Source organism: Stegostoma tigrinum, chromosome 38, assembly GCF_030684315.1.
Source record: "Stegostoma tigrinum isolate sSteTig4 chromosome 38, sSteTig4.hap1, whole genome shotgun sequence".
In the NCBI taxonomy this organism is placed as follows: Eukaryota; Metazoa; Chordata; class Chondrichthyes; order Orectolobiformes; family Stegostomatidae; genus Stegostoma; species Stegostoma tigrinum.
The window spans coordinates 10,282,598-10,354,686 of record NC_081391.1 but is presented as its reverse complement, the minus strand read 5'-3'; the positions used below and the strand labels follow the sequence as shown (position 1 = coordinate 10,354,686).

General features: G+C 45.4%; 1 protein-coding gene across 1 annotated transcript; it reads left to right on the top strand.

The window, feature by feature from the left end:
* Positions 1-21,548: 21,548 nt before the first annotated feature.
* LOC125447235 (cytochrome P450 2J5-like) lies at positions 21,549-62,223 on the top strand. The gene is made up of 9 exons (XM_048521489.2): positions 21,549-22,115; positions 29,809-29,971; positions 32,708-32,860; positions 38,841-39,001; positions 47,612-47,788; positions 50,238-50,379; positions 53,127-53,314; positions 55,237-55,378; positions 56,973-62,223. The coding sequence occupies exons 1-9, from the start codon at positions 21,927-21,929 to the stop codon at positions 57,170-57,172; spliced, it is 1,515 nt and encodes a 504-aa protein (XP_048377446.1). The 5' UTR covers positions 21,549-21,926; the 3' UTR covers positions 57,173-62,223.
* Positions 62,224-72,089: the final 9,866 nt, after the last annotated feature.

The following is a 72,089-nucleotide window of genomic DNA, read 5'->3' as shown; positions in this document are numbered from 1 at the left end:
CCTTGACCTTCTGGATGGAAGGGATCGTGGGTTTGGAATTTGCTGTCTGAGGATCTTTGGTGAATTTCTGCAGTGTATCTTGTAGATAGTACACACTGCAGCTCCTGAGCATCAGTGCTAGAGGGAGTTGATGCTTGTGGATGTGGTGCCAATCAAGCGGGCTCTTTGTCCTGGATGGTGTTGAGTTTCTTGAGTGTTGTTGGGGCTGCACCCATCCAAGCAAGTGGGGAGTACTCCATCACACTCCTGACTTGTGCCTTGTAGATGATGGACAGGCTTTGGGGAGTCAGGAGGTGAGTTACTCGCCGCAGTATTTCAGCCTCTGACCTGCTCTTGTAGCCACTGAGTTTATGTGGAGAGTCCAGTTGAGTTTCTGGTCAATGATAACCCCCAGGGTGTTGATAGTGGGGGATTCAGTGATGGTAACACTATTGAATGTCAAGGGGCAGTGGTTAGATTGTCTCTTGTGGGTGATGGTCATAGCCTGGCATTTGTGTGGCGTGAATGTTACATGCCACTTGTCTGCCCAAGCCTGGATATTTTCCTGATCTTGTTACATTTGAACATGGACTGCTTCAGTATCTGGGGAGTGACGAATGGTGCTGAACATTGTGCATCCCCACTTCTGACCTTATGAAGGAGGGAAGGTCATTGATGAAGCAGCTGAAGATGGTTGGGCTGAGGACATTACCCTGAAGAACTCCTGCAGAGATGTCCTGGAGCTGAGATGATTGACCTCCAACAACCAAAACCATCTTCCTATGTGTCAGGTATGACTCCAGTCACCGGAAAGCTTTCCCCTGATACTCATTGATTCCAATTTTGCTAGGGCTTCTTGATGCCACACTCGGTCAAATGCAGCCTTGATATCAAGGGCTGTCACTGTCACCTCACCTCTGGAATTCAGCTCTTTTGTCCATGTTTGAACCAAGGCTGTAATGAGATCAGGAGCTGAGTGGCCCTGGCGAAACCCAAACTGGGAGTCACTGAGCAGGTTATTGCTGAGCAGGTGCTGCTTGATAGCTCTGTCACTGACACCTTCCATCACTTTACTGATGATCGAGAGGAGACTGATGGGGCAGTAATTGGCCGGGTTGGATTTGTCCTGCTTTTTGTGTGCAGGACATACTTGGGCAATTTTCCACATTGCCGGGTAGATACCATGCTGTAACTGTACTGGAACAGATTGGCTAGGGGGAGCGGCATGTTCTGGAGCAGAACTCTTCTGTGCTATTATTGGAATGTTGTCAGGACCCGTAATCTTTGCAGTTTCCAGTGCCTCAACCATTTCTATTATATGATATCACATGGAGTGAATCGAATTGGCTGAAGACTGGTATCTGTAACGCTGGGGACCACTGGAGGAGGCCGAGATGGATCCTCCACTTGGCACTTCTGGCTGAGGATTACTGCGAAAGCTTCAGCCTTATTTTTTGCCCTGATGTGCTGGGCTCTTCCATCATTGATGGGGGGGATATTTGTGGACCCTCCTTCTCCAGTGAGTTGTTTAATTGTCCACCACCATTCACGGATGGATGTGGTAGGACTGCAGAGCTTAGGTATGATCCGTTGGTATGGGATCGCTCAGCTCTGACTGTCATTTGCTGCTTACGCTGTTTGGTGTGCAAGTAGTCCTGTTTGGTGGCTTCACCAGATTGACACCTCGTATTCCGGTATGCCTGGTGCTGCTCCTGACATGCCCTCTTACCGTCTCCATTGAATGTGGGTTAATTCTCTGGCTTGGTAGTAATGGCTGAGTGGGGGATATGCCGGGCCATGAGGTTACAGATTGTGCTGGATCTCAGTTCTGCTGCTGTTGGTGGCCCACAGCGCCTCATGGATGCCCAGTTTTGAGTTGCTAGATCAGTGCGAAGTCTGTCCCATTTGGCACGGTGATAGTACCACACAAGATGAGGAATTCATTCTCAATGTGAAGGTCGGACTTTGTCTCCACAAAGACTGTGCGATGGTCACCCTTACCAATACTGACATGGATAGATAGCAGCTGGCAGATCAGTAAAGAAAAGGTCAAGTATGTTTTTCCCTCTTGTTGGTTCCCTCACCACCGGCCGCAGACCCAGTCTGGCAGTGATGTCCTTTAGGACCAGGCCATCTCGATCAGTAGCACTGCTGCCCAGCCACACTTGGTGGTGAATATTGAAATCCCCCACCCAGAGTACATTTGGTGCCCATGCCACCCTCAGTGCTTTCTCTAAGCATTTGTTCAACATGTGGGAATACTGATTCACCAGCTGAGGGAGGACAGTATGTGGTAGACATGGGTTTCCTTGCCCATGTTTAACCTGAAGCCATGAGGCTTCATGGGAGCCGGAGTCAATGTTGAGTGCTCCCAGTGTAACTCCCTCCCCGAATGTATACCACTGTGCCATCATGTCTACTGGTTCTGTCCTGCTGGTGGGACAGGGCATATCCAGGGATGGTGATAGTGGTGCCCGGGACATTGGCTGTAAGGTATGATTCTGTGAGTTTTACTATGTCAGGCTGTTGCTTGACTAGTCTGTGACACAGCTCTCCCAAATTTTGGCACTAACCCCCAGGTGTTGGTGAGGAGGACTTAGCAGGGTCGACAGGGCTGTCTCTGCCGTTGCCTTTTCCAGTGCCTAGGTCGATGCCAGGTGGTCCATCCGGTTTCATTTCTTTGAGACTGTAGCAATTGTCACACCTGATGGCATGCTGGGCCACTTCAGAGGGCAACTGAGAGTCAAACACATTGCTGTGGATCTGGAGTCACATGTAGGCCAGACAAGGTAAGGATAGCAGTTTCCCTCCCTGAAGGGGCATGAGTGAACCAGATGAGTTTTTAATGACAATTGACAATGGAATCATGGTCATCATTAGACTCATAATTCTAGATTTTTATTCACATTCCCCCATCTGCCCTGGCAGGATTCGAACCTGCGCTCCCAGAACATTATCTGGGTCCCTGGATTAACAGTCCAGTGATAATACCACTAGGCCATCACCTGTCCTTAAAATTAAATCTTAATGAGAAAGGAGGGTTTGAAATTATGGATGCCTTCTTTATAGTGACTCATAGAATCACAGAATCCCTACAGTATGGAAACAGGCCCTTCGGCCCACAAGTCCACATCGACTCTCAAAACATCTCACCCAGACCCATCCACCAGTAACCCACCTAATCTACACATCCCTGGACACTATGGGGCAATTTCCCATGACCTATCCACCCTAACCTGCACATCTTCAAACTGAGGGAGGAAACTCACACTGACACAGGGAGAATGTGCAAACTCCACACAGACAATCGCCCGAGAGTGGAATCGAACCCAGGTTCCTGGGGCTGTGAGGCAGAAGTGCCACCATAAGGTACCTGTAAAGTTGCAGAATCTTCCTTCCTCTATTCACACGCAGCGAAACAAATCAGTGAACTGATGCCTTGGGGAAAAAAAAGTTTTCTGAAAAAAAAGTGCTTATTAAAAATGGTTCTCTGTCATGAAAGTTACAGGCAGTGTAATCTTCTTTTTTATGAATACCATTATTCCATTGTGCTGTAATTTGAGACACAGACAATTTCATAGTAAACATGAAATGAAAGTGTGATGGATCAATAGGTTGGATAACACATCCATTCAGATTGCTGTAATTGTTCAACACCAGAGGCTGCTTTATAGAGATCTGTAATACACGTTTAATTTATATTAATACCACTGTCAATGTATCTTCTTATTAACATATATCATGTTGCAGCAATGAATATAACTAGCATGTATGACAAACATGAAGGGAAATAGGTTGATACATTTTAATCTTTGGTAAAATGAAACGATGGTTGCTATTCGAATACAATAGAGGCAAATAGTTAGCAATAAAGCCTTTCAATTTTCAACACTTAAGATAAAGCTTCTTCAACATAGAGAAGTCTCTCATAGATTTGTGGCAGATAGAGATCATTCGGCCCATCATATCATGCTGGCACTTTGTATGAGCTATCCGCTCACCAATCCATGCAGACCTGCAGACATTTTCATTTTGAGTGTTTCTGAGGTAGAACAGATAACAGCTCCCCCTTTGGATCCTCAGTGCAATCCTCATTTGTGGGGTTTCACAGGCTTTTGGAGCGGGAAGATTTTACCATCTGAGTTTTTGCCTTAAGAAGAATTACAACAATTCAAGCCCAAGCTGTCCATATAGGCTTTGAAATATTCCAAGTTGCAGTGCTCAATGTTCAATTGTGGGAATTGATCTACATTTTCTGTGCTCAATTAATGAGGCCTGGGTAATGACTCAGAGTAAACTGTAAAGCTACAAGATACTGAAATGAAATAAGCAGTAGTCCAGGCATTCGTGACTGTTGAGATTTTTTAAAGTTCTGGAGCTAAACCCCTTGCATGCTTTGAAAATAGTGTCACGTCTGTATTACTGCAGTGCAAAATGTATATAAGTCATGGCAGCTATTTCTGATTCATATACGGATGAACAGAAAATTGAATCAAAAACATTTGTGTTCTTCTGAATTCATTTGAAAGGCCTCATTAGCAAAGACCCTACTTGGCTGCCAATTTCATTTAAATTTCATGTCCTTTCCTTGACAGAAACACACTTAATCGTTTTGGATTCTCCACCTATTCTTTTTATAGATATTCTTATGACCCTGTTCTTCTCTACCTCTGTCTGTCCAAAGACTAATAAAGGATTCTAAGGCCATCAGGGGTAAGGCAGGCATGCACAGTTGATGAGTAGTCCCCAACTCTGAGCTAGGAGTCCTGGGCTCAATCCCACCTGATTTGGAGGTGTGTAGTAGTATCTCTGAGCTGGCAGGTTAGAAAATATGTTTTAAAATATCATTTGGAAGACAGGCTCAAGGACTGAATGCCTGAAACATGCTCTTAGCTGATACGTTTGTTCGAGTTTTTTTGCCAAAATCTTCATACTCTTGAGAAGATTTTATTATGGGGAACGTCATTACAAGCCTGCTAGGTTGTACAGCATTATAGTTTATGGTGAGATGACGAGCTAGTGGGATTATTGCTGGGCTTGTAATCCAGAGAGCCAGGTAATGTCCTGGAGACCCAGGGTAGATGATGGAATTTGAATTCAATAAAAATCTGGAATTAAGACTCTAACAATGATGATGAAACCATTGCTGATTGTCAGTAAAATCCCACTGGCTCAGTAATGTCCTTTTAGGGAAGGAAACTGCCATCCTTACCTGGTCTGGCCTACATCTGACTCCAGACCCACAGCAATGTGGTTGACTCTTAACAGCCCTTTGGGTAATTTTGGATGGCCAATAAATGCTGGCCTAGTCAGTGACGCCTTCATTCTGTGAATGAACAAAAGAAAAACTATTTTCAGAGGCCACTGATAATCGATATGTAGATCCTGTGAAAGGATGTTTCCTCTTGTGGAAGAATCTAAACATAATTTTTCTGATGAAGGGTCTAGGCCCGAAACTTGGGCAACAGGAGACAGAGGGTAGTAGTAGAAGGGAGTTTCTCAAATTGGAGACCTGTAACCAGTGGTGTTCCACAGGGATCTGTGCTGGGACCACTGTTGTTTGTGATATATTTAAATGATCTGGAGGAAGGTGTAGGTGGTCTGATCAGCAAGTTTGCTGATGACACTAAGATTGGTGGAGTAGCTGATAGTGAAGAGGCCTGTCAGAAATTACAGCAGAATATAGATAGACAGGAGAGTTGGGCAGATAAATGGCAGATGGAGTTCAATCCGGGCAAATGCGAGGTGATGCATTTTGGAAGATCAAATTCAAGGGCGAACTATACAGTAAATGGAAAAGCCCTGGGGAAAATTGATGAACGGAGAGATCTGGGTGTTCAGGTCCATTGTTCCCTGAAGGTGACAATGCAGGTCAGTAGGGTGGTCAAGAAGGCATACGGCATACTTTCCTTCATTGGGCGGGGTATTGAGTACAAGAGTTTGCAGGTCATGTTGCAGTTGTATAGGACTTTGGTTTGGCCACATTTGGAGTACTGTGTACAGTTCTGGTTGCCACATTACCAAAAGGATGTGGATGCTTTGGAGAGGGTGCAGCGGAGGTTCACCGGGATGTTGCCTGGTATGGAGGGTGCTAGCTATGAAGAGAGGTTGAATAGATTAGGATTATTTTCGTTAGAAAGACGGAGATTGAGGAGGGACCTGATTGAGGTCTACAAAATCATGAGGGGTATAGACAGAATGGATAGCAAGAAGCTTTTTCCCAGAATGGGGGACTCAATTACTAGGGGTCATGAGTTCAAAGTGAGAGGAGGAAAGTTTAAGGGAGATATGCGTGGAAAGTTCTTTACATAGAGGGTGGTGGGCGCCTGGAACGCGTTGCCAGTGGAGGTGGTAGACGCAGACACGTTAGTGTCTTTTAAGATATATTTGGACAGGTACATGGATGGGCAGGGAGCAAATGGACACAGACCGTTAGAAAATAGATGACAGGTTAGACAGTGGATCTTGATCGGCGCAGGCTTGGAGGAGCGAAGGGCCTGTTCCTGTGCTGTAGGTTTCTTTGTTTCTTTGTTTCTTTGAAATGTCAGCTTTTGTGCTCCTAAGATGCTGCTTGGCCTGCTGTGTTCATCCAGCTCCACACTTTGTTCTCTCGGATTCTCCAGCATCTGCAGTTCCTATTATCTCTAAACATAGCGGTCACTGTTTCAAAACAAGATGGTGTCTATTTAAAGCAAAGGTGAAGACAACTTTTTTTTCTGCCACAGGATTGTGAGTCTTGGGATCCCTTTGGCTCCAAGCGTTGTTGGTAGAGAAACTTTATATATTTTTAAGGCAGAGCAAGATAGATCCTTGATGACCAAGGGTGTGAAAGATTATCAGGGGATAGGCAAGAATGTGGAGTTGAGGTTAAAATCAGATCAGCCAGGATCTTATTGAATGTGGGATCAGGCTGAAAAGACTAAATGCCTACTCTTGTTCTTTGTTCATCTGTTTGTCCATATGACGTAGGTGCAGGTTTGGCCCATTGAATTTGTTCCATCATTCACAGTCACAGACATGTTTGGAAACAGACCTTTCATTCCTACTAGTCCGTGCCGACCAGATATCTCAAATTAATCTAGTCCCATTTGTCAGCTTTTGGCCCATATCTCTCCAATCTTTCCTCTACATGTACCCACCCAGATGCCTTTTAAATGTTATAATTGTACCAGCCTCCACCACTTCCTCTGGCTGCTCATTCCATACATGCACCAACCATCTTAGGTCCCTTTTAAATCTTTCCCCTCTCACCTTTAACCTATACTCTCTAGTTTTGGACTTCCCTACCCCAGGAAGAGGATGCTGGCTATTCACCATATCCATGCCCTTCTAAGTTTTGTCAACCTCTGTAAGGTCACCCCCAGCCTCAGACATTTCAGGGAAACTAGCCCCAGCCTAATCAGTCTCTCCCTCTGGGCTTAAACCCTCCAACCCCAATCTCTTCAAATCCTCTTTGCTGGCTTTGCCCCATAACCTTTGATTGTCTTATTGATTGAAAAGCCACCTCAGCCTTGGATATAATTAATATGAAATATTTGTCAACCTGCATTGGTAGCAATTCTTAGATTCTGTCTACCATTGGGTATACTGAGTGTACAGAGTACTCTGTGTTTCATTCCTGACGCTATTCTTGTGTTCCTGTGAGCCACATATTGTAGAACTGGCCGTATTTACCAGATCTGATACCAGGAGGGAAGATCCTCTTCCTTAAATAACTTAGTGAATTATTCTCTCATGAGTAAAGATCCATTTCAAATGCATCTGAAGCCAACTTTTCCAGTCAGTTGAATAGCCATGTCCAGCATTGCGTATATCACTGTGTGATGGTCTAACACAGCACTAGTAATACAAAGACAGCAGTTGCACACATCCCGTCAAATATCCTCCATTTACTTTGATTCAGGATGAAAAGATATCGTAACCATTCAAACTATTAGAATGGGTTGCTTCTCATGTTGGAGATAAAGGCCTCACAGTGGTTTGTCACTCCTGGCCTCGGTCTGTACTCTTCCCTCCTCCTTTTGCTATCTCTCGTCAGTGTCTGCAGCAGCTTATATATTTACTGCAGGTTGTGCTCCTTGCGTCAGGCTGCAAAAATTACTCCATTTGTCAATGTCAGAGGCTGGGAGCTGTCACACAGAGAACTGTTGCTATCTCTCCTCAGAGCAGCACAGTCTATTCAATATTGATCCTGCGCACCTACTGTAGGCAATCCATAGGAAGATTCAGCTATTTAATATTATACGTCACTGTTCACGGTCCCAGAAATAATGTGTACGTGTTCGAGCAGTTGATGGAAATGGGAAGAGCTGATTACTTCAGATCCTACAGCTTTGAAGTCTGTCAAAACAGCCTTTTCTGCATTTTGTGCATAAACTTAGAACAACGTCTGCTGTAGGGTCATGTCAAAATCCCCATTCTTAGGTACTTTGGAAGTTGCATTGCTGAATAGACCTCTCTAACTTCAAATGATATTGATCTTGTTAGCATTGATCTTGCTTTCAGGCCCTCCTGTACAGCCATAACCCTGTATGCCACGTTCTGTACAAGCACCCTCTGATCTCCATGTCCTTGTTTGCTATGATCTCTCTGCACTGCTCACAAAACAAAACTTTTCGCTGTATTTAGGCACATGCAGCTACAATAAAATCAATTCGAAAGGAGGATGCACACAAAGGTTTCGGATTTTGAAAACACAGACGAGAATTCAAATCAGCAAATGTAAGGGAATGGAGAAGCCAAGGTAACAAGCCCTGTAGAGTAAAGGGTTAACTAAAGTAATGATACCTTTCTTCCAGGAATAACCACTGAGCATGTGGGAAAGGGGCAGTGTCATAGTGATACCATGTCACATGATCTGGAGCCAGCGTTTGTTATTTTCCAGCAGATTTCATCCTTTATCACGCCAATATATAGTCTGCTTAATTAAGCTTAATCGTGAGATGGACAACAAACATTGTCCTGTCTGTGATACCCAATTTCCATGGCAGGATAAAAGGGTGTAGACCTGATCTTATCACAAGCGTAATTAAATTGGTCGCAATATTTAACTTTCCTTTAACCCTGTTCAGTCCATGAATAAACTTATAGGTTTGCACTTTGGAGTTAATGTTCATTGAGTCATTCAGCATGGAAACAGGTCCAACATGTCCATGCCGACTAGATTTCCTAAACTTAATCTAGTCCCATTTGCTAGCATTTGGCTCATGTTCCTCTGAACCCTTCCTGTTCATGTACCCATCCAGATGCCTTTTAAATGTTGTAACTGTACCAGCCTCCACCACTTCCTCTGGCAGCTCATTCCATACACGCACCACCGTCCGCGTGAAAAAGTTACCTCTCAGTTCTTTTGGAGGGTCAGTGCAGACTCAATGTGCTGAATGGCCTGTTTCAACACTATGGGGTTTCCATATGGAGGGAATAAGAAAAGGAGTGACCACGGGCAGACGGAACCCCATTTCTGGAAGGAAAGGCAGTGGGCAGCGAACAGGCTGATAAGAAGGCCACCCACAAGCATTGAGAATTGGCTACATTGCAAGTGACCAGCGTCTCAGTCCCACAGCATTAAGGCCTCCAATAGTGGCTACTGCCGGGACTGCAATCAGCCCCGAAGAAAAGGTCCCAGTGGAATTTCCCAATGCATTTAGCAAGGCTGTCTGACCTGTTTTGGGTAGGGTGGTGATGTGTACATCAGGGTGTATTTTGGAAAAAAGGAGGTATATAAGATTGGCAGGGGTGGGGCGCAGTTTAGAAGGGTGTATAATTTGATTGGAAGTGGGATACCTCTGGACAACAGTGCCCCTCTTCCATCCTGCCCCTTTATAAACCTTAAAAGGACCAACCTTCCCATGATAAGTGTCCAGAGTGTTAGTAGGGTCAGTTGTCTTATTAACAAGCTCAACTGATCTGTAATTGTTTACTTAATTGGCATAGTCGCACAGCCAATATGAGTGTCTGGACCCAAAACGTCAGCTTCCCTGCTCCTCTGATGCTGCCTGGCCTGCTGTGTTCTTCCAGGTCCACACCTTGTGAGATGAAGGTGGGAGAGGCTGGCATTGGATGGGAGCACCCAACCTACTTTACAAGCCCCTACCAGCACCCACGTCTGCCAGGGAAGCGCAAAACCTAACAGCTGGTCGGAATTGTTGACGTGAAGGAGAAAATGATTTCAGTGGGTGTGGAAGAATAGGCCATGAGGAGTCAATGCTGTGAGACACACAGCCCAGCACAGGGCCAAGGTCAGAAAGACAAGGATGAGTTTACATTGCTTTAAGGTAATTGGGAAGACAATAGTTCAGGGTCCTTTTCACAGCTAGTTCCTCAGATTTAAAAAGAGCTTACTTATCAATTGCTCACGGGGTGCTGAACTCTTGAAACAGTCGTTCTTAACAATTGGCGAAATACTGCAGGCGCTGCGAAATCTGAAACATCAACAGAAAATGCTGAAAGCTATCAGAGAGCATTGGTGGTGGGCAGAAACACCGAGTCAGCATTTTGGATCATCAAACAAAGTGTTGCGTTGCCACCATTTCCTGCTTGAGGTTATCTGAAAAATATGGCTCAGTTTGTTAAAGTGAACATTGCAGAGTCGTAGATCACAATGTCAAGTGTTGGCACTTAAAAACCTGCAACTGATGAGAGAGCTGGAATTGTAAATGAGAGGGTCACACCCAATGATTTTGTTTAAGTAATACTCAGGGGACTGGCTTGTATCGACTTTCAGAAGGCACTTAATAAAATTCCCTGTAAGGTACTGTTAGTTACAGTCAGATCTCACAGAATAGGAGAAATATTATTGCTTTGCTAGGAAAAGGAACAGGCCATTCAGCCCCAAAAGCCTATTCAAATCATTCAGTAAGATTACAGCTGACCTATTTGTTTAAATTCCACATTGCTGTCTAACTGTGGTGACCTTTGGTTCCCTTCCTTATCAAAAAGATAAAGAAAACTTTCATCTCAGAATTATTCAGTGACCCTACCTCCTACGCCTTACAAAATAGAGCGTTCTAAAATTTCACAACTCTCTGAGAAAATGCATTTTCTCGTTCTCTCTATGCTAAAAAAGGGCGATCCTGCATTTTCAATTCATGCCTTTGCTAATTCAGAACTCACTCACACTGCACTGGAAATGAAGCTGTGGGACAGGGAGTAGAGAGTACCGATAACGGGCATGTCTCTTCAATTATTCATTCACGGGATGAGGGCATCGCTGGCCAGGGCAACATTTATTGCGCATCCCTAATTGCCCAGAGGACAGTTAAGAATCAACCACATCGCTGTGGGTCTGGAGTCACGTGTAGGCCAGACGAAACTAAGGATGGCAGTTTCCTTCCCTAAAGGGCATGAGTGAACCTGCTGGCATTTTTTTTATAATCAATAATACGTCATGGTCACCATCACTTAGTCTAGCTTTGCTGTGGCTGGGTCGTTGACCACAGCATCCACAACCTGAGCTACCAATCTACTCAAGGACATCATCTAGCTTTATATTCTTCCCTAAAGAAGAAAAGCAGATTAGTTTTTACAAAACAATAACTACAATTACACCAACCTTTAATTATTGAATTCAAATTTCGCCATCGGTCATGGCAGGATTTGAACCCACATTCACAGAGCATTAACTTGGGATTCTGGATCACAAGATCAAATGTCTTACTGTTATATCACTACCTCCACTTGTAGGTGGCTCTGAGCTGGGGTCTTATTTACTGACTGCAATTACTTAGCTTTTTTTTATTCGTTTATGGGATGTGATCATTGCTGTAAGGGGCAGAATATATTGCCCATCCCTAATTGCCCTGGAGAAGGCCGTGGGGAGTCAACTTCTTGAGGGGCTTGGAGTGTAGCGACACTCGCAGTGCTGCTCGGAAGTGAGTTCCCGGATTTTGACCCAGCGACACCGAAGGAACAGTAAGAACAACAAATGCCAATTCAGGATGGTGCGTGGCTTGGAGCGGGTCTTGCATGGGGTGGCATTTCCATGCAACTGCCTCCCTTGGTGGGCTAGAAAGCCACATATTCAGGTTTACCAATAGCACAAAGATAGGAGAATTATAAGGGGTGTAGAATTAGAATTAGGTGTATCGTCACATGTGCTCAAGTAACAAAACAACAGGAGTACAGTAAAAGGTGCACAATGTCACACATAGGATGAGGGGATCGCTGGCCAGGCAGCATTTATTGCTGCATCCCTAATTATCCAGAGGGCAGTTGAGAGTCAACCATAGCGCTGTGGGTCTGGAGTCACATGTCGGCCAGACCAGGTAAGGATAGCAGTTTCCTTCCCTAAAGGTACCAAGTCCTTACGTACAAAAAATAGAGACAAGTAAAGAACAAAAGTTACACTGTTATGGATGCAGAGATAATGGGAACTGCAGATGCTGGAGATTCCAAGATAATAAAATGTGAGGCTGGACGAACACAGCAGGCCAAGCAGCATCTCAGGAGCACAAAAGCTGACGTTTCGGGCCTAGACCCTTCCCCGTAGCTTAAGTTAGGAAACCAAAAAATAAAGCTAAAAAAGATAGACATTACAGTCTTTCTAACAGGGGGTTGCAAGGGGTCTGTCCAGGGTCCATGCCTTCCCAACCAGTAGCCACTCCGCTCTGGGTCGTTGGCTACCCCTGCTCAGCTCCAGGCCACTGGCCACCATCTTCCCCCCACTGGGCCACTCCCATTCTGCCCCAGGCCACTGGCTGCCATCTTCCCCCCACTGGGCCACTCCCATTCTGTCCCAGGCCACTGGCCGCCATCTTCCCCACACTGGGCCACCCTCATTCTGTCCCAGGCCACTGGCCGCCATCTTCCCCGCACTAGGCCACCCCCGTACTTCCCCAGGCCACTGGCCACCATCTTTCCCCACTGGGCCGGCCCCGTACTTCCCCAGGCCACTGGCTGCCATCTTCCCCGCACTGGGCCACCTCCATTCTGTCCCAGGCCTCTCGCTGCCATCTTTCCCTCAAACGGGCCGCCCCCATTCTGCTCCAGGCCATAGGCAGAAGTGGAAAAAAGATTACAAGAGAAACGGAGAAATAAAGGAAAAGGAATGGAAGGATCAGATGAGTTCTGGAAGCAACTTCGTACTCTGCTGCCACCTGGAGGTACAAACTACGATGAGATACGAAAGAAGTAATTCACTGAGCAAAATTAGTGAATGGATTCAAATACAGGTACACTTTATAAAATCCTGTACTTTGGACCTTAAAAGGATATATCGTAATACTTTCTAAATGGTGAGAAACTAGAAACAATGAAGATCCAAATGACGTGAGGTTTGATCTAGTTGCATTTTTAGATTTTAACGGCGTTGAAAGGTATGGGGAGGAAGCAGGAGTATAGCATTGAAGTCAGCCATGATCACATTGAATGGCAGAGCAGGCTCAAAGAGCTGAATGGCCTACTCCTGTTTCCAATCGCTTTCTTTCTATGATTCAGGAAGGTACGTCGTTAAATTGTGTGAACACGTCAATAACGCAAACAAGAAGCTAATCTTTTGATTAAGAGTGCGAGAATAAAAGGAGTTATTCCAGAGCTTTATAAAGTCCTGTCTCTTAAAAAAAATTGTTCATACGATGAGGGACCGCCATCGGCACCAGCATTTATTGCCTAATGCTAATTGCTCAGTTAAAAGCTAGCCACATCGCTGCGGGTTGGGAATCACATGTAGGCCAAACCGGGTGAGAATGGCAGCCCCCCTCCCCAATGAACATTAGCAAACCAGATGAGATTTTGCAACAATCCAGATTTTTATTGAATTCAAGTTTCACCCTCTGTCATGATGGGACTTGAACCCATGTGTCCAGAACATTCTGCTCGCAAAAAAAAAATTCCTGAGCTTCCAGATAGTAAGGTGTAGAGCTGGAGGAACATAGCAGGCCAGGTAGACCCCTTCTGGGTCCAGACCCAAAACGTCAGCCTTCCTGCTCCTCTGTTGCTGCCTGGCCTGCTGTGTTCATCCAGCTCTACACCTTGTTATATCAGATTCTCCAGCATCTGCAGTTCCTACTATCTCCTGAGCTTCCAGTTGCCTGCCATTTCAACACATCCGCCCTGTTCTCTGGCCAACGTCTCTGTCTCAGCCTTGCTGCAGAGCCCCAGTGAAGCTCAGCGCAAGCTGGAAGAACCACGCCTCATTTTGCACTTGGGAACTCTACAGCCTTCTGGACTCAATACCATGTTCAACAATATTAGAGCTTGTGGCACATCAGTACTTCTCCCATGTACTTAACCCAAACCCCACACTCCAGCCCGGAAGGGTCACTGGGCCCGAAACGTTAACTCTGTTTTTTCCCTTCACAGATGCTGCCAGACCTGTTGAGCTTTTCCAGCAACTTCTGTTTTTGTTCCTTTTAATCACATGGTCTGCTATTACATACAATGCATTGTTAGCCACTAATAGCCCCTCTCTGATGAAGGGTCTAGGCCCGAAATGTCAGCTTTTGTGTTCCTAAGATGCTGCTTGGCCTGCTGTGTTCATCCAGCTCCACACTTTGTTATCTCGGATTCTCCAGCATCTGCAGTTTCCATTATCTCTAGCCACTAGTAGTCTCCATTAAGCAGCTCTCTATTCTCCCAGGCTGATTGTTATCCACTTCTTCATCTGTCCAACTGCTCTTCACTCTCTTTGGGCTCTATCCCCATCTATAGTTTGCACCTTAGCCCCTCCCCCACCCTATCTTCTGCGTGTAAACCAACATTTTCCTAGCTACCATCAGTTCTGAGCAAGGGTCACTCAACCCGAAACATTAACTCTGATTTCCCTCCACAGATGCTGCCGGACCTGCTGAACTTCTCTGGCAATTTCTGTTTTCATTGTCCAGAGCATTAGCCTGAAGACATGCCTTAGCACTGGTCATCTGTTCCAAAAGTGAAGCCATGCAGAACAGATCAAAGCCTCCATCTAGTGATCATCCAGCATGCCTCCATTACCAACATCTACCTGGTGAGGAATATTATTAAGAATGAGAGTATTTACAGCTCGGAACCCTAAGCACAATGACTTCCGATCTGCTGTTAGGTTTTAGCTGTCCCTCTGTTTTTAGGGAACTGCTTCCCTGATAATGGCAGGCCAGTTTTTCAGAAAATTGATGACTGAAATAAAAATGCATTTCATTCATGACCTGCGCTAACAGATGATTGAATGTGTATGCATGCTGGTTCCAAGCATGTGAGTGTTAGGCTCCTAAATTATGAGCAGACTGCTTAATGAGTCAGTGCTGATCAAACACAGCCCAATCACTGCGCAATTACCTCGAGAGAATGAAATATATTGGTTAGATGCATACACTCCAGTGAGCCACAAATTCCTGATTAGCCAAACAAAGCCGTTCCCCGTTCTCATTCAGCATTGACCGAATCTAAATTATGATCTCCAGAGGACTTATGGAGATTGCAAACTAAACCAACAATGCCTACAAAAGTGATACTTCAGTTAACAAGGATTATTGCAAATTGGTTCCAACATAGCAACAGGTCATTTGGCCCAATGGGTCCATACTGATCTCATTTTATATTGGTGGGATCAATTGCAGACTGTGTAACTTCTCTGTGGAACACCTCCGCAATTGAAATGCAGAAATATAGACAATGGGGGCAGGAGTAGGCCATTCGGCCCTTCAAACCTGCACCACCATTCAATACGATCACAGCTGATCATACAATCTCAGTACCCCATTTCAGCCCTCTCCCCATGCCACTTGAACCCTTTAGCCACAAGGGCTCCCCCTTGAATGTATCTAACAAACTGGTCTCAGCAGCTTCCTGTGGGAGAGAATTCCACAGGTTCACAACTCTCTCAGTCAAGAAATTCTTCCTCATCTCAATCCTGAATGGCTTACCCCTTATTCTTAGACTGTGACCCCTAGTTCTGGACTTCTCCAACATCAGGAACATTCCTCCCGCACCTGTATGAATGTCTGCCTGTACGAACGATCCCAGACTTTCAGTCATTTGCTATTTACATAAACCACTGTGCTCCCATATCAACAGTCCCATTCTGAGCCTGCTGTAACGTTCCAACATAGGAGAGGGACAGCACTTCATTTTCCTCTCAAGTACATTCCAACCTCAAGGACACAATATTGAGTTCCACAACTGCAGAACATGATCTCTCTATTTTTACTGATGTCCTCCAGTGTCTCCGTCCAGGCATATCTTGTTGGCTTAACTCTTAGCTGAGCAGGCCCATTTTCTTCTCTTCACACCTCTCATTTACGCCTATTTTATGTCACTATCACTCCTTTATTATCACCAACACCGCCTCCGTCTTCTGCTCTCCTTAGCCATTTGCTCTTCGTCCCCATATAATATCAACATTTTCCAGTTCCTTTCTCCTCCACAAATGAGTTGTATTGGACTCGAAGCACTAACTCTGATTCCCTCTCCACAGATGTTGCCAAACCTGTTGAGTTTCTCCAGCTCTAAGACAACAAAGTGTGAAGCTGGATGAACACAGCAGGCCAAGCAGTATCTCAGGAGCACAAAAGCTGACGTTTTGGGCCTAGACCCTTCATCAGAGAAGGGGATGGGGAGAGGGTTCTGAAATAAATAGGGAGAGAGGGGGAGGCGGACCGAAGATGGATAGAGGAGAAGATAGGTGGAGAGGAGAGTATAGGTGGGGAGGTGGGGAGGGGATAGGTCAGTCTGGGGAGGACGGACAGTTCAAGGAGGTGAGTTGAGGTTAATAAGTAGGAAATGGAGGTGCAGCTTGAGTTGGGAGGAGAGGATAGGTGAGAGGAAGAACAGGCTAGGGAGGCGGGGACGAGCTGGGCTGGTTTTGGGATGCAGTGGGGGAGGGGAAAATTCTCCAGCTCTTTCTGCTTTAGTTTAGGTTCATGCTGTTGTCCATTCTCCGCACAAACTTCTCCCCACCCTTCCAACCTAATACAATCGAAACGCAAGTTGCAGGAGGAGATTATTCAGCCCATTGAACCTAGTCTACCTTTCATCTAATCTTCTACATCTGTACCATTTCACATATCCCTTGACATCATTAAAAACTATTGGTTATTGTGTTGAATATACAGAAAAGCTGACTTTCCAGAGGCCCCTCAAGCAGAGAATTCCAAATATTCCAAACTCTCTGGGTGAAGCCATTCTTCCTCAGTCTCTTAAATGGCCAACCACTTATTCTGACATTGTGCCCCTGATTCTGGATTAACACTAGTCACCACTTCTCACCCACCAGTCAAAGCTAGAGGTAGATATGTTTACTGCAGCCAATCTCTGCGTTTATGCTGTCTATATGAATGAGACCACCTTCTATTCCTTTCTCCCTTACATTTTTGTCTACTACCCTGCTCACCTCACTTATTAGTAGTCACAAGGCCATTCAGCCCATCAAACCCATGTCTTGCTCCAGTAAGCAGATGGGTGATACTCTGCCACAGAAGGCGTTTGAGGCCGAAATAGTGAACGTTTTCAAGAAGAAGTTAGATAATAGTTCCTAGGGCTAAAGGAATCAAAGGATTTGGGGTGAAAATGGGAACAGGGTACTGATCAGCCATGGTCATATTAAATAATCAGTTATAAGGCCAAAGATGTGCAGGTTGGGTGGATTAGCCAAGGAAAATAGAGGGTAATGAGGATAGGGTGGAACACTGCAAAGGGTAGGGTGATGGCCTAGTGGGATTGTCACTACATCATTAGCCTAGAGACCCAGGTAAATGTCCTAGGCACAGAGGTTCTAATCCTGCCAGGGAAGATGGTGTAATTTGAATTCACGATTTTTTTAAAAAAATTCTGAAATTAAGAATCTAATGATGAACCATGAATCTATTGCTAATTGTCAGAAAAAAAACATCTAGCTCACTCATGTCCTTTAGGGATGGAAACTGCCGTCCTTACCTGCTCTGGCCTACATGTGACTCCAGACCCACAGCGATGTGGTTGACTCTGCCAGATGCTGCCAGACCTGCTGAGCTCTTCCAGCAGCTTTGTTTTTGTTCCAGATTTACAGCATCCGCAGTTCTTTCGGTTTTTATTAAAGGAGAAAAAAAAAATGGTCTACCGAGGTCAGTACACAATTGATGGGGTGAGTGGTTTCTCTCTGCAGTGTAGGGATTCTATTCTATGATTCTACAAATATAGACTAGGCAGAGTGGTGTGCTCCTATCTTCTGTGTTTCTTTGTAAGGTCAGAACCTATGAGTGACCAACATTCAAGAAATAGAGTCATACAGCATGGAAACAGGCCATTCAGTCCACCATGTCCATGCTGACCAGATATCCTGAACTGATGTTGTCCCAGTTTTGGAATTTGGCCCATATCCCTCTAAACCCCTCATGTTCAAACAGCCACCCAGGTGCCTCTTGATGTTGCAATTTTAACAGCCTCTACCAGCTACTCTATACATGCTCCTACCATACATGCACCACCCTCTGCCAGAAAAAGTTGCTCCTCAAGTCTCCTAAATCTTCCCCCTCTCACCTTTGAAAATGAGTTAATGTTCCTTACCGTTCCACCATTTGATGCGATCGACTGCGGTCTGTTAACTTTCAACACCACTTAATAAAAACCGAAAGAACGGCAGATGCTGAGGATCAGGAACAAAAACAAAGTTGCTGGAAAAGCTCAGCAGGTCTGGCAGCATCTGTGAAAGACAAAACAGAGTTAATGTTTCAGGTCTGGTGACTGTCCCTTAAAACTAGTTCTGAGGAAGGGTCACTGGCCCCAAAACATTAACACTGTTTTCTCCTTCACAGATGCTGCCAGACCTGCTGAGCTTTTCCAGAAACTTCTGTTTTTGTTCCTCAACACCACTTCCCTGCCTTCTCCCCATAATGTTTGATTCTCTTATTGATTAAAACTCTGCCTATCCCATCCTCAAATATACTTAACTGACCAGCCTCGACAGCCCTCTGTGGTGCATATTTCAGCAGATCCGCTACCCTCTGAGATAAGAAATTCCTCTGTGGTAGACTCCTCTCTCCCCATTGCCTCCTGCACAGCATCCACATGAATAACTGAACCATTTTGGACACAATTAAATGCAAGCAATAAACTGAACCAAGGAAGAAGCATTGTGGAATACTCCAATCCTTGAGATTTTCATTTTTAGCTTTGCCACATTTTCCGCAGCTCAGACTTGTTCAAAAATCTAATTCCCATAAAAACCGAAAGAACTGCGGATGCTGTAAATCAGGAACAAAAACAGAAGTTGCTGGAAAAGCTCAGCAGGTCTGGCAGCATCTGTGAAGGAGAAAACAGCGTTAGATTTTCAGGCCCTTCCTCAGAAGTGACTAATTCCCATCTTTGGTTCAGGGTTGTGATGCAAAATAAATAGACTCCATCCAATTCAGAGTTGCCTTTGTACGGCCAGTTTTGTTTTTGCTCACACTCAGGTTTTATGACAAGCTGATGTCCTAATTAGACTTAGTTTAATTTAAACTTGTTTTTTCTATTTGAAACATTTATGGTTTGACCTATTTCAGACATTAGCTCTGTTAATCTGGCAATTGAAAAAAAGGCTGGAAATTAATACAGGTCCTTTTGCTGGTACAGTGACTCGGTGGTGAGCAGTACTGCCTCACAGCTCCAGGAACCCAGTTCAGTTCCACTCTCGGGCGACTGTCCGTGTGGAGTTTGCATGTTGTCCCAGTGGTTGCTTGCTTTTGCCATGGGTGCTCTAGTTTCCTCCCAAAGATGCACAGGTTAAGATGGACTGGCCGTGGGAAATTGCCCCATAGTGTCCAGGGATGTGCAGGTTAGGGTGGATTGGCCATGCTAAATTGTCCCATAGTGTCCAGGGATGTGCAGGTTGGGGTGGGTTGGCCATGTTAAATTGTCCCATAGTGTCCAGGGATGTGCAGGTTAGGGTGGATTGGCCGTGCTAAATTACCCATAGTGCCCAGGGATGTGCGGGTTAGGGCGGATTGGCTGTGGGAAATTGTCCCATAGTGCCCAGGGATGTGCGGGTGAGGGTGGATTGGCCGTGCTAAATTGTCCCCATAGTGCCCCAGGATGTGCAGGTTAGCTTGGTCAGCCAAAGGAAATGCAGGGTGACAAGGAAAGGTTGGGGTGTGGGGGGTGGGTCTGAGTCAGATGGTCTTCAGAGGGTCAGTATGAACTCAATGGGCCAAATGGCCTCTTCCTGCATCGTAGGGGTTCTAAGATTTTAAGATGGAAGGAAATGTAAACAGTTTGCCCCTCCCTTCACCAAACAGCCCTTCTCTTTTTTAATGCCCCCCACCCTGCTTTTACCATCAGCTGCACACTGCTACGTCCCACAGTCAAAGTGCCCTTTGTTTTGCTTCGTAGGATCTAACCACTGTGTGACAGCACTGAAGTGACATACAGAGACAACATCTCTTGCCCATTGAGTGTTATCTCTCTCTTCCCCCGACTTTGTTTCTGAGGGTTAGCCCACTGACTTACAGGGTCAATGTGGAAAGGTAGATATGAGCCAGACACAGGCAAATGGCACTAGTTTGGTTTGGGAAACCCAGCTGGCACAGATGAGTCGGACCGAAGGGTCTGTTTGACTCTAGGACTCCCTTTCTGGTGAGTCTGGGATCAGAGGGCATAATCTGACAAGAATAAGGGGCTGCACATTGTAAGGTGGAAATGAGGAGGAATTCCTTCACTCAGAGAGTAGTCAATCTGTTGAATTCTTTACTGCAAAGGGCTATTGAGGTGGGGGTGTCATAAATATATTCAAGGGATGGGATAGACAGATTTTTAATCAGGAGGGGAATCAAGAGTTATGAGCAAGTGGAGTTGAGGATTATTGGATCAACCGTGCTCTCATTGAGTCTGCTCTGCCACTCAATGCGCTGAATGGCCTACCTCTGCTCCTATATCCTATGGCCAGTGTTATGGACTCCTATTGGATTGGTCTATGCCTCAGGGTAATGGAGTGGTTTCCTGCTGGGTGCCTGACCAGTGGACTCCCACGCCCTTCTCCCCTGCCATTCGATGCAGCTTCTGGAACGTGGGGCTCATCAAGGCCGAATAGCAAGGGCCCATGTCTCGAGGCACCCAATCGGCTCATGGATGGTATGGGTCCACTGCGCTTAGGCAGGAGGCCAGGGGTCAGGAGTGGCACCAGGGTCTCGGATTTCTGTCTTCGCCCCGCTTAAGAGGAATTGGAACCCTGAGGGAAAAGCAGCACTCAAAAATTAATAATGTGCGAATTTTAATTTTCAGGACCTCCGTTTTGAAAGGCAAGTTGGCTCATTGTGTGCTGGTTTGTGGCCCGCTGGGAAAAATATACAGGTTGACAATGAACCTGCTTAACCACATTACAATGCACCTTCTACAGCTGGCAATTCCTCGCGTGGGTCTTGAACCCAAAACTTTGGATACAGAGGTCACCATATTATCACTGCAGCCCAAGTTTTCAAGCACGTTGCCTTATGAGTTGCTTTTAATCATCCACAGATTTCGAGGTTATTCTTTGTCAAAAACAGCAGGGTGTGTGACTCCCACCCTTCAGAGGCCTAGCCAATATTTACCACTATAGATAAATTGTGTGCTTGCTATTTGTGGAACTTTGCTGTATGCAAACGGATTGTTCACAGCAACGTTCCAAAATTTTTTCAGATAAAAATGCTCACCGGCTTTCAAGCACATCGCTGGATACCTAAAATAAGCGTTAGGCCCCTTCCATGTGATAATGACAGGCCTGACAAATGATTTGTTTTTCAAGCTGCAGTGTGTGAGAACACTGCCAGATTCCTGGTGAGCAGCAGCGATCGTTGCCCCCTGATAAACACCACAGCAAGAAAATATATCTCCCAGCCGAGCCTTCTCTTCACAGTGCAACAGGTGAACAGTCAGAGCTCAGAAATCGGACTCTAACCTGCCTGATTGCAGCAAAACTCCTTGGAAGCAAAACAAAAACCAGCTCTCAAAAAGACCGGTTCTTTTGCCAAGTTCGTAAACGCTTTACTTGTCCAGCAGCGGATTTTCAGAAAAGCGCAGCTGATAAAGATTTTGAAAGTTGAGAAATGAAAAGTGCGGCAGCCTCTCAAAGCATGCTTTGGCTCAATCTCCAGGCATTCCTGATATTCCTGGCTGTTTTCTTCCTCGTGACTGTGGTAATCCGGAGCAAAAGGACCAACAATCTCCCTCCAGGGCCCTCTGCCTTCTCTCTCGTTGGAAACATCTTCTACCCTGACCAGTCTGCTCTACATGAGGTAATGAAGGTGGACTTTGAGTCCTCTACATTATGATATTCTTCTTGCTAAGTCACTCAAAATTATACACAGCTCACCCCACTCGTTTAAATGTTAAGGCTGTACCATCTGCCCATTGCAAGGAAACGATTTATGAGGACCTCATCATTTTTATTTAATTCCTTCACAAAATTCTGCAGCTTCGCAGCACCAGGGGCCTGGGTTCGATTCCACCCTCGGGCAACTGTCTGCATGGAGTTTGCACATTCTCTCGGTGTCTATGTGGGTTTCCTTTTTGTTCAGTGTTCTGATGAAAGGTCAACAGACCTGAAAGGTCAACTTGCGTTTTTCCTTCAAAGGTACTGCCAGACCTGCTGACCTTTCCCAGCACCTTTTTGCCTCTGATTTACAGCGTCCACAGTTCTTTCGGTTTTTTTACAGCCTTGTCAGCCTCGCCCTAAAGCTTAAATCCTCCAAACTGGGCCAAATGCTTGTAAATCTTTTCTGAATTGTTTGTTGTTTCATAACAGCTTTCCTTGTAGCTCCACGTTGCTGTGGGTCTGGAGTCACATACAGGGCAGACCAGGTAAGGATGGCAGTTTCTTTCCCTAAAGGACATTAGTGAACCAGACGGGTTTTTTCTGACGATCGATTCATGGTCATCATTAGATTCTTAATTCCAGATATTTATTGAATTCACATTTCACCATCTGCCACAGAGTTTGAATCCAGGTGAGAATATTACCAGCATCTCTGGATTAGTAGACCAATAAAAATGCCACCAGGCCATTGCCTCCCCATATTTATGCAAAGGACATTGTGGTGCAATTGTAGTGTATCTGCCTCAGAGCCAGGAGATCTGAGTTCAAGACCCTTCCAGCTACAGAGGTGAGTTCCTACATTATCTGAATGCACTGAATTTAAAATACCTGAAAAGACACTGAAGAGTGAAGAGATAACGGAGAATGTTTCCTGATTAAACTTATCGGGAAAGCGTTGGCAAACTGGGTCATTTCTCTCTTGATGAAGGAATGTTGACTTAAAACTGTGTATTTGTGGTATTTTAAATGGTGACGGGATCTGACAGAATGGATACACAGAGAGTGTTCCTTTATGTGGAGGAGAGAAGGCTGTCGACAGAAACATAGGAGCAGACATTGGCCATTCAGCCCTTTGAGCCCTGATGTGCCATTCTGTACAATCATGGCTGATTATCCCCGTTCTCGTTTTCAGCCCGCGCCCTTTCATCTCCTTTAGCCCTAAGAACGGTATCTAATCCTTCTTGAAACATTCAATGGCTCAGCCTCACCCAGCTGTGGTTAGATCATCACCAGGGAGACCAATAAGGAACCCAGAAGAAACTTCTTCACTCAAAGAGCAGTGAGACAGTGGAATTTGGCACCATAGAGAGTGGAGCTGCAGATAATGGCGCAGAGAGTGGAACTGCAGATAATGGCGCAGAGAGTGGAGTTGCAGATAATGGCGCAGAGAGTGGAGCAGCAGATAATGGAGCAGAGAGTGGAGCTGCAGATAATGGCGCAGAGAGTGGAGCTGCAGATAATGGCAGAGAGTGGAGCTGCAGATAATGGCGCAGAGAGTGGAGCTGCAGATAATGGCGCAGAGAGTGGAACTGCAGATAATGGAGCAGAGAGTGGAGCTGCAGATAATGGAGCAGAGAGTGGAGCTGCGGATAATGGCGCAGAGAGTGGAGCTGCAGATAATGGCGCAGAGAGTGGAGCTGCAGGTAATGGAGCAGAGAGTGGAACTGCAGATAATGGAGCAGAGAGTGGAGTTGCAGATAATGGCAGAGAGTGGAGCTGCAGATAATGGCGCAGAGAGTGGAGCTGCAGGTAATGGAGCAGAGAGTGGAGCTGCAGATAATGGAGCAGAGAGTGGAGCTGCAGATAATGGCGCAGAGAGTGGAACTGCAGATAATGGCGCAGAGAGTGGAGCTGCAGATAATGGCGCAGAGAGTGGAACTGCAGATAATGGAGCAGAGAGTGGAGCTGCAGGTAATGGAGCAGAGAGTGGAGCTGCAGATAATGGAGCAGAGAGTGGAGCTGCAGATAATGGCGCAGAGAGTGGAACTGCAGATAATGGCGCAGAGAGTGGAGCTGCAGATAATGGCGCAGAGAGTGGAACTGCAGATAATGGAGCAGAGAGTGGAGCTGCAGATAATGGCGCAGAGAGTGGAGCTGCAGATAATGGCGCAGAGAGTGGAGCTGCAGATAATGGCGCAGAGAGTGGAACTGCAGATAATGGCGCAGAGAGTGGAACTGCAGATAATGGCGCAGAGAGTGGAACTGCAGATAATGGAGCAGAGAGTGGAGCTGCAGATAATGGAGCAGAGAGTGGAACTGCAGATAATGGCGCAGAGAGTGGAGCTGCAGATAATGGCGCAGAGAGTGGAACTGCAGATAATGGAGCAGAGAGTGGAGCTGCAGATAATGGAGCAGAGAGTGGAACTGCAGATAATGGCGCAGAGAGTGGAGCTGCAGATAATGGCGCAGAGAGTGGAACTGCAGATAATGGAGCAGATGGAATTTTAGGGAGTGAAGTCAAATCCAGCAAACTCCGAAGTCAAATCCGAAAGTGCTGGAGAGACTCAGTAGGTCTGGCCACATCCGTGAAGTGAGGAGCAATGTTCGCCAAGTGAGTCTGGCCCAGTGTTTTTTGTGTGAGTGCCAGTTGCGCTGAGTATTTTGGAGGCATTCTCATTGCAGGGCTTCACCGGGATTTCTGACCATTTCTTACCGAATGTGTCTCATTGCCCCACCCCTATAGCATGCCTCACATCCGATTCTATCCCCATCTTAACACACGCCAATCCTGGAAAAATTTCCCGATCAGCTGATCAGCCAAGAGTCTGCCATTCCCTTGCAGCAGCAATATCTGCGCACAGCAAACTTTGTAAGATGGCGCCCGCACCAGGGAATGCTGGTTAATTCCCGAATGTCCCAGGAGTGGTGATTTGTTCCAGGAACGGCTCGTGGTAAAAGGAGAATATAATTGGATGAGTGGAATTGCAGGGTGGAAGATTCGGTTACCAGGGGCCCTGGGTTTAAGGTGCGAGGGGCGAGGTTTAAAGGTGATGTACGAGGGTAGTGCGTGCCTGGAACTCGCTGCTGGGGCAGGTAGTGGACGCAGGTACCATAGTGACTTTGAAAGAGCGTCTTGACAAATACATGAATAGAATGGGAATAGAGGGATACGGTCCCCAGAAGAGTAGGGGGTTTTATTTGTGATGGGCAGCATGTCAGTGCAGGCTTGGAGGGCAAGCCTGAGCTGTAATTTTCTTTGTTCCCTGTCCGTAGAGTAACACAGGGAGTTAATGAGATGTGTTTCCTAAGAGAAAAACAACTGGCCTCATGGCGAGAATCCCCTCCCCCCAACAAAAAAAATTCCATTGCATCTGACTTTCAGCCAAAAAAACATAGGATTTAGCTCTTCAGATTCTGAAGAAGAGTGTCTGGACTTGAAACATTAACTGTCCGTCTGCACAAACACTGCCAGAACTGCTGAGTTCCTCCAGCAATTTTTGCTTTTGCGTCTGCAGTTCTGTGTTTCAGAATTGGATTCAGCTCATTGCTTTTCTTGGCAAAAACTATGGAAGACATTCGATGAGGAGATTCAGCAGCAGTGCATTGAGAGGTACATTGGTAATAAGTCACCAAGGGATAACGCAATCATTGGGATAATGTCCTACAAATCAAGATCCGTTAATCCTGGTGTTGTCGCACAAATTAAAGACTTTATCAAAATGTGTGAAATTTGCCAATTTGCCTGACCCAGGCAAACAAAAGAAACACAGACCAGATTTCTGTATTTAATACCAGCTACTGTTTATTTCATATAAATAGACTCTAATCACAAGTAAATAACAATGAGCTGTTGACAAATAATTACAAATTAATACTTAATCCACCCCAGTAGAGATACAGAGAGACACAGACAGACATGCTGTTATTGGTGGAGTGGAGCAAAAAGCATTGGAAAAACAGTTTATTTGCCTCAGTCCACAGGGTTCACTAAAATGATCCTTTTGTTTGTCAGGATTTTCCATTCTTCCACGTCTTTTCTCCAAGTTCTTTTCACTTTTTCACAGAAGGCAGAGGTGATTGGTACACTAACTGCATAGGCTCACAGTGCACAGTAACTGGTGAAGGAAACTAAACTGGCATTCTTCAAAAAGACACTCCACTTTCCACTTGCAGTAGTCCAAATGTTTCCGATTGTATCATTCACACCCACAAGATGTTCAGATACCCAAAGGTCAATCAGATAGCTGTTACACTGATGGCCTTTGCCGCCCACAACCAGCTACAACTCCACAAACCAATCAGCAACCTGTTGCCAGTTGAATTCCTACTCTGTATACATCCCTCATACCTCCCGATCTGCAAACAGCTGCGTCTACTGTTTGAACTATGCAACAGTGTAACCATGACTTACAATGAGTTTAAGTAACCAGCTTTTTAAAAGTACAGTAATTCCTTCCTCAGTCCTTTGCTTACTTTTTCCATTTCAGTTCACATGCAGAAAAATTTTTTAAAAAAGAGTCTGATCATTACAATATGTTCACAAAATGCATGAATGAGAAAAGACTGAGAATCAATGTTGCAGGGTTTATGCAGATGCTGCAGAACAGAGAAATCTCCAAATTGGAATGGGTGGATAGCAACGGTTAGCTATGTGATTGTTTTATGACGAAAGGAGTAAAATCTGAGAAACTATTAAAAATTCTAAAAAAAAACAGCCTTTGAAATTATATTGTGCTTTAAAAAAGAGAAGTGGGAAAACAAGAAATAGCCATTTTCCACAACAAGTTACCATTGTGTTTGCTTGCTTTTGGTTAATATTGGGTATGTTTTCTATTAATTAAAAGTTAATTGGATAAGAGAGATAGGAGGAACTGCAGATGCTGGAGAATCTGAGATAACACAGTGTGAAGCAGGAGGGACACAGCAGACCAAGCAGCATCAGAGGAGCAGGAAAGCTTAACATTTCGGGTCGGGACCCTTCTTGGAAGAAAGAAGGGTCCCGACCCAAAACGTCAAGCTTTCCTGCTCCTCTGATGCTACTTGGCCTGCTGTGTTTATCCAGCTCTATATCTTGTTATCTTTAATTGGGTAAGAGTTGGGTGTGTAAATATGGGGATGAAACAAGCTGTGGTTGCAGTTTGGAGATCGGAAACTGCAATCAAATTCTGATGAGAAAAGCACAGATCTGGAGTTTCTCTGAGCAGTCATTTAACCTCTGTGGTTTTTAACAACAACGTGTTAACAGAAAGGTGCAATCACTGAGCTTAGTGTCCCTCCATTTCACCACACAATGTTTTGACCCCTCGTGCACATCTGAATGCTTTGCAGTACCTTGGCTGTGAAATGCATAATGTTAGCCTGGTTGCTCATACCAGAGTATATGCTCCGAACTTGTACGCAATTCTGAATGAGCTAATTCCCTCAGAGCTGCTCCCAACACTTGGGGAGATGGCAGTGCAGTCAAACTGTACTAGATTGGTAGCCTTAAACTTAGGTTGACATTCTGAGGGTAGGGGTTCAAATTCCACAGTGAAACTTGAATTCAATAACAGGGTGAGCAAGGAAAGAAATCTGGATTAAAAAGCTAATCCGATGGTGACGGTGTAACGATTGTTCATTGTGATAAAGGCCACTCTTTTACCATTTCAGAGATCTGCTGTCCTTACCCAGATAGCCTGCATAAACCTGTTACTCTCTGATGGGTCTCGGCCTGAAACGTCAGCTTTTCTGCTTCTCTGATGCTGCTTGGCCTGCTGTGTTCATCCAGCTCTATATCTTCTTCGCTCAGATTCTCCAGCATCTGCAGTTCCTACTGTCTCTTATCCTAGTCTCTAACCTGGTGTCGTGTGACTTCTGACTTATTCCAACGCCAGCAGCTCCATGCCTAAACCAAGGGGTTTGATGCTGAGTTATCCTCAGGGTGATTAGCAATGGCCAGTTAATACCAGCCTAACCAGTCCCATCCACATCCCATAAGCAAATTAAAACAGAACTTACACTTTTGGGATAACAAAGTGTGGAGCTGGATAAATACAGCAGGCCAAGCAACATCTTAGGAACGCAAACGCTGATGTTTCAGGCCTAGACCCTTTCTGGGCCCAAAACGTCAGCTTTTGTGCTCCTAAAATGCTGCTAGGCCTGCGGTGTTCATCCAGCTCCACACTTTGTTATCTTGGATTCTCCAGCATCTGCAGTTCCTATTATCTCTGATACAATTTTAACCCCACTTACACTTTTGGGCCTGTTTTATTTCAGCACTGAACCATCACTCACCGTCCATTGACTCATACAGTCAAACAGCTGCTAGTCAGTTTCTAGGAAGGTGAAAACACTATTTAATTTTAACATTGAATGCAGACAGATTCAGCTCTGGTGGGGGTCTGGGATGGGACTAAAGTCTAAAAAATCTCTTTCTAGAGCCAAAACCATCTCCACTTACACTGCCCTCCCTGCCCTGGGTTCATCTGAGTCTGAAAAGTGGGTAAAGTGATCTAAATTGTTTGCTGAGAGTTACGGTTAGAATTTTAAATATAGTAAGGACAGTGTGAGCTGTCTTTTCATGTCCAACTGCTTTTGCCAAATAGAATTGCTACAGTGTGGAAGCAAGCCAATTGACCCAACAAGTCTACACCAATCCTCTGAAGTGTGATCCAAACCCCCCATCACCCAACAGTTCCCATGGCTAATCCACCCAGCCCGCACATCCTTAGATCAATTTAGCATAGCCAATCCACCTTAACCTGTACATCTTTGGACTGTGGGAGGAAACCAGAGCAGCCGGAAGAACCCACGCAGACACTGGGAGAATGTGCAAACTCCACACAGACAGTTGCCCGAGGCTGGAATTGAACCCCGGTCCCTGGTGCTATGAGGCAGCAGTGTTAACCACTGAGCCACCGTGCCGCCCGTTTTCCCTGTAATATTTACACAACTCATTAATAATATGATAGTAACCAGACATTGACACTGATTGGTGAGTTGATATTAGCACAGCTCACCCCATCACCTTCGAGTTATAAATCCACCTTAACAGACAGATAACAGAATGTAGAATTGTGTAACACAGGAACGAGCCCTTCAGCCCATGATGTTAAGCCAAAAAATGATGCCAAATTAAACTAATCCTGTCCACCCGACATGGATCCATATCCCTCCATTCCCTGCATATCCATGTGTTTATCTAAAAGCCCCTTGAATACCCCTATTGTATCTGCCTCTACCACCAGCCCTGGCATCGCATTCTAGAGTCCGACCACCCTCTGTGTGATAAAGACCTTAAGGGAACACCTCATCTAAAGGATGATGCCCCCTGACTGAGTGGTGGGCCCTCTGTACTGCACTGTAGTGACATCAGCGGGTCCTTGATTTAAACACGCTGAGGCCCTAGTGTGAGATTTGATCCCTGAGTCAGGGTGAAGTTGCCGCAGTCCTGCTCCCTCATTGGAGGGAGCGGTGGTTTAAATCAGGGGTAACCATGCCCCCACCCCACCAAGGTGAGCTTGAGATGGGGATTGCTCTGTGATGCCTTCAGGCCATGCAGGATTCGAACCCTGTGCTATTGGGGTGCTGCCAACCAACCATCGAGCTAACTGCACCTCCAACCGCATGGTTCAGTGGTGAGAAAGCTGTCAACCTAAGAGCCCAGCTGATTCTTTTCTCCTTTTTCTAAACAGCTTTCCAGGAAATATGGGAACATTTTTACAACACATATCCTGTGGTTACCGATCATTATTCTGAACGGCTTTCAGACAATCCAGGAGGCACTGACCCAGCATGGCACAGAATTCGCTGGGCGACCGTACTTGCGTATCACTGACCTTTTGTCACAAGGTCAAGGTAATAACTTCTTTGCATATCATTAAGGGTCTGGCAATGTGGTTATATCATTGGGCTAGTAGCAGGCGAATGTTCTGAGGACACAGGCTCAATTATAACCATCGCAACTCAAGGAATTTAAATGCAATTAAAAAATTCTGGAATATTATAAACAGAAACTATTCTCAAGAAAATCCATCTAGTCTGCCAATGCACTAATGCGGTGGCTCAGAGGTTAGCACTGCTGCGTCACAGCATCACGGACTGGGGTTTACCCCTCAGGCAACTGTCTGTGTGGAGTTTGCACATTCTCCCTGGGTCTGCGTGGGCTTCCTCCGGGTGCTCCGGTTTCCTCCCTCAGCCCAAAGGTGTGCAGTCTAAGTGGATTGGCCATGGGAAATGCAGGGTTACAGGGCTAGGGTTGGGTGGGAGATTTGAGTGGTATGCTGTTTGGAGGATCAATATGGACTCAATGGGCCAAATGGCCTGCTTCCACCCTGTAGGAATTCTGTCGTAACACTAGGAAGGAAACTGCCATCCTCATCTGAACTGGCTGCATATGACTCCAGGCCCACAGCAATGCAGCTGACCCTTAACTGCCCTCTAGGCAATTAGAGATGGGAATTTAATGCTAGCCTAGCCAGAAACACCCAAGTCTCATGACTGAACATGAAGAAACTAATTTACTCCCATGTGGTAACTGGTAATAGTTATCATTCTCACCTACAATGAAGGAAGTCTTACATTTATATAACGCGTTTCACACCCCTGGTGGTTTCAAACCCCTTTCCAGTCAAGACATTTTGGGATGTAGGCAATACAGCACCAATTTCTACACAGCAAGTTCCCAGAAGCAACATTGTGATTACTTTTCCTTTTAGCTCATCTTTACACCCATCCTCTGCCATGCCATGCCAATGGGCAATGGTCAGGATGTGGTGGAAGGATTCTGAGTTTGGTTATCAGTCTGTTGAACCCCATTACTCCTTAATGCTCAATGAATCCTGGCATGGGACTTGAACCCAAAGCTGTCAGCCCACTGGTATTGCCCATTGTGCCACAAGACCTCCCACATTGTGCTAATAAGCAAGCTGCCCATTTTAATGATGTGGCTCAAGGGATTACCCATTGGCCAATTTACTATCGGCATAACTCCAGAGCGCTGCTCTCTCACGAAGAGAGTGGCAATTTGTGGCGAGTTTAACTTGAGGGTCACCACACCTCAGGCAAGGGGTGAAACTGAAATCCTCATGGTCATATCAACCCTAGTGCAAATTGAACCAGCACTGTTGGCATCATTCTGTATCGTGAAACAGCTGCCAGCCAACTGAGCTGACAAAACCCGCTGCTCAGGGCTGGTGGAGAATTCTGCTGCAGTTCTTCAAAATGTGGTGTTCCTTTATGTCCTTCTCTAAAGACAAGGTGATCCCATCTGATAGACGGCATCTTTGACAGAGTGCACACCGAAATGTCGACCACATGCTCAAATTTCCAGTGGGGTATTTTTGAGCCCCTAAGTTACTTGTCTTCACTTGTGGGAATTGCTGACTGGCCAGTATGTATTGCCTGGCCCTTGAACAGAGTGCCTTGCTAGGCCGTTTGAAAGTCAACCACATTACTGTGGGTCTGGAGTCATGCAGAGGCCAGATGAGGTATGAATGAGATAGTAAGAACTGCAGATGCTGGAGTCAGAGATAACATAGTGTGGAGCTGGAGGAACACAGTGGCATCAGAGGAGCAGGAAAGCTGAGGTTATGGGTCAGGATTCTCCTTCAGAAAACATGTCCCTCCTGCTTCGCACTGTGTTATCCCTGGTAAGAATGACGCAGTTAATTCCCTGAGGGAAATCAGAGAACCAGAAGGGTTTTCACCCAATCCTCAGTAGATTTTTAACTCCAGATTTTTAAATTACATTTAACCTATTTTTCCTAATTACCTGTTCAGTGATATTATTGCACACCTCTGCAGCAGGCGGGACTCGAATGCGGACCTTCTGCTGATGGATAGGGACACTGCTATTGTACACAGGACGGCCCCAAGTTTTTTTTTAAATTTTACACGGCAGGATTCAATCCCAGGTGCCCAGAACAATAGCTGAGTTTCCAGATGAATAGTCTAACAACAGGTGGTATGAAGCTCAGTGGTTAGCACTGCTGCCTCACAGGACCAGGGTCCTGGGTTCAATTGCACCCAAGGGTGACTGTCTGTGTGGAGTTTGCACATTCTCCCTGTGTCTGTGTGGGATTCCTCCGGGTGCTCTGGTTTTCTCCTACAGCCAAAGATGTGCAGGCTAGGTGGATTGGTCATGCTAAATTGCCATAGTGCCCTGGGATGTTTAGGTTAAGTGGGTTAGACATGGGGAGTATGCTGGGGATTGGTCATGCTAAATTGCCATAGTGCCCTGGGATGTTTAGGTTAAGTGGGTTAGACATGGGGAGTATGCTGGGGTCTGGGTGGGGTGCTGTGGACTTGTTGGGCCAAAGGGCCTGTTTCCACACTGTAGGGATTCTGTGAACAGTCCCCGTAGGCCTTCACCTCCCCTTAGAGGGGAGTATGTTATCAGCTGAGTTGTGGACGACTCCTTACTGTTGCTGTCACATGAGATTACAGAACATAAGCAAATTATTTAAGTGTTTTTGACAAGAAGAAGCTGATGGTAGATTGATATCACCTTGTGCATTTTTTGTTGTGCATCAGAAAGTGTGGATATCAGAAACAGACTCTGATTTAACTTATCGATTATCTCCTTTCTTTCAGGTATTCTAATGGCTCCCTATGGCAGGTCCTGGAAACAGCAGCGCCGGGTCACCCTGACTGTTTTGAGAAACTTTGGCTTAGGGCAATTTGCCTTTGAGGAAAGAATATTGGAAGAGGCCCATTATTTGGCTGCAGCTTTTAGAGAATATGAGGGTAAGAATGTGCAATAATATCATTCAATATTATCACAGGAGCTCACAGGCTGAAACCAAGGCGAAACAGCCCCACTACTCCTAGAATCACTCTCTGAGTGTATTTGCCCTCAGATGTCATATTTAGGCTATAACTGACCCCAAACGTCAAGCCAACAGAAGGGTTCCCAATGTATTGAGACTTAAGAAGATTCCACACAAAACTAGTGAGCAAGGGTAATGGGGATAAAGCAGAAGATTAGGTGTTCAGGTACATAATTCTTTGAAGTTTAGATCACACATAGACAGGGTGGTTAAGATGGCGTTTAGCACACTTGCCTTCATTGCTCAGACCTTTGAGTATAGGAGTTGGGACCATCATGTTGACATTGTACAGGACATAGATGAGGCCTGTTGTTTTTTTTCCTTTACACATTCACAGGATGAGGGTATTTCTGCCCAGGCCAATATTCTTTGCTCATCACTAATTGCCCAGATGCCAGTTAAGAGTCAAACACATTGCTGTGGGCCTGGAGTCACATGTAGGCCAGACCAGGTAATGATGGCAGTTTCCTTCCTGAAAGGGGATTAGTGAACCAGATGGGACTTTCCCTCAACAGTTGGCAATGGATTCTCGATCATCTTTTAGATTCTTAATTCCAGATATCTATTGAATTCAAATTCCACCATCTGCTGTGGCAGGATTCAAGCCAGGTCCCCAGAACGTTACCTGGGTTTCTGGATTAACAGTCCAGCAATAATACCACTAGGCCATCACCTCCTATTCTGGAGTACTGTGTGCAGTTCTGGTCGCCCTGTTATAGAAAAGATATTATTAAGCTCGAAAGGGTTCAGAAAAGATTACCAGGGTGTTGTCAGGAATGGAGGATTTGAGTTATGAGGAGAAGCTGGATCGACCATAGACATAGGAACAGAAGTTAGGCCATTCAGCCCATTGAGTCTGCTCTGCCATTCAATCATTGCTGATAAATTTCTCAAGCCCATTCTCCCGCTTCCTTCCTGAAACTCTTGATCCCCTTGACAATCAAGAACCTACCTACCTCTGTCTTAAATATACTCAATGACCTGGCCTCTACAGCATTCTGTGGCAGTGAATTCCATAGGCTGGGACTTTATTCACTAAGGCATAGAAGATTGATGGGTGCCCTGAGCGATGTTTATAAGATCGTGAGGGGTATGAATAAGATGAAAAGCGAAGGTCTTTTATACACAGGAGAGGAGGGAACAAAGTTAGAGGTAACCAAATGTGAAGCTGGATGAACACAGCAGGCCAAGCAGCATCACAAGAGCACAAAAGCTGACGTTTCGGGCCTAGACCCTGATGAAGGGTCTAGGCCCGAAACGTCAGCTTTTGTGCTCCTGAGATGCTGCTTGGCCTGCTGTGTTCATCCAGCTTCACACTTGGTTATCTTGGATTCTCCAGCATCTGCAGTTCCCATTATCTCTGATACAAAATTAGAGGCACAGGTTTAAGGTGAGAGGGGAAAAATTTAATAGAGACCTGAGGGGCAACTTTTTCACACAGAGGGTGGTGCGTGTATGGAATGAGCTGCCAGAGGAAGTGGTAGAGGCTGGTACAATTACAACATTTAAAAGAGATTTGAACAGGCATATGGATAGAAAATATTGAGAAAGATGCAGGCAGGCAAATGGAGCTCATTTATTTTGGGAAACCTGGTCAGTATAGACAAGTTGGGCCGAAGGGTCTGTTCCCGTGCTGTATGCCTTTTTGACTCTATGACTAGAATCTAGAAGTGGCTATCTTTCTGGTGCAGGCAGATTCGGGTTCTAGTTTACAGGCTTCAAGACACTCATCCAACAGTAAACTCTGATCAAAGAAGAAAGTTGGTTCTAAAGAAGGGGCAAGAAATCTTGAAGTCCTGATTCCACTTCTTTGGAATGAAGTTACTGCGCCTGAAGGAGGTCTGGCATTGCAGTAGGTTGTATCCCTGCCTCTGAGTGAGACATTCTAGGTTCATTTCCTGGTAGAGGACTTCACAAGTAGCATTCATGCCACACATTTGTAAGGCCGTGACCATCTCTGCCAAGAGAGAATCAAACTGTTGCCCTTTGACATTCAATGGCATTATTATCATTGAAACCCCTCCCCCAGCAACATCCTGGGATTGCAATTGACCAGAAACTAAGATGAACACTGCTAGCCAGATAATTATTGTGGCAACAAAAATGGCCTGAGAATACTTCTAAGTATCATGTTCTAAGACCAGGTCAGAGCTTAGAAACCTCGGTGAGTAACTCACCTCCTGATTCCCCAAAGCCTGTCCACCATCTACAAGGCATAAGTCAGGAGTGTGATAGAATGAGCCCCACTTGCCTGGATGGGTGCAGCCCCAACAACACTCAAGAAGCTTGACACCATCCAGGACAAAGCAGCCGCTTGATTGGCACCACATCCACGAGCATTCACTCCCTCCACCACTGACCCTCAAGAGCAGCAGCGTGTACTGTCTCCAAGAAGCACTACAGAAATTCATCAAAGATCCTCAGACAGCACCTTCCAAGCCCATGACCATTTCTAACTAGGACAAGGGCAACAGATACGTGGGAACACCACCATCTTCAAATTCTCCACCAGGCCACTCACCATCCTGACTTGGAAATATATCGCCTTTCCTTCTCTGTCGCTGGTTCAAAATCCTGGAATTCCCTCCCTAAGGGCATTGAAGGTCAACTCATAGCAGAGGGGCTGCGGCAGTTCAAGAAGGCAGCTCACCCCCACCTTCTCAAGGGGCAACTAGGGATGGGCAATAAATGCTGGGCCCAGCCAGTGATGCCCACATCCCTTGAGTGAATATTTTTAAAAAAAGGAAAGAAGATCAGAGGTATAGATAGAGTGGACAGCCAGAGACTTTTTCCGAGGATGGAGATAACTATTACGAGGGGGCATACAGAATATACAGAATACAGAACAGTACAGCACACTACAGGCCCTTCGGCTCACGATGTTGTGCCGAACTTTTACCCTAATCCTAAAGTCTATCTAACCTCCACCCCTACCTGGCCTGTAATTTCCCAGTTTATCCCTATTCCCTTTTTTTGAACAAGGAAATGACATTTGCCTCTCTCCAATCTTCCGGCACTATACCTGTGGACAGTGAGGATGAAAAGATCATTGCCAAAGGCCCTGCAATCTCTTCTCTCGCTTCCCATAGAATCCTTGGATAAATCGCATCAAGTCCAGGGCACTTATCTATCTTCAACTTCCTGAAAATTCCTAGGAAATCTTTGCTAACATCAACCTCCTCTATCCTACCTGCCTGTTTCACACTGTCCTCTTGAGAGCCAGGGCTCCCTCACTCAAACGCATCTTCGCTGCCTGCTCAGGACAAACATATCAAACACACACAGTATGCATTCCTTAAACAATCTCCACAATTCTATAGTGTTCTCTCCTGACAGCCTCTGTTCCCATTTTATGTTACCCAGTTCTTGCCTAACAGAATTGTAATTACCCTTACCCCAATTATAAACCTTACTCTGCTGTATGTACCTATCCTTATCCATGACAATTGTAAAAGTAACAGAGTTATGATCGCTACCGCCAAAATGCTCTCCTACCAACTTGTCTAACACCTGGCCCGGTTCATTGCCAAGCACCAAATCCAAAGTGGCCTCTCCTTGTGTGGGTCTAACTACATACTGTGTCAGGAATCCTTCCTGAACACACTGGACAAAATCCGCTCCATCTAAACTATTACAACTAAAATGTTTCCAATCAATATTTGAAAAGCTGAAGTCACCTACGACTACAACCCTGTGACTTCTGCACCTTTCCAATATCTGCCTCACAAGCCGTTCCTCCACTTCTCTGCAACTATTAGGAGGTTTGTAAAAAAAAACCCTCAAAGTGACTGCTCCTTTCTTGTTCCTGACCTCAACCCAAACTGTAGACATATCATAATGGCCACCACATCATAGTTCCAAGTACCAAACCAAGCTCTAAGCTCATTCGCCTTATTTCTGATACTTCTAGCATTGGAGTACACACACCTCAAACCATCTCTGTGTTCACAATTACACTCCATCGGCCAAATTTCTTTGTAAACAACCTCACTCCCTAATTGTGTCTGCTGGCAGACTGATTACCTCATTCTCTGAATTACAGATCCGGTTCCCCACCCCCTGCCAATCGAGTTTAAATCATCCCGTACAGCTCGAGCAAATCTCCCTCCCAGGGTTTTTGTGCCCTTCCGGTTCAGGTGCAACCCGTCCTTACTGTACAGGTCCCACCTTCCCCAGAATGTGCTCCAATTATCCACATAATGGAAGCCCTCCCTCCTACACCCACCCTGTAGCCACGTGTTTAGCTGCATAGTTTTAAAGTGAGTGAAGATAGATATAGGGGTGATGTCAGAGGTAGGTTCTTTACTCAGAGAGTGGTGGGGGCGTGAAATGCATTCCCAGAGAGGGTAGCGGAGTCGGCCACATTAGGGGCATTTAAGCGGCTATTAGATAGGCATATGGATGATAGTATAAGGTCAGAGTTGAGGTTAGATAGACCTTAGGTTTAGGGTAAAAGCTCGGCATAACATCATGGGCTAAAGGGCCTGTATTGTGCTGTACTGTTCTATGTTCTATGTTCTAAGAGTGGGAGAGATTCCTTCCAGTGGAAGAAAAAAAAAACTGGATCCTCTGCTGAGCTGCCACTTTGGTGTAATCTTTGTCTCCAGCTGAACAATTGTGCCCGATGTGGCGATAATTCTGTTCACTTGGGTAACATAGGAATTAGATGTGGGCAACATGGTAATGCAGGATTTAACAGAGGCTTATTGCAACTCCTGAAATATACACATATTACAGTCTCAGGCCCTTCAATGCCTGGGCTCTGTGGTTACAACCAATAGGACATATCCAACAGCATGTCATGTTCCAAGTGGACCCAGTCAAGGTGGAGTGTGGGACCTATATATTCCCAGACCACATGCTCTGACACAGTGATTCTACCATAAGGGGAGGTGATGACCGAGAGGCATTATTGCTGGACTGTTAATCCAGAGACCCAGATAATGTCCCAGGGAGCCAGGTTTGAATCCCTCCACGGCAGATGGCAGAATGTGAATTCAATAGATATCTGGAATTAACAGTCTAATGATGACCCTGAATCTATTGTTGATTGTTGGGAAAAACCCATCTCGTTGATTAATGCCCCTTTAGGGAAGGAAACTACCATCCTTACCTGGTCTGGCCAACATGTGACTCCAGAACCACAGCAACGTGGCTGATTCTTAACTGCCCTTTGGGCAACGAGGGATGGGGCAATAAATGCTGCCCGGCCAGTAATGCCCTCATTCTGTGAATGAATAAAGGAAAAAAATACGATAAGCAGGTGTTTTAATGAGTAAACTGCATGTAGAACAGAAGTAACATCACTATCCTTAGCTACACATTGCAACATGCAAGTAAATATGCACATTTGCAGGGGATGGGGGACTATTGTTGCTGTTTGGCTTGGTCTGGATCAGATTGATGGAAACAGCATGAGGTTTGATCCTCTTCTAGCTGAGGTGGATTCGGAGCCTATCTTTTTATCATCGGATCCCTAAAGAGCGGGGTCAGGTCATTCAGCCCATCAGGTCACACTGACTCTCCAAACAGCATTCCACCTAAACCCACCTCCTACCCTATCCTTGTATTTCTCACAGCTAACCCACTGGGCTTCTGCATCCCTGAACACTATGGGCAAACTAGCATGGCCAATCCACCCTAACCTGCACATCTTTGGACTGTGGGAGGAAACCAAAGCATCCGGAGGAAACCCATACAGCCAGGCACCCGAGGCTAGAATCGAACCCAGGTCCCTGGTGCTGTGAGGCAGCGATGCTGACCACTGTGTCGCCATAACACCCTCTTTCCAGCGATAAAGCTCTAGCGGCAGTTCAGACTGTCTTCAGCTGGAACACTGAAAGAAAAGGTAACCCTTGACAAAATCACATTGATCCACCTTCTGTGTTCTTACGTAGGGTCTCCCTTTGATCCCCAAGCCATCATCACCAATGCTGTTTCCAATGTGATCTGCAAATTCATCTTCGGCAAGCGTTTCGATTACGAGGACAGGACATTCATGAGACTCGTCGCATTGTTCAATGAGGCCCTGAAACTTCAGGCAGGATTCTGGGCCATGGTAACTGTTTTAATGTTTATTAGCACTTTATGTTCAGGACTGAGAGAAAATACCCCCTCCAAATGGGCATATAAATGCCTGTCAAAGGCCCTATCGTTCAGATCAGATATTAAACGGTGCCCCACCTGCTTGAGCGGATGGATGTAGGATCCCCTGGTGCTATGTTGGAGATGAGCCTTCCTGTTCCTGTTGTTCTGACCATTATTAACCCCTCAATCAGCAACACAAAGATAGATTATCTTGTCATTAACGTAATACTGGTTTCTGGGAATTTGCCGTGCGCAAATTGGTTGGCCCATTTCCTATAATAAATTAGTAACCGTACTGCAAAAGTAGTTCTTTGGTTGTAAAGCATTGGAGAAATGTATCTATTCTTCGAACAAATTAATTTGTCGACCTTCATATTAAAGCGAGGTACATGTGAGTCTGTGCAGGGAGTGTAGAGCTGGATGAACACAGCAAGCCAAGCAGCATCTTAGGAGCAGAAAAGCTGTGTTCATCCAGCTCCACACCTTGTTATCTCAGGTTCTCCAGCATCTGCAGTTCCTACTATCTCTGTGCAGGGTGTGATTTTTTTTCAGGGATTCTGGGAGGAGGAAAGCCACTCCAGTTTCCATTATCAGGACCATCATCTCAGCAGAAAATGGCTGCTTGAAATGGTACTCCTCACAGAAATGTTGACTGAATGCACAAATTATTCTGGGATGCTGACACAACTTAAACATAGGAAGAAGAAGAACTAAGAGCTGGAGTAGGCCATTCAGCCCTTCGAGTCTGCTGTGCCATTTAATATGATCATGGCTGTTCTCGCCTCAGCCTTTACTCCACTTTCCTGCCCACTCACAATCTTCCATCAACCCATTACTAATTAGAAAATCTGTCTCACTCCTCCTTCAATTTACTCAACGCCCCCACAGGCCACCGCTCTCTGGGGTAATGAATTCCACAAATTCACACCACTTTAAGAGAGGAAATTCCTCCTCATCCCTGGTTTCAATCTGCTATCCCTTTTCCTAAAACTGTGTCCTCTCATTCTCATTCTAGATAGCCTCCCATGAGCAAACATCTTTTCTACATCGACCTAGTCAGTCCCCTTTAGCACCTTAAACGCCTCAGTAGCTCTCCTCTCATTCTTCTAAACTCTCATGAGTACAGGCCTACACTGCCCAATCTCTCTTCATGAGACAAACCCCTCGTCCTTGTAAGCAATCTTGTGAACCTCCTCTGAACTGCCTCCAATGTAACTGAGTACCTTCGCACGTGCAGGGCACCAAAATTATACATGGCCTCAGCCTAGGCCTTGTAAATTTGCAGTGGTATGTCTCCACTTTATGACACTGATAGCCAGGTAGAATCATAGAATCCCTACAGTGTGGAAGCAGGCCATTCAGCCCATTGAATCCACACCAACACTCCAAAGAACACTCCACTAGACTCGCCCTATCCCTGTAATCCTTTATTTCCCATGGCTAATCCACCCTAACCTGCACATCCCTGGACACTATGGGGCAATTTAGCACGGCCAATCCAACCCTAACCTGCACATCTTTGGACTGTAGGATGAAACCCGAGCAGACACGGGGACAATATATGAACTCCACACAGACAGTCGCCCAAGGGTGGGGTCAAACCTGGGCCTCTGGTGCTGTGAGGCAGCAGTGCACATTGGTAGGATATGTAGGTTGACAATGACAAAGCTCACAAACTTTCTGTGGCTATCGTGGGGCTCACAGAGCTTCTGAGTCAGAGGTAGGGATACTACCCCACGCTTTGGGACTTCCCAAGAACCAAGAGAATTGCGGATGCTGTAAATCAGGAACAAAAACAAAGTTGCTGGAAAAGCTCAGCAGGTCTAGCAGCATCTGTGGAGGAGAAAAGATTGTTAACGTTTCAGTTCCAGTGACCCTTCCTCAGAAGTTCTGAGAGAAACGTTAACTGTTTTCTCCTCCACAGATGCTGACACATGTGCTGAGCTTTTCCAGCAACTTTGTTTTTGTCTATGGGACTTCCCAACTTGCGACGATCAGATGATGACCTTCAGTATGTCTGCTCTAAAGAGTATAAGCTTTAGCTAGCAAGCAGTGTGTATGCAATATGGTGGGAGCTTGTCTGAATCTCAATTGTGCAAACTCAACACAGACAGCCAACCAATGGTAGGTTTGAACCTGGGCTCCCTGGTGCTGTGAGGCAGCAGTGCTAACCAGTGAGCCACTGTGCCATGTGATTGAGTGAATGTTCCCAAAGCTCTACCCAAACTTAATCAGACCTGCTAAATGCCCATGATGTGGCATCAGGGACTTATACTCAGAGACCATGGGACTGCATTGGCTGAAAGTTACATCCCATATGGACCTTCTGCCACTGTATGTTACACAAAGGACTGCAGATGCTGGGCATCGGAAACAAGGACAGAAGTTGCCGGTAAGACTCAGCAGGCCCGAGTCTGGTGTCACTTCGTCGGCACTGTAAGCAGCTGGGAAAAAAAATGGCTTTATGTTGGGGGCTGGGGTGTGCGGTGGCGGGGGGAGTTGCTGCCGTGTGGGGTGGTGTGGGGGTTAAGGGGACAGGTGAGCGGTTGTGCGGAGATGACGCTCAGAAACAGTGAGATAGAGAGGGAGAGATGAAAGGTGTTAAATAAACAAGGAGATCATGGATAGCCAGCCAGGGCAGAACAGAAGTTGAATAGTGATAATAAGTGCTAAGGACAGGAGAGAAAGGTTAACTGTACTGAAAGTAACCCATATAATGCGATTATGGGCCTAGGAGTATGTGAGAATGGATGATTAAGTTAAAATCACCCCATATCATAGCAGTAACAGGTGTGGATGACAAACATGGAAATTTAGAAGGCTCTAAAGTTATTCAACTCAATGTTGAGTTCTGGAGGCTGTGGGTACCCCGAGCGGAAAATAAGATGCCGTTTTTCAGGCTTGCACAGAGGCTGATGGGAATCAAACAACAGGCCCAAGACAGAAAGGTTGGCATGGGAACATGGTGGTGTGTTGAGATGTCAGGCAACCAGAAGCTTGGGGTCATGGGTGGCGTGGTGGTAGTTAGCGCAGCTGCCTCCTAGTATCGGGGACCTGGGTTCAGTCCCTGCCTCGGGTGACTGTGCGCAGCTTGCATGTTCTTCCAGTGCCCATGTGGGTTTCCTCCCACAGGCTGAAGAAGTGCAAGCTAGGTAGATTAGCCTTGGGATGGGGTGGGTCTGGGTAAAATGCTGTTTGGAGGGTCGTTGTAAGCCTGCGGGCTGAATGGCCTGCTTCCACACTGTAAGGATTCTACGATTTTTGTGGACAGACTGTAGGCGCTCTACAAAACAGTCACTTGGTTTGTGTTTGACTTCCAAATGTAGAGGTGACCTCAATGCGATGAGCGAATACAGCAGATGAGATCAAGTGAAATGCAAGTAACTTGCTGCTTCATCTAGAAGGTGTCTGGGGCTTTGGATGGTGAGGAGGGTAAATAGACAGGTGCTGCACTTTCTACAATTGCGTGGGTAAGTACAGTGAGGTTATGCGGAGGTATTGGGAATGGAGGAGGAGTGGACCCGTGTATCCTGGAGGGAACAGTCCGTGTGGAATACAAACAAGGGAGGGAATCCTCCACGCTGTGATAGGAACTCCCACAATCTCACCACAGTCTGGGTGAATTTATTTGTCTTGCTCTCCCAGCTGGAGTTATTACTGGTTCTCTGCTATTTAATGCCCCTCGATGCATCTAGTCTACAAGTAGAACATTTTTCTCTACCTTACAAAGTCCTTAAGGTCAAAGATCAAGTTCCTTTCTTCTCTTTTCTGCGAGAGATGAATTTGGAACTCACTGCCTGCAGTTTGAAAGAGAGAAGGCAAAATCGGATGTAATGGTGTGACAGTTAAATAAAAGGTAATTACAGGGGCATGAGAGAGGAATTGACGAAAATCGACTGGAAGCAGAGCCTCGCAGGGAAGACAGCAGAGCAACAATGGCAGGAGTTTCTGGGTGTAATTGAGGACACAGCACAGAGGTTCATCCCAAAGAAAAGAAAGATTATCCGGGGTGGGATTAGACAGCCATGGCTGACAAAAGAAGTCAGGAAATATATCAAAGAAAAAGAGACAGCCCATAAAGTGGCCAAGAGCACTGGGAAATCAGAAGATTGGGAAGGCTACAAAAACAGACAGAGGATAACAGAGAGAGCAATAAGGAAGGAGAGGATCAAATATGAAGGTAGGCTAGCCAGAAGTATTATGATAGTAAAACCTTCTTTCAATACATAAGAAACAAGCTAGAGGCAAAAGTAAATATTGGGCTGCTCCAAATTGACGCTGGAAGCTAGTTTTGGGAGAAAAGGAAATAGCTGAAGAACTTAATCAGTGCTTTGCATCAGTCTTCACAGTGGAAGACATGAGTAGTATGCCAACAATTGGGAAGAGCGAGGGGGCAGAGTTGAGTACGGTAGGCATTACAAAAGAGAAAGTGCGAGAAAAGCTAAAGGTCTAAAAATTGATAAATCTCCTGGCCCCTATGGGCTACATCCTAGAGTTCTGAGGGAGGTGGCTGAGGAATTAGTGGAGGCTTTGGTCGTGATCTCTCAAAAGTCACTGGAGTCAGGGAAAGTCCCAGATGATTGGAAATTTGCAGTTGTAACCCCCTTGTTTAAGAAAGGATCAAGGCAAAAGATGGAAAATTATAGGTGGATTAGCCTAACCTCGGTAGTTGATAAAATTCTAGAATCCATTGTCAAGGATGAGATTTCTAAATTCCTGCAAGTGCAGGGTCAGATTAGTACAAATCAGCATGGTTTTACTAAAGGGGAGGTCATGCCTGACAAACCTGTTAGGATTCTTTGAAGAGGTAACAAGTATGTTAGACCAGGGAAACCCAGTAGATGTTATCTATCTAACTTCCAAAAGGCCTTTGATACGGTGCCTCACGGGAGGCTGCTGAGCAAGGTGAGGTCCCATGGTGTTCGAGGTGAGCTACTGGCTTGGTTTGAGGATTGGCTGTCTGACAGAAGGCAGAGAGTTGGGATAAAAGGCTCTTTTTTCGGAATGGCAACCGGTGACGAGTGGTGTCCTGCAGGGTTTAGTGTTGGAGCGCAGCTGTTCGCTTTATATATTAATGACTTGGATGAAGGGACTGGGGGCATTCTGGCGAAGTTTGCCGATGATACGAAGATAGGTGGACAGGCTGGTAGTACTGAGGAGGTGGGGAGGCTGCAGAAAGAGTTAGACAGTTTAGGAGAGTGGTCCAGGAAATGGCTGATGAAATTCAATGTGAGTAAATGTGAGGTTTTGCACTTTGGAAAAAAGAATACAGGCATGGACTATTTTCTAAACGGTGAGAAAATTTGCAAAGCAGAAGTAAAAAGGGATCTGGGAGTGTTGGTCCAGGATTCCGTAAAGGTTAACTTGCAGGTAGAGTCCGTAATTAAGAAAGCGAATGTAATGTTGTCGTTTATCTCAAGAGGGTTGGAATATAAAAGCAGCGATGTGCTTCTGAGGCTTTATAAGGCTCTAGTTAGGCCCCATTTAGAATACTGTGTCCAATTTTGGGCCCCACACCTCAGGAAGGACATACTAGCCCTGGAGCGTGTCCAGCGGAGATTCACACGGATGGTCCCTGGAATGGTAGGTTTAACGTATGATGAACGGCTAAGGATCCTGGGATTGTACTCATTAGAGTTTAGAAGGTTGAGGGGAGATCGAATAGAAACTTACAAGATAATGTATGGTTCAGAAGGGGTGGACGCTAGGAAGTTGTTTCCGTTAGGCAGGGAGACTAGGACCCGTGGGCACAGCCTTAAAATTAGAGGGGGTAAATTTAAAACGGAAATGAGACGACATTTCTTCAGCCAGAGTGTGGTGGGCTTGTGGAATTCATTGCTGCAGAGCGCAGTGGAGGCCGGGACGTTGGATTCCTTCAAGGCAGAGATCGATAAATTCTTGATCGCACAAGGAATCAAGGCTACGGGGAGAGTGCAGGGAAGTGGAGTTGAAATGCCCATCAGTCATGATTTTAAATGGCGGAGTGGACTTGATGGGCTGAACGGCCTTACTTCCACTCCTATGTCTTATGGGGTTGTTGGGAGGCTTGACCATTCCTAAAGGCTTCTGACCAGCTTCCTGCTCCCTTATGAACAGGATCATGATCTTCATTTCCTTTCTCACAGTCGTGCAGGACTATTGGAGCCACCGCTAGTTTGACTACTCCCTTCTTTTCCAGCCCTTTGACCTTACCTTTTAGGCTGGCATGGAGAGAAGCTGAACCTTTTTGTGACGGATACTGAATTGGCCTTGTATTCTCACCTACTTCAAGATGATGCTTTCCTGGGAGACAGCCTTTCAATATTGTGTTTCCCTACTGCCCCCCATAAACTCCATCAACCACAAACTCAGAGTCCTCAACCACTCCTTATATGACAAACCCTTTTCATTCTTAGTAATGATTTCAAGTACTCTGGACCCTCCCTGACTCCAGAGATTCCTGAACGATCACCTCCAACACCTCTAATAATCTCATCAGCTGTTTCCTTCAGAACTCTGCAGTGTGGTCCAAGGTCCAGGTGATTTAGCCACCTTCAGACTTTACAGCATCCCCAGCACCTTCTCCCTAGGGATGGCCACTGGACTTACTTCTGCCCCTCTCTTGAGGTGCTGGTTTCCTGCTGGTGTCTTCAATCATGAAGATTGATGCAAAGTACCTATTTTTTTGCTCCCCGTTACTAGTTCTGCAGCAAGGTGTAGAGCTGGGTGAACACAGCAGGCCAAGCAGCATCATAGGAGCTGGAAAGCTGATGTTTCAGGCCTAGAACCTTGAAGGAGGGTCTAGGCTGAAACGTCAACTTTCCTGTTCCTAAGATGCTGCCTGGCCTGCTCAGTTCATCCGGCTGTACACCTTATTGTCTCAGATTCTCCAGCATCTTCAGTTCCTACTATCTCTGGAACTACTTCTGCAGCATCATTTTCCAGTGGCTCAATGTCCACTCTTGCCTCTGTCTTCCCTGTTAGATATCAATTGCAATTTTCTTTTCTATCCATTCATATATTTCTATTATATACTCTAAGCAGTCTCTTCCCAACAGTGACAAAAAGTGTAATGACATGTATTTATTCTGGTTTGCCGAATGAAAATATAGCTCATGCATCATTCTGCCATTGTGCATGGAAGATTTCCCAGTTTTGTCTCCTAGCCTCAGCCATTTGAAAAGATGCTGGTAGGGGAAAAGCTACAGCAATTTTGTCTGAAGAAATGTTTTCTGTGTGATCCTGATCTTCTTTCTTTTTACTGTTACAGCTTACAACTCTGCAGCTGTGTTTTTTATTTCAGCTCTGACACTCACCATTGGCAACACCATGTTTAGCACAGCACTGGGTTCAGTAGCAGGATTTTATTGAAGTGAAGCTTGAAGATGTCTATCTGAAGCATGTGAGCCACATGATAGAGGTCACATAACCACAGCAGAGTATAGAGATATACAGCACGGAAACAGACCCTTCAATCCAACTCATCCATGCTGGCGCGATATCCTAAATTGATCTAATCCTATTTGCCAGCATTTGGCTCATATCCTTCAATACCCTTCCCTAGTCACGTACCCATCCAGGTGCCTTTTAAATGTTATAATTGTACCAGCCTCCACCACTTCCTCTGGCAGCTCATTCCATACATGCATCACACTCTGTGTGAAAAAGCTGCCACTTAGGCCCCTTTTAAATCTTTTCCCTCTCAGCACAAACTTATGCCTTCCAGTTTTGGACTCCCCTAAGGGAGATATTTGTACATTTTGTTTTATTCATTCATGGGATGAGTGTATCACTGGCCAGGCAGCATTTATTGCCCATCCCTAATTGCCCAGAGGGCAGTTAAGAGTCAACCACATCGCTGTGGGTCTGGAGTCACATGTCGGACAGACCAGGTCAGGATGGCAGTTTCCTTCCCTCAAGGGCATTCGTGAACCAGATGGGTTTTTAAAAAAAAACAAAACCCGTAGAAGAATTTGAACCTGAGCCACTGGAAGATTATGCGGATTTTCCTGGATTAATAGTTCAGTGATAATATCCATAGGCCATCGCCTCCATACGATTGCATTGGTGTCCAAACCATCCAGTTTCAGATACACACACAGACGCACACATACACACACACACACACACACACAGACACACTCACACACACACACACACACACACACACACAGACACACACACACACATACACACACACACACGCACACACAGACACACACAGACACACACACAGACACACACACGCATACACAGACACACACAGAGCCACATGCATACACACACACATGCAAATGCACAAACATACATAATCATATGGGCATACGTGCACTCACACATCCCATTTCTGATGAAGGGTCTAAGCCTGAAACGTCAGCTTTCCTGCTTCTGAGATGCTGCTTGGCCTGCTGTGTTCATCCAGCTCCATACCTTGTTATCTCGGATTCTCCAGCATCTGCAGTTCCTACTATTTCTATCTATGAATAAAACCCAGTCCTGCCTTAGTATTGCATCAACCTCTAAAAATAGCAATGCTAGGTATTAACTCTTCAGGCCTCAACTTTACATTTGAAGAGAAACCAATTCTGTGTTTCCTGCTTAGATGTGTTATGCAATTCCCAACATGCATCATGTCCCAGGGCCTCATCAGAGAATCTTTAAAAACAAGGCTGAAATTGAAGCTATTCTCCAGGATTTCATCCAGCAGCACAAAGACTACTCACTGGATGGTGAAGAGATCCGGGATTTCATCGATGCCTATCTGCTGGAAATGGAAAAGGTAGGCACTGCGCCAGAAACCATTCTGCTGGCAGATGGAATGTTGTCTTTTGGAACTTGTTCTGTGCAGAATCATCCCTGGGGTGGGGCAGGAATCTGAGTGACTGCCCCAAGCCCCACTGTCCAGGGGAGAAAGTGGGGGAGGGCGGACTACTAGAAGTATGGTGCCCTGTCAGGAGCCGGAAGCCAAAGTAAGTGGTGAGTTTTGAAGAGGTGTTAGTGGTTGCCCATGACTTTTCATTTTGTTTCCAATTTAACCTGAAGGCAGAGAGGTGGCATTAGCACAAAGGATCTCCCTGGAAATCTAGACATTTCAAGTTGGGACTTGAGCTTGAGCCTCCTCACACATACCCATGACTACAAGAACCCTTAATGTCTCCATTTACCTCAGGGTGATCAGAGGTTGTTCCTGCAGGCTCAGTGAATGGAGGAAAAAGCCAGAGAGCTGAGGCATCAAGGAGGGGGTCTCTCACACTGGGTCAATTTCCCCAGACCCTGTACCCAACTTCTTCACAGTAAATTCTGACACAAAATACTCATTCAGTATCTCACTCATCTCCTATGGTTCCACACATAGACAGTCTCGTTGATCTTTAAGGAGCCTGATTCTGTTCTGAGTTGCTCTTTTGCCCCTAATATATTTGTAGAATCTCTTTGGATTCTCCTTAATCCTATTTGCCAAAACTATCTTATGTCCTCTTCTGGTCCTTTTCTCTTTGAATTTCTCTTTCAAGTATCCTCTTATTGTTCTTATATCCTTTGAGGGATTCACTGAGTCTCAGCTGTCTATACTTGCCATATGTCTTCTTTTTGTTGATCACAGCTTCAAATTCTCTCGTCATCCGGTATTCCCTACCAGCCTTGCCCTTCACACTAACAGTAGCATACTGCCCTGGACTCTCGCTATCACTTTTTCCCATCATCCCTATACCTGCAAATAACCTCTCCCAATCACGTTTTGAAAGTTCTTGCCCAATACCGTCAAAATTGGCCTTACTGCAACATAGAACCTCAACTTTTAGATCAGGTCTATCCTTTTCCATCACTACTTTAAAACTAATAGAATTATGGCCACTAACCCCAAAATGCCCCCCCCAACACTGGCACCCCAGTCACCTGCCCTCGCCTTATTTTCCAAGAGGACGTTAAGTTTATCTCCTTCTTCCAAGGTACATCCACAGACTGAATAAGGAAGTTTTCTTGTACACATGTGACAGCTTCCTCTCCATCCAAGCCCTTAACACAGTGCCAGTCTATGTTTAAAATCCCTGACCATTACAACCCTATTATTCTTACAGATAACTGAGGTCTCCCTATAACTTTGCTTCTCAATTTCCCGCCGACTATTGGTGGGCCTATAGTACAATCGCAATAAAATGATCATCCTTTACTTATTTCTCAGTTATGCCCAAATAATTTCACTGCATATAATCGCAGGAATGTCCTTGTCAAGCACAGCTGTCATGTTATCTTTCATCAAAACCGCCACTGCCCCTCCACTCTTGCCCGACTCCCCCGCACCCCCCACTCCCACCCTCTCTATCCTTCCTATACCATCTATACCCTGGAATGTTAAGCTGCCAGGCCTGACCTTCCCTGAGCCACACTGTTATGCCTATGATATCCCAGTCCCATATTCCCAACCATGCCTTACCTGTCAGGCCTCTTGCATTGAAAGAAGTGCAGTTTAGTTTATCAGTCTCACCTCGTTCTCTGTCTTACTCTTGGCTTGACTATTTGACTTGCTCCTCTTCTCCGTACCAGGTTCGGACTTACCTCTTTTTTCACTATCACCTCCCACAGCCCCCACCCCACCCCCATCCCCTCACTCATTTAAAGCCTTCCGAGTAGCAAATCTCTCCACCAGGATATGGGTCCCCTTCTAAAGCAGGGGCAACCCCTCCTGCATTTACAGGTCACTTCTAGCCCAAAGCAGATCCCAATGATCCAAAACTGTGAATCCCTGACCCTTGCACTGGCTCCTCACTCACACATTCATCTGCTTGATCCTTCAATTTCTACTCTCACCAGCAGCGGGAATAATCCAGATGTTACTAACCTCAAGAGCCTACTTCTTAACCTCCTGCCTAATTTCCCATATTCTCCATTCAGAACTTCCTCCCTTTCCCTACCCTATGCCGTTGGTACCAGTGTGTACAATGACCTTCTTCTGGTCACTTTCATTTTGATACTTTGCAGTTTTGTTTTAATGACCCCGGGAGCTGGGGGAGCCTACAGGCCTCTGTTGGTATCTCTGTGAAAAGTTGACTTGCCAATCAATCAGCAAACGTCTTCTCCATGTCTTTGATCATTTAGAATTTGGCATTTTGTTACAATGGCAGAGGTTTTGTGGTCAAGTCCTAAAGTGGGATTCGAACCTAGAACCCTGTGATCTCAGGGCATGAGAGCAGCCGACTCAGCCTTTAACAGAAGGGCACTTCTTTTCTCAGGAGCGTAACTTCCCTGGTTCGTGTTTGCTGGATGGAAACCTGTTGTACAATACTTACGACTTATTTCTGGCTGGTACTGAGACAACAGCAACCACACTCCGCTGGGCTCTTCTGTATATGATGGCTTATCCAGATATACAAGGTAAGAAACATGTCTCTATCACAGCATAGGGAGAGTTCCAATGAAAATAAAACATTCAAAGCATAATAAATTGAAGATATTCAGGTTTTCTGACAAAAAGACTTGCATTTATGTAGCATTCATCGCAAGAACAAACAGGATTGCTCCCCAAAATGTCTCACAGCCAATGGTGTGCAAATGTAAGAAACATGCCAATGAATTCGTGCACAGCAAGCTCCCACAAACTACAGCGTGGTTGTCAGGGATGATCATTTTTTTCTCTCATGTTTGAGAGTCAAATACTGGGGAGAACTCAGCCTGTCTTCGTTAAAATAATGTCATTAGATCCATTCGTAGCTTTCCAGTCTCAGCAGTACCACTGGGAAATGTGGCCGCTACTGGTACTACAGGCAAAAACCCCGAGCCACGGAACCCTGGAACCAGATGTGATGTCAGGGACTCAGTTGGTGCCAATCTGGTAAGGTTCTGATGACCAGGGGTTAGAGGGCAAAGTTCCGAGATGAGGGTGGGTGGGGGTTGGGGCATCAAGGGAGGGAGTTCCACTGTCGGTGGTGGTATTCCTCCTTTGGACACACCCCCTATCCACCAAATTCCCTAATGGTGTGGATGCTGGGAAAATGCGAAGTTGTTAATCAGCCACTTAGTTGCCTTAATTCCCTGCAAAAGGATGGGGCCATCCAATGTGCCGACCCCCCTCCCCACCGCAGAGAGAATTCTAATGGACATGGGTTAGCAATGAGAATGACACTGCCGAATTTCAGCTGCCCCCTTCCCCACAACACCATCCTATCAAACCCCTTTCCCCTTCCCTCCAGGGAGTAAAAACCCACCCCATAGTTCTGACCCCATTGACCAGTCAGATGATCACCACTGCTGACCAATAAAGTACAGGAAATGGCAGCAGGGGAATGAAGAAACAGACGCACACACCAACACTACAACCCTAGCACCCCCAGCACTCATGCCTCACCATCCCCAATGCCAACGTCTAACCCCCACATCACCCATCTCTCACCCTCCCAATTCCTATCCCTCATCCCCCAGCACCTACCCATCTCCCCATCACACATCTCTCACCTCCCCAATACTCATCCCTCACTCCATTCACCCATCTCTCGCTTCCCCAATACTCATCCCTTACACCCCCAGCACCTATCTCTCACCTCCCAATACTCATCCCTCATAACCCCCAGCACCCATCTCACACTCCCAAACACTCATACCTCATAACCCCCAGCACCCTTCTCTCACCTCCCCAACACTCATCCGTCACACCCCCAGCACCCATCTCTCACCTCCCCAATACTCATCCCTCACACCCCCATCACCCATCTCTCACCTCCCCAACACTCATCCCTCACACCCCTAGCACCCGTCTCTCACCTCCCCACTATTCATTCCTCATAACACCATCACCCATCTCACACCTCCCCAATACTCATCCCTCACACTCCAGCATCCATCTCTCTCCTCCCCAATACTCATGCCTCACACCCCCATCACCCATCTCTCACATCGCCTATACTTCTTATCTGCATTCCACAGGGGGACCATTCTACCTAGGACAACCTGGTCCATTCTTTATCCATTCCCAAAAAGCCCTCATACACCTCAGAGATAGTAGGAACTGCTGATGCTGGAGTCAGAGATTACAAGGTATGGAACTGGATGAACACAGCAGGCCAGGCAGCATCAGAGGAGCAGGAAAGCTGATGTTTCAGGTCAAGACCCTTTTTCAGAAAAGGGGTCACACCTGCTCATTTACCTCGTCCCCCCTCACCATCCAAGGCCCTAGACACACCTTCCAGGTAGAGCAGCAATCGGCCTACACATTGCTCGATCTAACCTACTGTAATTGTTGCTTACAATGTGGTCCCCTCTGCACTGGGGGGTCAAAACACAGACTTGTTGACCACTTTGCAAACCAGCTACACTCTGCCTGTAAAAATGACCCCACGCTTACAGTTTTGCTTGTCACTTCAACACACCACAATGTTCTCATGCCATCTTCTCTTTCCCAGTCCTCCAGCAAGCTTCAGCATGAGCTTGAAGAATGGCATCTCATTTTCTGCTTGGGGACCTGCAACCTCAACATCGAGTTGAATAACTTTGCAGCCTAATTCCATCCTTCCATGTTTTTCACCCACCCCCATACCTGGGGTCCTGTAATGACATGGGATGGTGTCGCGCAGTTACCCATTCCCACTCCATTCCTAACTCCTTTCTGCCTTGTTCTTATGTTTTTGTACCTCTGTACTTGTACGCATGATGGTGCTGTCTGCGGTGGCTCTAAAAACTTTTTCCTGTACTCCTGTACTTTTGTACTTGAGTACATGTGATAATAAACTCTAAATCTAAATCTAACCCTACTCCTGGGCCCATTCTCACATTATGTGGGTTGCCTTCAGTACAGCTAATTCTGCTACTCTCAGTTCTCATTGTCGCTTATTCAGCATTTCTTCGGCTCTGGCCTGCCATCCATAATCTTCTTATTTACCTGCCCCATTCATATTTTTCCTCTCTCTGTCCCTGGGCTCCACGCAACCAGTCACTTCCCACCCACTCACACTATCCCAACATCACATTCAGCATAAACCCCACTTTTTTTTCCCCAGCTGCTAACTGTTCCAGTGAAGGACTCAAAATGTTAGCTCTGCTTTCTTTCTACTGATGCTGGCAGATCTGCTGAGTTTCTCCGATGATTTCTGTTTGTGTTATTTATATTGATATTCCTCTTTTGTTTCAAGCAAAGTGTCAGAAGGAGATTGACCAGGTGATCGGCAGCTCCCGCGTCCCATCTTTGAGCAATAGGCCCGACATGCCATATGTTAACGCTGTCATTCACGAGATCCAAAGATTTGGCAACATTCTTCCGTTTGCAGTCAGTCATGCTACAACACAAGACACTGAATTTATGGGATACACATTGAAAAAGGTGATTTATTCTTTCCTAGAGTTATACTTTTCCCTGATTACAGGACAGAAACAGGTGTCTGCGGGCCATCGTAGTGCCTTGCTCATCCAACATGCAGTCAGGCCCCTCAGTCCAAACAGCCCATGTCAACCTTAATCCCAAACTGAACTAGCCCCACCTGCCTGCACTTGGTTCCTTCCCTCCAAAGCTTTCCTATTCACGAACTGAACAAAATGACTTTTAAACGTTATGATGTAGAGGTGCCAGTGTTGGACTGGGGGCGGGACAAGGTCAGAAATTACACAACTCGAGGTTATAGTCCAACAGGTTTATCTGAAATCACAAGCTTTCAGAACCTCACTCCTCCTTAAGGTGTCGGTGAGCGAGGTTAGCATCAGGCATGGAATTGATAAACAAAACATCAAAGAATTGTAGAACTAATGTGAGTGTTCCAAAAGCACACAATTTGTACACAGAGAGTCAATGTAGCATTTTATAAATTCCTTCTTTAGAAATAAAACCAGTCTGACTCCAAGTTAAAACACAGTCAGATTCTAAACAGGGCCTTACACCCAAAATGCATTGTCTGGCCTGAGATGTCACATAAAGCCTTTTGTTATCTCAGGTCAGTAACCGAAAGAAATTCGGGGATTTGCATATTAATCAATTGAAGCCTATATCTCCTTTCCAACTGATTAAAGATCTAACAGCCGTTTTAGGTTTGTTTAATATATTTGCATCAGTTCTATGACCCTTTGGTCCTTTGCTTATAAATTCTGTGTCTGATGCCTCCTCTCTCACTAAAACCTGAGGAAGGAGCAAGACTCTGAAAGTTTGCGTTTTCAGATAAACCTGTTGGACTATAACCCAGTGTCGAGTGATTTTTGACCTAATCTTTTAAACATTCTAACTGAACCCACATCCACCACTTCCTCTGGCAGTTCATTCCACACATGAACTACTCTCTGTGTAAAAATGTTGCCCATCATGTCCTTTTTAAATCTTTCTCCTCTCACCTTAAACATATGCCCCCAGTCCCTGAGAAAGAGAGAGGCAGCTACTATTGTGATGAGCACAGTAAGCTAGTTCATGTTAATAACTAATCAGAAAGTCTGTAGTAGTTGGTTTTCCGAATGAAAAGATGATGTAGAGGTGCCGGTGTTGGACTGGGAGGGACAAGGTCAGAAATTGCACGACTCCAGGTTATAGTCCAACAGGTTTATTTGAAATCACAAGCTTTCGGAGTCTTTCTCCTCCTTCAGGTGTAAGAGGCCTTCAGGCTAACACATATATGGAATGATTTTCGAAGGATCTCAGCCTGATTTGCCATGTAGAAGTGAGACTCTAGGAAGTGGAAGGAACCAGGACAAAAGCTTGCTCTGTTATACATCTGCTAAAAATGTCATAGGCTGCAAAAGGAGCTGAAAGAGAAATTTCAATAGAATAATATAGCTAACATGAAAGTGGCATCACACCTGGGGCTGGAATTGAACCTAGGTCCCACGATGCAGCAAGACCACATGCTAACCACTGAGCCACTGCACCGCCCAATCTGTAGAGAAGGAGCAGTGTGAAATCTTTCAGGTCAATGAAACTTTGGCAATCACATTGAAAACTGGATCATCCACTGATGAAGGAATAGACTAGGGTAAGGCTTCAAACTGGACTTCAGGGTGTAAGCAAACATCAAGATCTAGCATGAAACGTTTCATTGCTTAGAAACCTATCTTTTTCTCCGTGTGTGTAATTGCCTTTAGATTACAGGCAGAGATGTCAGCAGTCAACAGATCTCTATAGCTGATGGTATACGAGGGGGAATATGTTTTTTCATTATATACCTGATTGAAAAGCCCAGGCTATGAAATTAATAGCATGCACATGAAATGAGTTCCATGTTTCTGTATAACCAGGTACCTCTGCATTATTTTGTGCTGTTATTGCAGGGCACTATTGTTTTAATGAACCTGTCATCAGCCTTGCTTGAGGAGAGCCAATGGAAGCATCCAAACCAGTTCAACCCCGAGAACTTTCTGAATGAAAAAGGAGAATTTTTCAAACCAGACGCATTCATCCCTTTCTCAATGGGTGAGTAAGTGAACAATTGGTGATTAAAATTAGGACTTCAGAACCCATGCGGATTTTTACCTTACCCCGTTGGACCTCCAAACAAGTGAGCTGTGCCCTTGTGAAGAGAACAAAGGTACCACTCCAATGTTTATAGACGTCCATTCTGTCACCGTTGTGCTATCTGATTTCTCAGTGAGTGGAGTCTGGCTATGGCCTACCATTGAGAGAATTTGGAGAATGAGACAGGAATTACCCCATGCAGGCATTCAGACCCAAACATCAAAGCACAATGTGATTTGTACCTCAAAGAGAAAACAATGATGTTTTTCCAAGCTGGTTAATTAATGGCCAGAGGGATGAGTTCATTGGAGAGTCAAGGGTAGTAGGTGGTCTCTCTGGCAGCTTGGAAGAAGTATCCACTTTCAGATGAGAGCCAGAGAGAGTTAGAGAGAAAGAAGGTGCCTCAACATCAAGGCAGAATCTCCACAACTTCTTAAACTTGCAAACATATCAAAAGAAAGCATAACCACACGCCCATGGCATAGTGGTTAGCACGGCTGCCTCACAGTACCAGGAACCCCGCTTCATAAGAAATAGGAGCAGGAGTAGGCCCATTTGGGTCTTTAAGCCTGCTCTGCCATTCAAGAAGATCACGGCTGATCTTTTTCATTGACTCAGCTCCACTTACCTGCCCACTCTCCATAATCCTTAATTCCTTTACTGTTCAAAAAATTATCTATTTTAACTTTAAAAACACTCAATGAGGTAGCCTCAACTGCGTCACTGGGCAGGGGGTTCCACAGATTCACAACCCTTTGGGTGAAGATGTTCCTCCTCAACTCAGTCCTAAATCTGCACCCACTTATTTTGAGGCTATGCCCACCACCCCCCCACCCCCAGCTCAATCTCAACTTCGGTGACTGTGTGGAGTTTGCACATTCTCCCCGTGTCTGCATGGGTTTCCTCCGGGTGCTCCAGTTTCCTCCCACAGTCCAAAGATGTGCAGGTTAGGGCGATTTGGCCGTGCTAAATTTCCCCATAGGGTTGTGCAGGCTAGGTGGGTTAGCCATGGGCAATACGGGGTTATAGGGATTGGGCAGGGGGATGAGTCTGGGTGGGGTGCTGTTCAGAGGATCAGTGTGACTGGATGGGCTGAGTGGCCTGCTTCCACACTGTCGGGATTCTGTGATTCATTTGGTATTCTTGGGTACATAAGCCTCCACCCCTCCTCCCCCCACCACAGGGCTCTTAGTTGTGATTGAAACTGGGCAGCTGGGAGAGGGCCTCAAAGCCTGCGCAGAAGGCCGGCCTCCTCAAGAGCCCTCCTAGGCCTAGCCCCGCTGGGGCCTAAAGGGCCAGGTGATTAGAGTTGGCTTTAAACAGCTCAGGTACCTACCCAGCTGTTACAGATGGTGAACTTGCTGCCTACCTCCAGGAGGCCTGAGATGGGTGGTGCTGGCAAAAGGCCAGAGACATGAATCCTAGCACCCCACCAGCATCTGTGCTCAAACCCAGTGGGGTATCTGAATATCCTGCCCATGTTGTGGAGGGTCGTAACTGCCCGTCAACCTGACTAAATAAATCTTCTTTCACCTCCCAACACACGTGACAGGTTTGCGAGCGTGCCTTGGGGAGAAACTAGCCAAAATGGAGCTGTTCCTGTTCTTCACCTCGCTGCTTCAGAAGTTTGAGTTTCATTGGCCTGACAAAACCACACCTCCAGACCTCAAAGGCTTGTTCAAAATCGTGCTGACACCACAACCATATAAGTTGCAGCTAAGGAATAGGAAGGTGCAGAATGATGACCCGTGAGCTGCAATGTTGTGGATTTCTCTTCAGATAAGGCTTGTGATTCGATGGTAAGGAGGTGGATCATGCTGTGCTTTATCTCATGATCAGCAGTGCAGAGGTTGGTTGACATATATTTGATTGGGAGTGGGCTAATTGGCCCTTCTAGATCCATGCCACCTTCATGGCTGCTCTGTAACCAACTATGCTGACCCCATTCTTTATATATCTCTCAGTTAGAAAAAAATCTATTAATCGAAACCTTCCTTTACTCACTGACAACCACAAGCTGCAGGGAGATGTGGTGGTTTTCAGCAACGGAGATTTGATTTTTGAATCCTTTATTTGAATCCCAGTCAAAACTGGGACCATCGAAAGGGGACAGCCATTAACCAACACAATAGGGAGCTCCAGAGAATCCTCTTTATGTGAAGCGTGGTGAGAATTCTGATATTATACTGGGAATTATCAAAAGAGGCTGGGCACTTTGCAAGTCATAGGGCTGTACAGCACGGAAACAGACCCTTCGGTCCAACTGATTCATGCTGACCCGATATCCTAAATTAATCTCGTCCCACTTGCCAGCATTTGGCCCGTTTCCCTCTAAACCCTTCCTATTCATGTATCCATCCAAATGCCTCTTAAATGTTATAACTGTACCAACCTCCACCACTTCCTCAAATGGTTGACCTTCAGACCCCTTTTAAATCTTTCCCCTCTCACCTTAAACTTATGCCCACGAACTTTGGACTCCCCTACCTGAGGAGAAAAATCTTAGCCACTCACCTTATCCATGTTCCTCATGATTTTATAACCTCTATGAGGTCGCTGCTCAGCCTGCGATGCTCCAGGGAAAATAGCCCCAGCCTATTCAGCCTCTCCCTTTAGCTCAAACTCTCCAACCCTGGTAACATCCCTGTAAATCTTTCCTGAACCCTTCAAGTTTCACAACATCTTTCCTATAACAGGGTGACCAAAACTGTACACAATACTCCAAGTGCAGCCTCACCAACGACTTATACAGCTGTAACATTACGTGCCAACTCCTGTACGCAATGCCTCGACTGATGAAGCTCAGCATACTAAATGCCTTCCTCACCACCCTGTTTACCTGTGACACTGCTTTCAATGAACAATGTACTTGTACTCCTAGATCCCACAACACTCCTCTGGCCCTTACCATTTACTGTAACAAACCAACCCTGGTTTGACTTTCCAAAGTACAACACCCCACACTTATCTGTATTGAATTGCTTTTGCCGATCCTCAGCCCACTTCCCCATCTGATCGGGATCCCTCTGTAATTTTTGATAACGCTCCTCACTATCAACAATACCTCCTAAGTTTGTATCATCCACAAACTTACTAACCACCCCTTGTACATTCACATCCAGCTCACTTATGTATTTACATACAACGGCCCCAGGATAGAATCAAACCCCGGTCACTGGTGCTGTGAGACAGCAGTGCTAACCCACTGAGCCACCATTGTCCAGCTTGATGAGAGCACAGCTCTATGGACTGGTAGGATTACAGTGACTTCATTCTTTTCTATTCTCACTGACTGCTGGCTACTAGTGCTCTAGGAATGTTTACAAAAACAAGAAGGACTTGCACTAATGTAACACCTTTTGAGCCGACAGAATGTCCCACAGCACTTGCAAGGCAATGAAGTATTTTTGAAGATGGCCTAGCAAACATGCAAAAGAGGAGCATGGGATTTTTAATTGAAGACAGCGAACCTTGCCTTGGCGTTAACATAGCATCAGGGTGACTGCTGACAATGCAGCAGGCCCCCAGCAATGCAAAGTAATTGCAGCTTCAAATGCTCTAGCAGGACCCAAAGCTCTGACACTCCAGCTCGGCACCAACAGCATTAGCCACAGCAGCTGAAGCACAAACGTTTCAGCTCCCATGCCTCCAGAAGGGAGCAGCATACAATCACAGTTCAGGATCTTGCAGGAGAAGGATCTAACTGAAGCATTGCTTTACTTTGCATCTGAAAATTTCATATCGAAATTGGCTTATCAAAGGCTAGCTATTGTGACTGGCTCTGAAACATTCTCTCCTCCACGCTCACTGACCATAAGCAGCTGTACTGTTCCCTGGTGCTGCATTCTGATATCCTAGGACACATCTCCCCCTGCTGGCTCAGGACAGATGTAAGCCTGATAGCCTTCTCTCGGTGGCCAAAACAAAATCTTCCCTCATTTTTCAGCCTTTGCGGACTGAATATGAGGTTTTTATTTTTAGATGGAAATACTGAAGGACTGACCTTTGATATATTAACAAACCTAGCCTGATATAGGACCCCATACAGTAAGGAACATACTATTCAGCTAGACAAGAAGCTGGAGAGGGTTCAGAGGAGATTTACCAGGATGTTGCTGGGCACGGAAGGTTTGAGTTATAAAGAAAGGCTGGATAGGTTGGGACATTTTTCCACTGGACCTGAGGAAATTGAGAGCTGACAATACAGAGGCTTATAAAATAATGAGGGTTATCAATAGGGTTAATGGTAGTTGTATTTCCTCTAGGATGGGGGCGTTTCAAGACTAGGGGGGCACATTTATAAGGAGAGTGGATAGGGGTTTAAAAAAGACATGGGGCAATTTTTGTTTACACAGAGGGCTGTTCTCATGGGAATGAACTTCCTGAGGAAGTGGTGGATATGAGCACAATTACAATGTTTTTAACAAAATTTGGATATGTACATGAATAGGAAAGGTTTGGAGGGATATGAAACAGGAGCAGGATGCATTTAGTTTGGGATTACGGTCAGCATGGACTGGTTGGACCGAAGGGTCTGTCTCTGAGCTGTATGTCTGTGTGAGATCAGAAAGACTCACTCGACCTGTGCTGAGCCAGTTCCCTGGATGATCACCCTTAACGAGCACAGTGCTTAGTCCTGGACATCTCCCCCATTGTAACCAGTGCAGGCCATCACTCACTTATATTGGCCTTTGCCTGGAATTCAACAGTACAAGGAAGATAAGATGGGATCCAAATGGCCAAAATATACTGAAACACTTTGCACTGAATCATTGCAACATAGCCCACCTTCCAAAGTGACACTGTTCTTCCTCTCCAGTTTGTATTTATTCCGAAGATGTAGGGCAATACGGGCTGCTTCATTTTGCAGATGGGACACACAGCTATTACTTAGTGTCGATTGTACAGGGAGTGGATATTTGTGGACGTGGTTCCAACTCTGTATGGGCTGCCTTGTCTTGGATGGTGTCAAGCCTCTTGGTGTTATTGGAGCTGCACTTCGCCAGGCAATTGGGTAGTAAAGGTAAATCGTACCAGACCATAGGACTGCTCTCTCGTGAGTGAAAGACAGCTGATGGTGGTTTAACATGAGGGTCATTGCTCCTCAGGTGAGGGGAGTTGATAAAAAGAATGCTTCACGGTGAGCTCAGATGGTGCAGGAATTGAACCCACACTATTGGTGTAATGCTGCATCTCAAATGAGCCATCTGCCTAACTGAGCTAACCCTGCTCCATCAAACACCTGACCTGTGTCTTGTCAATGATGGGTTGGCTCTGGGGAGTCAGGAGGCGAGATCTTTTCTTCTCTCCTTTTATTAATGGTAGATGATCCCCCCCCTTCTCCATTTCCTCCTGGCACTATCCCATTCCTCTTCCAAGTCAGCTGAAGTTAAGTATCTCACCGCTGTACCTTGCCATCTGCTCTGGAATCTTTCTGTTCTCCTCCCTGAGAATCCCATCTCCATCACTCGCCTCCCATTTCCTTTATCACATATCCCTTTAAAACAGGTGATCCCACCATTTCAGTCCCTTCCTTGCTGCTTTCCTTACTGCTTCCATTATCCTTCACAAACCCCCGATGCACTGGTTCCTGATTTTGTGCCCAGCCCAGCTCCCGAACCTTATTAGTGCCCAGTTCTCATCCCTCCTTCCTTGATGTTTACCAGGTTTCTGTATGATTCAGCCACTGTAGTGTAAGTTCTTCCTTTCAGCTTTGGTACAACTGTTCTATCTTAAAAACAAGCCATTGCATTTCTATTTCCAATTACTCCAACCAGAGGTAATCTCAACCAAAAAAAACACTCTTGTAGCTCAACACAGTGAAAGCTTAATACCATATAATACCAACACATAACACATAATACCAACAGATTTAATATTAGCTTCTTCCCCATTGTTTTTCAACTTCTGAATGGACCTCTCAAATTTCAAATTTAATTTTTATCTCAGTCTTGGTGCACCTTCTCTGCAGCCGTAACATTGTATTCCTCTCTGTGTTCTGTTGCCATAATGCACTTTGTATCGTACGATCTGCCTGTAGTCCATGCAAAACAAAACTCTGCGCTGTACCTAGATACAAGTGACAATAATAAATCAAGTCAAATCAAAAACACATTTAGAATTCTCCACACAGTTGCCTATGGATGTCAGGAAAAAGACGTCAATGCTTCTACAAACGTATTTCAGAAAAAGAGCCAAAATGACCCAGCATGTTACAGAGCAGTGAAGTGGCCCCATTTTAGGTAGAGTTATATGGACCCTTATTAAAGAAAGATAAAATCACAAAGTCTAATGACAAAAATAAATAAAGCTATCACAGTGGATTGCCAATATGGATTCCTCAGGGGGTATTTTCCTGTCCAGTTTGTTTGTTTTCATTGAGGGTGAGGTATGGATGTAATGGGATTTCATTAATATCTTCGGCTCACACAAATCATTTTTAAGCATTCAAGCTTTTCAGGGATGCCTCCAATCTTCTCAATTTCAAATCTCAAATTGCCTCACATTTTGTTACCTCTGTAACCTCCTCTATGATGGTACATCTGACAGTGTGTGCATCAATATACCTTTAAGAGACTTGACCATTACTGTATCATAACATGAGACCTGAGGGCATGAAGATCTCAGACTCCATCTTACCTCAGATCACAGGAAGCATGACACTCTGCAGAAAGTGGGTTGCTGTGTTGTAAACTAAGAACTTTAATGTTAGCCCAGGTACTTATCTGCTCGATGAATGTAATATTTGCGTATAATTGCTTTCTGTCATTTGGATTCTTCAATAAATTGGTAAATGAAATGAACTGACAAATCTCTGAACACACAACTGTTTCATCCTGGCTGTCAGTTGACATGTCACTGAGAAATGCTTCTTTCTGTTATCAGTGCTCACCTGGGTAAATGTGTGAGGGGTAATGTAATAGAAGGATCTGTTGATCGTGTAAGATGAGTTTTAGACAAACCTAAGCCTTATGGCTTTCTGGTGTGTTATTATAAAACAGTAAAAACATTCTATCAACCAGCAAGAGACCTCCCAGGCACTGAACTGAGGTCACATGTTTTTCTGGAATTGAAGCACTAAGATCACTGTTCCAGATGACTTTCTGACCTGTTTATAAAAATTACTTTCATGGAACTGACCAATGTCCAGCCGTCCCTGTTTTAAAATCCAAATTGCAACGTGTAATATATACGACGGAACTTTCATGAACATAGGACATTACAGCGCAGTGCAGGCCCTTCGGCCCTTGATGTTGTGCTGATCTGTGAAAGCAATCTGAAGCCCATCTAACTTACACTATTCCATTATCATCCATATGTTTATCCATTGACCATTTAAATGCCCTTAAAGTTGCTGAGCCTACTGCCGTTGCAGGCAGGGCATCCCATTCCCTTTGCTACTCTCTGAGTAAAGAACCTACCTCTGACATCTGTCCTATATTTATCAACCCTCAATTTAAAGCTATGTCCTCTCATGCTAGCTATCACCATCCAAGGAAAAAGTCTCTCATTGTCCACCCTATCTAACCCTCTGATCATCTTATATGTCTCTGTTAAGTCACCTCTCAACCTTCTTCTCTCTAATGAAAACAACCTCAAGTCCCTCAGCCTTTCCTCATAAAACCTTCCCTCCATACCAGGCAACATCCTGGTAAATCTCTGCACCCTTTCCAAAGCTTCCACATCCTTCCTGTAATGGGTCGACCAGAACTGCACGTTCATCTCAGAAACTTGTTCTGGGTTTCTCTCCAGAGAAAGTTGAGCATCTGTACAGTGCCTTTCACAAACACACGATGCCCCAAAGCTCATCATGGCCAATGAAGCACTTTCGAAATGCACTTTCTGATTTTTTTTAAAAATTATTTGTTCAGTGGCTGTGGGCATCACTGGCTAGGCCCAGCATTTATTACCCCTATAGGGCAGTTAACAATCAATCACAATTTGCAATGGATTCAGGGCTACTGTGCTACTATACTAGGGGAAGTGACGGCCGAGTAGTGTCATTGCTGGGCTGTTAACCCAGAGACCCAGTAATAGCCTGGGAACCCCGGTTTGAATACTGGTGGAATTTGAATTCAAATAAATTAAAATATCTGGAATGATGGCCATGAATCCATTACCAATTGTCAGGCAACCCATCTGATTTAGTAATGCCCTTTAGGGAAGGAAACTGCCATCCTTACCTGGTCTGGCCTACATGTGACTCCAGACCCACAGCAATGTGGTTGACTCTTAACTGCCGTCTGGGCAATTGGGGACGGGGCATTAAATGCTGCCCTGGTCAGTGACACCCTTATCCTGTGAATGAATGAAGGAAAAAAAAGAGCAACTGTTCCTTAGTGGCAGAAGATTCAGACACAAATTTAACAAACCTCGAGACAACATGGGGGCCAAAATAGTTTTACAAAGTGACTTATAATGGTCCAGAATGGGTCTTATGAGGAGATTCAATTTGAGGGTTTCAAAAGGAATTGAGTAAATATTCAGAGGGGCAGGATTATCTGTGTTATAAATACAAAATATGGAAGTGGGATTTTTTTTGTGGGCAACTTTGGCTGAGCCATCATTTATCGCCCATCTCTAACTGGCCTGCAGATGGCAGTGGTGAGCTGCCTTCTGAACCGCTGCAGTCCGTATAGTGTATGGATGCTCAGAGCGATATTAGCAGGGGAATTCCGGGATTTTGACTAAGCAACATCGATGGAACAGCGATATGTTTCCAAGTCAAGATGCTGAGTGGCTTACTGGAGAACTTGCAGATGGTGGCGTTTCTGTGTTTCTGCTGCCCTGGTTCTTCTGGGTGGGAGAGATTATGCATTTGGAAGGGATTGGTGACAATGATAGTTGGTAGCTCCAACACAGAGCCCACACGCACGATGGGCTGAATGATATCCTCATAGGTATTTTCCAATCAGAGGTGTCATTACACACCTCTGAAACTATCACTGCACCACAAGAGCCTTCTACCACCTCCCTAAATGCTCTGTCATTGATGACTCAATGCTTTTCCTTTCATTGTTGGAGGGTAGATTGGTTAGCTTTGATGGCTGGTTTGCAACAGAGTGGGTTCAATTCCCATCATAGCTTGAGGTTACTTTGAAGGGCTGGTCTTTCTCAAACTCTCCCCTCACACGAGGCATGGTGACTGTCAGGTTAAACCATTACAGTCAACTCTCTCTCTCTCATAACAGATATCCCTATGTTCTGGGTTCCTTAACTTTTACACAGTACATGAATATCATTGGATGGACAAGTACGTATCACCCAAACGAGTTATGAATCAATTGCGTTGCTGTGGGGTCAAGTATGTTTAACAAAGTCACAACTTTGCAGGATGCATATGGACTCGGTGTTTGGCATAGGTATATTTTGAGCAGCATTATCCTCAAGTCCTTCCTCATAGACCCTTTCCTTTTCACCACCCAGGCAGGAGTTTATGAGTTCAAACCCCTCTCCCAATGCAAGAGCACTGAATCTGGACTGGCACTTTTATGCAGCATGGATGGACTGTTAGAGTTGCTATTATTCTGATGAAGCATGAACTCCTTTCCTAAATCTCAATTAGATGTAAATGATGCAAAAGCAGAAGAAAGTGAACAAAAGACTGTCATTGCCTAAAGGAAACTATATCACTGCATTAATCAATCATTGCCATTTGTCAGATTTGCATCAACAATGGCAATTAGATATCCAATACATACTGGACATGCAATGCTTTGAAAAATCTGTTTTACAGTACTTTGGGTGTGTGAGACAGCATTAAGGCTGTGGCCAGTTCCCTGACATTCTGTACCATTCTATATGAGGGAAGCTACATTAACATATCAGATTTGGCGACTCAGATCCTCTGGTGCCATGTGCACTGTTGCATTAATTCTTATACTTGGAAAAAGAAATAAATCACTTGTATTTATGTGGCACCTTTCACACCCCTGAATCCCCTGAAGCACTCTATAATTGTATACTCTTGATGTGTTGACACGGTTGTCATAAAAGAATGTGACCTCAATTTGCTGCTTGGGTTAAGTTCCAAAATAATTTTTGCACACTACATTCTGTACCTGCCACCCTTACCCCCTTGCCCACACGACGTTTAACATTGCTGCTGCAGCCCTTAAATAGCTGCAGCAGTGCATTCAAAGTCTCAGTGTCAGCTCCGCAGGAGCTCACAGCTAACTCAGGTATGAAGCGATGAAGGAATGGGACACTGTCACTTGTAACAGCTAATGGTCAGGATGTGCAGTGATCCTATTGTGATTTTTTTTTCCTTTATTTGTTTATGGGATGAGGGGATCACTGGCCAGGCAGCATTTTTTACCTGTCCCTATACTGCTCAGGGGGCAGTTAAGAATCAACCACATTGCTGTGGGTCTGGAGTCACATGTAGACCAGACCAGGTAAGGATGGCAGTTTCTTTCTCTAAAGGGCATTAGAGAACCAGATGGGTTTTTCCAACATTTGACAATTGCTTTTCATGGTCACTCTTGGGATCCTAATTCCAGATATTTTATTGAGTTCAAATTCTACCATTTGCTATGGTGGGATTTGAACATGAATCCCAAGGACATTAGCTGGGACTCCAGATTATCAATCCAGCAATAATACCACAACGCCATCACCTCTCCCACTGGTCAGCATTTGTATCACCTTTAGGTCCCAGAATTGCCATTTCAGGCTTGAAACATTAACTCTGTTCTTGTCTCCATAGATGCTGCCAGACCTGTTGCGTTTCTCCAGCACATTTTCTGCGTTTGTATCAGATCTCTGGTATCTGTAGCTTTTCATTGCCATTCCAATCATGTCTGCAGAGAAAGTGAAGGAAGCTCAACTCTTTGAAATTACAACAGTCATTCTTTTGAAATATCTCAGGCTATTTGCTAAAAACATAACTGGTAAATTCAGAAACAAAAAGAGAAATTGTTTGGCTGAATCTGTGGCAGGAAAAGTGAAAAAAAAAACGCCAGATGCTGTAAACTGGAGTTCTGACGAAGGGTCAACTGAACTGAAACATTAACTCAGATTTCTCTCCACAGATTCTGCCAGTCCAGCTGAGCTTTTCCAGCAATTTCTGTCCGCAGAAAGAAAGTAGACTTAAAGTTAAGAATCAGGTGGTTCTTCACAGAGCTGGCAAATTCAGGATTAGCTTCCCTCTGAGAAATGGTTTGCAATATTATTTGTTTATTTCCACAGAGTATGTAAACCACTCATTCCACTTAAAATGCCATTACAAAAAGCATGTAAATGATTAAATTTGCTTTCAAAACAATAATTAGTTTGCAAGGGCTACGTGCTTTCAAACCATCTAATCATCATATATATATGAATTTTTGGATTTGCAAACATTGTCAAAAAATGTCATCTTCAGATTTTTCACACACATCTGATCATTGGCTTCATATCCATAACTAAATCTAATTTGTGAATATCAGAGACATAAGCTTTTGGCCTGAGGTAGTCAATATGGGGAGATGTTGGCCCAGTATTGTCACTGAGCTGCTCATCCAGAGGTTGGGGACCTGAGTTCAAATCCCACTGATACTTGTTTCTTTTTTCAAAATGGAATTTTGAGTCCAGCGATGACCATGAAAGTGTTGCCAATCATTGGTAAAACCTCTTTGGCTCTCCAATGTCCTGTAAAGCAGTGGGGAATACTGATGATGGCTTGGTGGTGTTACTGCAGAGCTGTTAATGTGGCACTCTAAATAACATTCTGGCAACCTATGTTCAAATTCCAGCCAATGCAGCTGATGGGGTTTGAACTTAATTTAAAAGAAAAGTCAGATTATGACCATGCTGCTGTGGAATGAACTTCTTGAGGAAGTGGTGGATGTGGGAACAGTTACAGCGTTTAAAAGACATTTGGATAAGTAAATGGACAAGAAATGTTTGGAGGGATATGGGCCAGGAGCAGGCAGGTGAGACTAGTTTAGTTTGGAATTATTTTCAGCACGGAGTGGTTGGATCGAAGGGTTTGTTTCTGGGCTGTATGACTGTGTGCCTATGACTCTATGATTACTGGAAAAACACATTAATGGGGAGGGAAGGACATTGTCTGGCCTACATGTGACTCCAGACCTACTCCAATGTAGTTGACTCTTAACTGCCCTGTGAGACAACTAAATTTGGGCAATAAATAAAAACCGAAAGACCTGCAGATGCTATAAATCAGAAACAACAGCAGAAATTGCTGGAAAAGCTCATCAGGTCTGGCAACATCTGTGGACAAAAACCAAAGTTAATGTTTAGGGTTAGGGATAGTAGAAACTGCAGATGCTGGAGAATCTGAGATATACAATGTGTAGAGCTGGATGAACACAGCAGGCCAAGCAGCATCAGAGGCAGCATCCTAGGCCCAAAACATCAGCCTTCCTGCTCCCCTAATGCTGCTTGGCCAGCTGTGTTCATCCAGTTCTACACCTGGTATACCCCTTAATGTTTTGGGTGAAGGGTCACTCAACCCGGCTTGAGGTGGGAGGAAGGGATGGGTGAAAGGAAGAACAGGTTAGGGAGGCAGAGACAGGCTGGGCTGGTTGTGTGGTGCAGTGGGGGGAGGGGACGAACTGGGCAGGTTTTGGGATGCGATGGGGGAAGGGGAGATTTTGAAGCTGGTGAAGTCCACATTGATACCATTGGGCTGCAGGGTTCCCAAGCGGAATATGAGTTCCTGTTCCTGCAACCTTCGGGTGCATCATTGTGGCACTGCAGGAGGCCCATGATGGACATGTTGACTAAAGAATGGGAAGGGGAGTTGAACTTGGTTCGCGACTGGGAGGTGCAGTTGTTTATTGCGAACCGAGTGGAGGTATTCTGCAAAGCGGTCCCCAAGCCTCCACTTGGTTTCCCCAATGTAGAGGAAGCCACACCGGGTACAATGGATACAGTATACCACATTGGCAGATGTGCAGGTGAACCTCTGCTTAATATGGAAAGTCATCTTGGGGCCTGGGATGGGGGTGAGGGAGGAGGTGTGGGGGCAAGTGTAGCATTTCCTGCGGTTGCAGGGGAAGGTGCCGGGTGTGGTGTGGTTGGAGGGCAGTGTGGAGCGAACAAGGGAGTCATGGAGAGAGTGGTCTCTCCAGAAAGCAGACAAGGGTGGGGATGGAAAAATGTCTTTGGTGGTGGGGTCGGATTGTAGATGGCGGAAGTGTCGGAGGATGATGCGTTGTATCCGGAGATTGGTGGGTTGGTGTGTGAGAACAAGGGGGATCCTCTTTGGGCGGTTGTGGCGGGTCGGGGTGTGAGGGATGTGTTGCGGGAAATACGGGAGACGCGGTCAAGGGCGTTCTCGATCACGGTGGGGGAAAAGTTGCGGTCCTTGAAGAACTTGGACATCTGGGATGTGCGGGAGTGGAATGCCTCATCGTGGGAGCAGATGCGGCGGAGGCGGATGAATTGGGAATGGGGATGGAATTTTTGCAGGAGGGTGGGTGGGAGGAGGTGTATTCTAGGTAGCTGTGTACGCCATTGGCCCTTTTTTACTCCCTTATCTACCTGCGCTGCCTCCTTCAGTGATCAGTGGACCTGCAGATCCCTCTGCATATCAATACTCCTAAGGGTTCTACCATTCACTATATAATTTCCTCCTGTACTTGACCTTCCAAAATGCATCACCTTACATTTGTGCAATTAAACTCCATCTGCCATTTTTCTGCCCATGCCTCCAAATGATCTATATCCCGCTGTATCCTCTGACTATCTTCCTCACTACCTGAAACTCTACCAATCCCTGAACCATCTGCAAAATTACTAATTAGACCAGCTACAGTTTCTTCCAAATCATTTATGTAGATCACGAACAGTAGAGGTCCCAGCTCTGATACCTGTGGAACACCATTTGTCACAGTCCTCCATTACGGAAAGCGTCCTTCCACTTCTACCCTCTGTCACCTACGACTAAGCCAGGCCTGCATTCATCTTGCCAGCTCAGCCTGATACCATGTGACTTCACCTTTTGTGCCATGAGGGACTTTGTCTAAAGCTTTACTGAAATCCATGTCGACAAGATCAACTGCTTTTCCCACATCAATCATCTTCATCAGCTCCTGAAAAAACTCAATCAACTTAGTGATGCTCAACCTCTCCCACACAAAACCATGCTGTCTATCACTAAGAAGTCCATTTGCTTCTAAATGCATGTGGATGTTATCCCTGAGAATCTTTTCCAATAATTTCCCTATCACCAATGTGAAGCTCACAGGCCTGTAATTTCCAGAATTATCCCTGTTACCTTTCTTAGGCAGTGGGACAACATTGGCTATTCTCCAGTCGTCTGGAGCATCGCCTGTGGCCAAAGAGGATACAAAGATGTCTGCCAATGCATCAGCAATTTGTTCTCTTGTCTCCGTCAATATTATGGCATTGATTCCATCAGGAGCCAGGGACTTAACTAACTTAATGCTTTTTAAAATGCACCGTATCTCTTTTTGTTTTAATAGAAACTCAGCTTGGAAACTCAACATTCCCTTCCCAAAGATCATCCTCCACCAATTTCTTCTCTTTGGTGAACACCAGTGCAAAGTATTTGTTTAGGACCTCACCTACCTCTTCTGGCTCCACTCATAGATTCCCTCCTTTGTCCTTGAGTTTGGAGGCAGGTTCAATTGAGGCATTCATGGATGGTTATTTGGGTGGAAATATTGTGCAAGGGAATGGGGCTAATTCAGGAGATTGGCACCTGAAATCTACTCATTGCCATGATGTTCATTTGAAGAGCTAGTGCAGGCACAATGGGCTGATTGGTCTCCCTCTGAGTCATTACAGCCCTGTGATGCATGATTCTGAGGGTTGAACTGTGGTGGCAGATACCATCTTGAAAGCCTAATGAGTAATTTGGTTTGAAAAGGAGAAAGCACCATCAGGGCAATGTTCGATTTGGCTCCAAAGCAGTCATTACTGAAATGCACCATCAATTACATTTCTCAATCTGATTCATTTCATTTTTGATTTGCAGTAAAGGGCTACCAATCTTGTGAAGGTAAAATAATTAAGTGATTTCCCTCCTTGCAGTCCATAACAAATCACAATTGTGCTAATGACTGCGTAAATTAGCCACCACGATGACTAACTTGTTTTTCCACTCTTTGAGCAGAGCCAGTCAATTAAACGCTGATTCAGTTCTGAACGCCAGTTGCCCAGATTAACGCTTCGTTTACATCTGCATGATTGCAATTGCCTTCTTCCTCCCATTCCTTTCAGACTGCGTTCGCTGCAACATTAATAACCATTGGGTTACACTCACTGCTGTGGTGCTCTTGATGGGTCAATGTCAGCCATGGCCTGGGTAGCTGCTCGCATCAAAGGCCAATGAAATCAGACCGACACAAGGAAAGAGAAGTAGCAATAACTGCCGCTGAGCAGCTGAGCCAGAGGGACATTGAGTTAGTCTTTAGCAAGCTGGGGGTAACCGCCAGTTGTTGGAGATACAGCCAGGGCGAGTTTCCCAGTGGTAGCTTTGCTGCCACTTTCACTGTGGAGAGCTTTAGTATTTGCTGGGCCTCGTGTGTGTTCAAGGAATAACCTCTGTCCCTAGACTAGCTAAAAGACGCTGAGAAAGCACTACCTCTGGTCTAACTAGAAGAGGCTGAAATCTACCTGTTGGTCTAACTAGAAGAGGTTGAGAAAGCACTATCATTGGCTGAACTAGGAGAGCTTGAAAGCCACTACCCAGGTCTTACAGGAAGAAGTTGGAAACTACTTCACCTAGTCTCACTAAAAAACACTGAAAACCACTTGTACTGGTGTAACTGGTTTCCCTGGTCTAATTAGACGACGGTCTTGCAGTTAGCAGGATAAAGTCTATTGTGACCAATAACTATTTTCTTAATGGTTTATCCCTTTCTGAACAACAGCCTCCATTTTTATCTTGCTATTAACACAGTTAAATCTCCCAAAATGTTTCACAAGAGTGATTAGAAGGAGATACTAGGGCATTTGGATAAGCGGAATGGAAAGATCGTTAGGAGCTTGAGAGGTGGAAAGGTTTAGGGAGAGAGGTTCAGAGCTTGGGGCCCAGGTGACTGAAGGCATGGACGTCAATGATGGAGCGATAGATATCAGCAAGGCACAAAAAAAAACAGACTCGAAGGAGCAGCTTAAAGACGTTAGAGGCTTGTGAGTCTGGAGGAGGTTTCAGAGATTGGGGCACCACAGAAGGAATTGAAAAACAAAGATGAGGATTGTTCTCGCAAACCTTAGAAGCAGCTTAGAGAGGCAGGACAAAGTGAGAGAAAATGGTAAGATGGGGAATGACGATACGGATTCCAGAGCGATTTGACATTGGGCTGTGAATGGAATTATAATCAAATTGCTTCCCTTGTGAGTCTGTGAAGACAATCTCTTGATTGACTTCCATCCAACCCAGACCAGCCACAAAACACCAGCAGCATATGTTGGCTGCTTTCTGTAACATGAATCATTTTGTTGGAATTGGCTGGTTTTTACAGCGAAATGAAGTACTAGAGGATGTGGCAGGCTTTCTTTGGTGGCAGGTATAACATGATTGTGTATTAACATGCATCTCTGTTGATTGAGCAGGTGGCAGATTAGACGCTGCTGAGTGTCTCTTCGAAGGACAGTATCAGTTCTTTAATATGGTCATGAATATCCTGTTTGAGACGGCACCATTGCATTTTTTTTCTCAAAGGACAGAAACGTAGTTGACCTGGCATTT

Coding starts and splice junctions, on each gene's coding strand:
- LOC125447235 (XM_048521489.2), top strand. CDS start 21,927: ATGAAAAGTGCGGCAGCCTCTCAAAGCATGCTTTGGCTCAATCTCCAG. Junction 32,861..38,840: donor AGCTTTTAGAGAATATGAGG/GTAAGAATGTGC, acceptor GTTCTTACGTAG/GGTCTCCCTTTGATCCCCAA. Junction 55,379..56,972: donor ATTCATCCCTTTCTCAATGG/GTGAGTAAGTGA, acceptor CACACGTGACAG/GTTTGCGAGCGTGCCTTGGG.